The sequence below is a fragment of the Ursus maritimus genome, unplaced genomic scaffold (genome assembly GCF_017311325.1).
Source record: "Ursus maritimus isolate PB19 unplaced genomic scaffold, ASM1731132v1 scaffold_25, whole genome shotgun sequence".
Lineage (NCBI taxonomy): Eukaryota > Metazoa > Chordata > Mammalia > Carnivora > Ursidae > Ursus > Ursus maritimus.
In genome coordinates, this window is record NW_024425008.1 from 6,696,791 (window position 1) to 6,754,158 (window position 57,368).

Here is a 57,368-nt window from a genome sequence, read left to right on the forward strand (position 1 = left end):
TCATCAGGGCAAGCATCTTCATTTCATACCCAGGGTGGTCAAAGTCTTCCAACCTCCGTTCTACAACCCCCTGCATGCCTGCGTTCTATCCCCAACTCCACTGCTATCCAGGAGTATGATTCTTGGCCCTGGTGAGACTCCTTGCGTATTAGAACCTCACTGCTTATCAAATGAAGAGAAGAAGCCACATGATCCCCACCACCTCTTTCCCAATTCCAAAGCCCATAAACATCACCATTCCTCCTCCTTCCATGTTCACCTTATACAGCCCCCAGCCCAGCGGGTACTGGACCCCCTCCCACACACCTGCATGCAGACACGCTTGTCTCTTCCTTCCTCGGAAATTGGCACACGACCAGAGAATAAACTAAAAGCAAGGAAAGAAGGAAAGAAGAAAACTATCGGTGACTTGATCTGGAAAGAGTAAAATTAAAACTTGGGGCCTTCTAATATTTTTTGTCTAATCTTCCTTACACAAGGCTTCTACCTTGTTTATCGTATGTGGATTGTAATTCCCCTGGGCGAGCCAGCTATCTGCAATTTCCAAAGTGCTTTCTAAATAATCAGTAATCAAGAAGGGCCAAGTAATCATGACCTCCAGTGGGCTTTTGAGGGTCACTCTGAAACTGGGCGTCAGAGCCTCCTGTCTTAAAGAGCCACAGGCCCTTGGTTACATGCTTAAATTGATGTGCCAAGGTTACCATGGAAGCCCGCCCCCTGTACATTACCATTATTATTATTTAGTGTTTCCCTAATACTTTCATTGAAAGATAATCATGTTATGAATATTAACTTTTATCGGCTGCATTTGTAACTGCTTATGTGTAAAGAAGCAGCACTTTCTGAAATCAAAATGACACTAATAATTTAGTCAATTTACTTTTTCCATCTCCGTGTTTACAGTCGTGTTATTTTGTTACTGCACACACTGAATTTTGATACAGTCATCCTGGTAATAAACCTTTTTTGTTCTTCGTATTTAAAGAAACACGTGTCGCACAGAAGAGTTGGTTTAAATTCATTCATTCGAGGCATATTTATCGAGTGCCTACTAGGTGCCAGATCCCGTGTAGGGATAAGGGACAGATGCCATCTTAACAGAACACAGACACTAGGGAGGGACATCAATTTAGGAGTCACGAATTAGAAATGAGGTAACATCTGTAGCAATAGGGGGCATTTTCAGTGCTTCCAGTGGGGATACCTGATCAATTCTGGAACTTGGGGAGTATTTTCTGAATTTGAAATCTCAAGGAAAGTGGAGCTAGGAAAAAAAAAAAAGAATGAAAGTATACATGATCTATCTGGTGTTTCGTCAAGCTGCAGAGAAACTTCATGCCCAATTGGACGACCGTTATCAAGGAAGGCAGGAAGGAGGAAAGGAAAGGAAAGGAAAGGAAAGGAAAGGAAAGGAAAGGAAAGGAAAGGAAAGGAAAGGGAAGGGAGAGAGGGAGGGAGGGAGGGAAGGACGTGAAAAGGGAGGGAGGGAGGGAGGGAGGGAGGGAGGACGAGAGGAGGAAAGGGAGGGGGAAATGGAGGGAGGAAAGGAAAGCAGATAACGAAGGTTGGGAAAGATGTGGAAAAATTGGAACTCTAACGCATTGCTGGTGGAAATATAAACCAGTACAGCGGGAACTCGTATCGGTACACTCATGTTCATAACGGCATTACTCATGAGAGCCAAAGGGTGGAAGCAAGCCAAGGGTCCATTGCTGAAAGAATGGAGAAACAAATTTGCTCTCTCTAAACAATGGAATATTACTCAGCCTTAAAAAGGAAGGACATTCTGTCACAGGCTACAACATGGATGAATCTTGAGGACATTGTACTAAGTGAAATGAGCCAGTCACGGGAGGCCAAATATCACATGATTCTACATACATTAGGTCCCTAGAGCAGTCAAATTCATAGACAGAAAGTACAATAGAGGTTGCCGGGGGCTAGGGCTGGGGAAAGGGAGAGTTAGTGTTGAACGTTCGTGTTTAACAGGTACAGAGTTTCCGATTTGTGAAGATGAGAAAGTTCTGGATTTGGATGATGGTGATGGATGAATGCATTTAATGCTCTGGAACTATACACTTAAAAATGGTAAATTTTATGTTATGGGCATGTCACTGCAATTTTTTTAAAAGATGCCCCAAACCCCAGCACCCCTCTCTCCAAATATGTCTTGCATTAGGCTGGGGATCCAAGGGCAGTCCGTCTCCCACCGGTTTTCTAAAATGCCACCTTCCCAGGAACCGCTGCTGTTTGTATGCTGGCTTTATTTGTAAATACAATTAAAAACCAAGCACAGAACACCGTCATCCAAGGGGTAAATGTTCTTGGGCTCTGAAACTGAGTGCTGTCATTCCCATTAACAGTAATGAGAGTCCCATGGCTAAACCTCCGTGCTTCACGCTCAAAATTTACCCCCTAGAGTTTGCAGATGGAAAAAAAAAAAGAGAGAGAGAGAGATTATCTTATGCACAAACAGAAAGCAGAAAATAAGGCCGGAAATGGCATTCTGACCACGGAGATGCCACAGGACGATTAGCAGGCAATCTGGTGAGCATTGTTTCAGAAAGAATCCTAAAGAGGGCATATGGCAGAAAGACTGCGTCTAATCCTGGTCTCAGATCCACTGTACGTTTCAGAGCAATCAGGATTATTGGTGGCCCATGGCGAGGAGCTGAAATTGTGACTCTGACATTGAAACCTATTCTTTAACATAAATGTCCTCTTGAGATGGATGAAAGCCAAGACAGATCTAGACCTTGTACCATCCAAAGTGCCAAAGTTTTTATCTCAAGCGGATTTCTATGGAGGTTTTTAAGATTCTTGGTGCATTCTCATAATTAAAGACTTCAAGGCTTTAATTCCCTCTTCACTTTGAATCTCCCCTAGAGCCTTCGTCATGTTCTATGTTGTTAGGAAACGTCATCAAATTAACACAAGTAAAGGGAACTATTGGAAGTCAGTTTCTCTCTCTCTCATTTTCTTAACCCCTCTCTGTGTATCATTCTCCCTCTCATCTCTGTGTGTCTCTTGATTCCTATCTCTATTTACTCTCCCTCTGTCTCTTTATCTCTTTGTCTTTTTTAAATCTCTCTCTTGATTACTATCTTTTTCTCTCTGTCTCTGTCTCTCTCTGTGTGTCTCTGTGTCTCTGTGTCTCTCTGTCTCTGTCTCTCTCTCTCTCCATTTATCTATCTATTTCATCTCCATGATACTTCACAGGCTCTCGTTCCTACTTCTCACTACACTGCATCGTTCTCAAGCTTCTCTCTACAGATGACACACCAGCTTCCTTTACCTTCTTGTCAGCATTTAGGTGGATAAAAATGGCTTCCATTCAATATGGCGCCCCATTTCCCATGCCGACTTCTGCCTAACTAGGTATGGCTTCCCATTTCCAATACCTACTTCTTCCTGACTAGGTAGGCCCCTTCATTTCCAATGCCACTGCTTCCTGACTAGATACATCTCTGTAACTTATTCAAACTCTCTAGAAAGAGAACCCAATGGACCACTGACTGCCTTGCCAATGGATCAGATGCTTTCCAGCGAACTTCTTACCCTTTCTTGAACAAGTTTGGGAGGATTGGACGGAAGAAAGAGATTATGTGGCCTGCTACCCCCACTTCAGAAACCAAGAGCTGGAACAATTCTCTGAGAAGAGCAATGTAAGCAAACCAACCAACCAGTCAACCAAAATGTCTGGCCTTATGTTAGAACACCAGCTCACAAAGACTGATCTGTAGTCAAGATGCTGTCATGGTGTCTACAGGGTCAAAATTATTTCTATAGTAATTCTAAGACACCGTTTGCCTCTTTTTACTCTGTAGGCATGCGTACTGATGGTACGACAACTATGTAAGGTAGAACTGTTGGTGTATCAACATGAACCAAGGCAGTGGCACCAAACCCTTTCAGCAGTCATTGGATTCTTAACCACCACACACATGAAAGAAAACAAAACAATGTTTTTAAAAGCAAGTTTCCCTGAAGAATATCCTTCATGGAGCAGTAAAAATGATTAACTTTATTATATCTTGACTCTTATAGGCACTTCTTTTAGATATTCTGTGTAAAAAAAAAAATAGCTTGTACACATAGAACACTTCAATTGTACCCCAACGTATGACGCTTGTCTTGAGGAAAACACGTATGAGTGCTTGAGTTGCCAGCTGTACTAGCCACGTCTTCATGAAGCAACATTTTTACTTAAAAGAACAACTGACAGAAAAATTATGGTTATTCAGACCTGAGTGTTTCGCAGGCATCTTCCTCAAAAATGAAAAAAATGAGCCTGTCATTTCAAAGGAAAGAACTGACAGTATCAGGATTCAAATTAAAATATTTGAATTTTAGAAAACTCCCATCTGTTACCATAAGCCTGACAGCTCTTCAATACTTAGAACCTTTTCTGATGAGATCACTGGTAATATTATTAATGTGATTTTTAAAAATATCTTATAATTAAAGGTATCAAAAATTAGAAGATTTACATAACTCACTGAACCAGTATTTTCCAAAAGAGCAATATATAATGTTACAAAATCACACATGGATTTGCCATCAATTCCGTTCAAAGTTCAAGACGGATAATGGATTTTAATAGCACCAAGTATGAAAAACTCATTTGATATGTTTCAGATTTCACATTACAACTAACCTTTAAGAAACTACCACTTACTGAGTTTTGGCATAGTATCAAAGAAGGATATCCAAACTCATCTGAAAGGTCTACTAAATGACTTCTCCCTTTCCAAAATGTACATGTGAGAGTTTAGGGATTTTTTTCATATACTTCAAGCCAACCTGAATGAGGATTGTACATGTCTGAAATTTACTTATCTGACTGAATATTTTTATTCATTTCAAAACGTGCAACTCTAGCTTATGCATTGTCACCGCACTATAATATTCCACACAGTATATATGAATATGATATTCCTAATATAATACGTAATAAACATATCAATGTTCATTTTTCTTATCCTGAGAATGAGTGTTTAGGGCGTTTCCAATATTTTATTGAAACAAACAATGTTGGCTTAAAAATCCTGTGTATCTGTCTTATTAGGCATATTTTCTTTGATTTTACTTCTATAGGTAGGATTGCTGGTCGGTACAGTAAGAGAGCCTTTACCTCTACTAATACTAATAGCTAACTCTTATTGAGCATTTATGATCCATCAGGACCTAATAGCTTTACATATATTAATTCCTGTTATTTTTAGAACAACACAACTAGACCATAGTATTATCCCCATTTCACAGATGAGAAGAGTCAAGAGCAGAGAGATTCAGTAGCTTGCGCAAGCTCTTCCAGCTAAAAGGAGGTAGAATCAAGAGTGATTCCTCACAGGGTTGCTACAGAGTCCATGTTCTGCACCAGGCTCCAGTTTTCTTTCCTAGATTTCTGGGCACTGCTTACCAATTTGCACTGCTTACCAATTTACACTCTCACCAGCCACGTGTGAAACATTCTCCCCAGCACTTGCTATCATCAGACCTTTTAATTTTTGGCAATTTGGTGGGTATAAAACAGCGTCCTACCATTGCATTAATTTGTTTTTTTCCAGCTTTCAGTGAGCATATTTTCAAATGTTTATTGAATGCTCAGGGTTACTTTTTTGTGAATTGCCCTCCTATCTCTTGCCAACTTTTATAGTTTGTTACTGTCCTTATGAATTCATAATTTGTGGGGTTTTTAAATGAATTCTCTGCACCAATTATTTGGTCATTGTGTCTTCTCTGAGCCTATGGTGCATCTTACAACCTTTAAAAGAAGAACACTTACTGAGGATACACTATGGAGTAACTGCAAATTCGGCTTGAAGAAGTTTTGAACATCGTTAAAGGACCTCTCTCTCAAACTTTTGACTCTGTTATCTGGCTGCTTATCCAAGATCTCGACTGGGATGTCGAATGAAACTGAATGTCTGGCTTACACCAGCCCCATCAGCCCAGAAAACTGCTACCCCCTCAGCTGCTCCTCTCTACCAATGGCCTCTCCATGAGTCCAGCAGCTCTACAATTCATCTGGTGGTGAAATGCCTTTCCTCTCTTTCCCACTTATGTCCAGAGTTCAACCATTCACCTTATGAGCACTGCTTCTGCCTCATTACGCACCATCATCCCTTACCTGAATCATTGCAGTGCCCCCCTCCCCAACTGGCTTCCTGTTTCCATCCAGGACCCTTGAAACACTCTTCAAACGAAAACCAAGGATGTTGCTTCTGCTCAAAACTCGGCAATGAAGGAATGAAGGAACTAGAAAATCCCCAATAGAACATGATTTTCATGAACACTGCACATCAGATCTACTGGTGAATGCTAACATTAGGGGACACAGCTTTAAGGAGAAATAGGGAATTTTCATAGTCACATCAATTTCTTACTTACTAGTGGTTTTAACATATAACTGCGAATTCTTTGCTATCAACTTCCCTCCAGGAAGCAGAGCTTAATGAGCCTCTCCTGAATGTGGACTGGACTTAGCGACTTGACTCTAATGAATAGACTAGAATATGAAAAACTAAATATAGTAACTTTATAGCAAAGAAACCTGGCAAATACCACCTTAACCAAGTGACCAAGGTTAACATCAGAGGGATAAGTCATGTGTACCCAACACGACGGGACAAGGACACATAACCTCTGTGGGCTCTTTGCCCAGACCCACACCCTCAGGCTCTCCATGAGAAAAGATGGGACAGACCCAACTTCCTGACCGCTTTTCAAAAATGTCAAGGTCAAGAAAAAAAAACAAGAAATGGTCACCAAGTAGAGGAGGCAGAGGAGACACTGGACGGACTAACCTGAATCCTGAAATAGGAAAAAAAAAAAAAAAAAGAAGTGGGAAAATTCAAATAAAGTCTGAAGTTTGGTTAATAGTATTGCACCAAAGTTGATTTCTTTGTGTTAATCAATGTTCCATGCTTACGTAAGGTAGGAGCATTAGAGGAAGCTGAGTGAAGGGTATAGGGGATGCTTGTGCTCTCTGCAACTCTCTGTAAATCCGAAATTATGAAGCTTAAACCACACATAAACAGCAACACCCACCAATGCCTTCCCAGCCCACTCAGAGGGAAATTCAAAGAGCTTATCCAAGGAGTCCACATGATCCGCCCCCATCCCGCTCATCCCACCGTCCTCTGCTACAAAACTCCTTCAGATGCCACCCTGCTCCCCCCACCCCCCCCCTGCCCTGCAACCTCACTGTTCTGGAACCTGCTCCCTTCTTAGGCTCTTTGTAGTTGAAGCTGGCTCTGCCACGTGCTCGTCCTCAGTTATCCTGGTGGCCAACAACCTCCCTTCTAATGATTCTTTGCTCAGATGTAGCCTCCTCAGTGAGGCCTCCCTTGGGATTCTCTTTAGATGGCAACGGCCCCGCCCCCCAGCCATTCCACATCCTTCATACTCTGCTCTTTCTCTTTTTTGCCTTGTCATGCGTCACCTTCCCATACCCCAATGTCATTTCCTTATTTCAAACAGTTATTGTTAATTGTCTGTCTTCCCCTCCAGAATGGCAGTTCCATGATGGCAGTGAGCTTGGTTTTATTGCCATTTGCAACCAGAGTGCCTGGAAGATGGGGCTCAGCAAAGTTTGCTGAGCAAATAAGCTTTCATTCCTGGCACTTAGCCTGATTTATTTATTATCAGTTCGTCTGCGCCCAGGAGCTCACCAAGGGGTGGAGAGGGTAAAGATCTCTCCTACGGAAGAAACAGGGGCAGTCAGGGGGGGGGGGGGGGAGGGGCTTCCCATCAGCTCAGGAATAGCAGTGGAGGATGCCTAGAAAGGCAGAGATGGAAAAGTAAGAGTGCATCCAAAGCAATATGTAAGCCAAGTTGAAAGTTATAAAAGATTTAGGTAAGCTCTTTTCTAAGCACCTTCGAAATTCCCAAAGGGCTTTTCTTATGTGGTAGGTATTATAATGAAAAAAGACCCAGACATGACAAGAGACACATGGGTGAAGACAGCTATTAAAGCTAGAATGATTGATTCCCTAACATTCCAAGGTAGCACTCTTTAACTCCAGATACAGCCACCTCTCAATGGCGGCTCCCTAATTTGCATAGGTAATTGACAGCTTGTTAACAGCTCATTAAGAACACTGAAAACCATGTGACAACTACAAACGTGTGCGTAAATGGGGATAGAATCTGTGAATTGCACTATATTGAGAACTCAATCAGATCTCGGATTACAGGTCAGAAGACAAGTTGATTGGCTCCTATGGAGAACAAACAGGGACATCAACCGACTTTTTTTAGAGCTTTATTCAACAGTCCTGTCGTCCACAGGGTAATAAACAAAACCCCCAAGCATGATGATTTTCAGGGCTCAGCTCTAACAGGAGCGATGATGTGAGTACCAGTTTCACGCAAATATGTGACGGCAGCTCGTTTCTGAAAACACCCATTAAATTGCTTATGCAGTTTTAAAATTTGTTCTTAAAATTCACCTTTTTCCTAAACACAAGTCGTTTAGACACCACAATCTAATACTCTGCAAGTGAGAAAAATGTAAAGTGTAATTTGATTTTAGCCTATAAAAAGGAGATAAGTTTCCTGATTTGCACACAGTTACTGTCGGTAAATTTGGATGCTGCATTTTTTAAAAGAACATTTGAATATAAATAGTGCAAATAATTGTTACATCAGCAAATCTCTTCTGAGTATCAGACGCCCCTGCAGAAACCTTCTTTTGCGAACTGTCTCCCCCAGATGGAATAAGAGTTTAAAGGCTGTGTGCTCCCCCGTCACCGCGAGCTGTAAGCCGAGTGCTCATTGGTGACCAACAGTACACTCTCTCGTACCCGCAGAGCCTGCTGATTCTTTTTTTTTTTCTTTCTGCCTGGGTCTACTAAAGGCACATGGGTAGTGGGTATGGACTGAGGGGTCCAGGAAATGCTGCCCACATGCAGTCCCTGGGAATCTGAAACCATCCTTGAGGTTACGGGCCAGCCGGGTCTGCCATGCTTCCTCTCTCTCCGCAGTACGGCCAGTCCCACCCCACACCTCCTTCTCCCCCATCTATGGGGACTTTCTCACCTGATTTGTTCTCCCATCCTCTGTCCTCTTTGCATGGCCAGCCAGTTCTTCCTCATCCAACCAGGTCGAGCCCAAAGGACTCTGCCAATTCAATGGGGACAAGAGGAAAGAGCACAGAATCAAGATTTAGGGCCACCCAGAAGCCTGGCTTTACCATCCCTAGGCAAGTGCGTCATCCAGGGTTAGATATTTCACCTCCAAAGGTCTTGGTTTCTTCACCTATAAAATAGGAGTCATAATTTCTACTTCAAAATCTTGGGGCTGCCAGATAATCGGAATAAAGCCATGTACAGGACTTAGGAAAGAAAATGGATTCCCATCACCCAGGCTTGGTATTAAGGCCATACTAGACGCAACAGTCTGCTGGGTTACAGTAGCCCCTTGACCTACGAAAAGCCAATCCAGATGCTGAACGGAGACATCTTTTGTGATAGGACAAGAGCAGAGGAGCTGGGCAAGGCACATCCTCATCTCTGAGTCTGAACTGGGAGATTAAGATGATTCTGGCAGGGGTGGGAGCCAGCCTGAAAGTCCACATGGATGTGGAGCTTGGAGAGAGTGCCCACAACATACCCTCTGGAAGCACAAGTTCCGAGGAGGCAGTGACCATGGCTGAGCGGAAGCCAGGAAGTGGGGAGAAGACAGATGGGAGGAGCAGAGGCTGGCGGGCAGGGAGCAGTAAGTGGGAGAGGCAGGGAGCTGGCAATGAATGTGCCATTCCTTCTACTTGGAGGCCTGCTGTCTAATCGAGGTGGGGCTCCCAGAAGCGTCTCGTGCAAAGGGCCAGAGAGTAAACAACTTAAGCTCCGCATCTCGTAGGGTCTCTGGTGCAATGACTGGACTCTGCCTCTGTGGCTTGAAAGCAGCCACAGACAAGGCAATAACTCTTCAAGTCACGGGCTTGGCTGTCTTCCCACACAACCAATGCCAACAGCTGGTAGGGGGCTGCTGACCCCAGGTCAGTCCGCCCCATGACACAGTGGCTGTGCTTCTTCGGAGTTCTCACCAGGCTATCACAGGACTCTACTCGGTGTCTCCTCATCAGTCGGAGGGCCCATTTCCAGCCCTTTCTTTGCCCCCCTCCTGACAGGTCCCTAGATCTCCAGGAGTAAGTGCTTATTTACATACTGCCAGAGTTTGGGTTTTGAGATTGTTGAGAACATCTGTTTGCGGACACACACACACACATCCTGAGACATCTTTGGACCTCATTTCATCAATGTTCCTCATTGGCCATTGGCTGTTTCTCTGTTTTTCAACTAGCCCATCCACAAACTGGAAAGCAGTACCACAATTTGTATCAGGCCACAGCAAAAAGCCGAGGATATTTTTATCACCGGTCCGCATCACAGGTAGAGCGAGAAATGTCTGTCCAACTTGGCCAGCAGGGGCATTATGTTTGACCTGCTGAGGTGCTGTGTTAAAGATATTTTTAAACTACTTATGGGTGTCTAACAACTAGAAGATGCCCCCCAAAAGCATTCCGTTTTCTCTCAGAATAGCGGAAGATGAAGTTCCCTGAGCTGATTCCTCACATGGTGACAATTTGCTGCAGCAGGAAGGGCCCCAGCCCAACACCTGCTCTCCGACATTACCTGACTAGCTATGTGGGCAGCTGAGTTTGGGAACTTCTGCGAGCCGGGTATTTTAGAACAATTTTCTCTAATTCTCCACCACCTTATGAAGTCGGTGTCTGCGAAACTACTTTATAAAGGAGAAAACTGAGGTTCAAGGAGTTCAGGTCAATTTCCCAAGGATCATGCCATCAATAACTTGTTGAATAAAGGTGAAGCTGCTGGCAGCAAAAATGGTACTTTAGAAGGTGCTAGAATCATTGTTCTCTTCCTTCGTCTTTCCACTCCTCTCCCCACTAATCCTGGCCTGCTACATTCTTCTCTTCTCTGGACTTCTTCACTTATTCAGAAAATAGCTTTCAGTATGAAACTGCCTTAGTTTTCCTTCTCTTTAAATACAATTTTCTTTTCTCAGATGCAACAAATTCCTTTAAAATGGGTGTTGCCTTTGGTTTCCTTCATTTCTCCCAGAGAGCTAACCATAGACAAGGCAAAACAATCAATTGTGGGGGTACGGAAGAGGGTTCTAACAAAGCGTATTCTAAAAGACTAATGGTACTTACAGATCTTTTTATGCAGGGATCTATTTTTATCTTGAAATCAATCTGAAAGTTAATCTTTTAAAACAAATGTGTTGTACGTGTCCTCTTCTTTGTCCCTCCTCTGTTTCAATCCCTTTACGTACATCCGTATACTTACACTATCATCCCTTTCAGAACGTTCTACTATTATTCTCTTCTATTACTTCTACTTCTTGAGGTGCCCGCTCTTTAGCTCGCTGTGTCTGCTTCCTTTCTTTCCCAATGTCTTCTTTCCTAGTAGACGTTTGCAATTTTCCATGGAGTGTGTCTTCAGCATAGGTTTGGCTTGGTTTTGTTGTGTCTAAATCTACAGGAGATGCATGTGGCCTAATGTGGGAATGCATTTCTAGAGAACTGTTTTGCATTTCCTTCTATGGGAACCTTCAACCTATACCTACATGTCTAGACTTGGGATTTCCACATTACAACTGCAATGTAAAGTTGGACCCTACTGCCACACATCATACAAGTTTGTGCTTTTGATTTGTCATGAAGGACATTTTCCCCCTTACTCAGAGGCCAAGGTGGAAGGCAAGCTTTCTTGCCATTTCTCCTGGACTATCAGATCTTTTGAATACGTATGTTTTATGCTGGGAGCCCAGTTCTGGCTTCACCACATATAGACCCAAGCTAACTCTCCTGTCCCAATGGGGGCAAAAAATCACCAGCCCCATAACCGAAAACTAATACCCCTGTAGCATATACAGGATCATCAAATTGAACCCTCTTTCCAAGCACCTAGGTATTCCCTTTCTTTTGAGCTCTTGTATATACTTTCAAGTATTATCATGCGTCTCCAGTATTTCCATGTATTTGTACCAGGGAGGCAATGCTCATTGGCCCAGTCTGCCATGTTGTTAGAACAAGATGTCTGAAAGTCACTCTTGTAACTGAAGAGCCAGAGACAAGGAATTTTTCCAACCCACTCAGGCAACAAAACAAAGGATATGAATGAGGAGTCTATGTTTAGATCAATAAATGTAAAGAGCTGTGGCCAGGATTTTGCAGAGATATTCAAAAATGACTCAGACAAAGCAAAGCATAGATGAGATAATACCCTGTTGGCCCTGGCATTTTGTAATTATAATGAATTATTCATGGCAATTGATCAATATCTATTTCTGCTTTAAAAACTATCCCAAAACTTTGTGGCTTAAAACAGCAATCATAACTCATGATTTTGTGGTCAGGAATTTGGATAGGGCTCAGCTGGGTGATTCTTCTGCTCCAGTGGTGTTGACAGAGCCCAGTCAATGGCATTCAGCTGATGGATGGGGCTGGTCTCAAGGGTCAAAGATGGCTTCCCTCACAAGTCTGACACACTACCTAGTTGGGGTTGCTGATCTGTTGACCAGAATGCCAGCAGGTGGCCTCTCTAGGGTGGGAGTCACAGAAGAGCCGGACTTATCACATGGCTTAGGCCTTCAGGACAGTGTTTCAAAAGCCAGGAAGTGGATGGTGCCAGACTTCAGTCCTGAGCATTACTTCCACCATGTTCTTATCATCAGAGTAGTCACAGAACCCAAGGAGAGTTCAAGAAAAGGGGACTTTGGGCAAGAGGAATGTCTAAGAAGTTGGGGCCATCTTTCATCCACCACAGTGAAGCCAACCACCTGGGCCCCGAAGTCAGGCAGAAGACAGAGAAACTGAGGCATTCCTAAGCTTCTTCTGATCTGCTGACTCAGATGTGCTCTCTGAGCTTTTGTTTTTCCCACTGGAAAAAGGAAAATATTAACATAAAATCAGGTTGAAGCATTTACAACTTTAAGTAATGGGAAAAACCGACTTACGTCTAGTTTAATGAAGAGGTTTTTATTTTTCTTGTATAAGAAAACTTATAGTAGGGCGCCTGGGTGGCTCAGTTGGCTAAGTGCCTACCTTCAGCTAGGCCATGATCCCAGGCTCCTGGGATTGACTCCGGTGTCGGGCTCCCTCTTCTGCAGGGAGTTTGCTTCTCCCTCTGCCCCTCCTCCCACTCATTCACTCAATATCTCTCTCTGTATCAAATAAATAACTAAAATCTTTAAAAAGAAGAGGAAGAAGAAGAAGATGACCATACTTGAAATAGGAAGCCCCCAGCTGATGCAGGAGCTTAACCATGCCACACAGAGTCAGCTGTCTTCTCTCCTTCCGCGGGACTACCCTGGGTGCATTGGCTTATTGTTTAATGACTGCAAGGTGGTTAGGATCTTCCAGAATCATGGCCACGTTCAAGGCAAAAGGTAGGGACAGAGCTGCCAGGTTGTTCCTTCCTTGTCAGGAAAGCAAAAGCTTTTCTCAGAAACTCCTGGCAGACTCTTGCCTCTCATTGGCTAGAACTTTGCTCCATGGGCCATTCCAGCATCAGAAGCAAGCCTGAGAAAGAAGTGCTCAGCTGGGTACTTTGATGTCATTGCAAAATAGGCTTCTATTGGCAAGAAGAGAGCAGGGGTCACAAGATAATGGAGAGGCAATAAATGTATCTACCTCAAAGACATACCAGGAGCCAAATATGTATATAAAGCCTAACTGAGGCCTGGCCTGTGGCATGAACCCAAGAGATAGCAAGATGGTACCAGTACTAGCAGATTGGGCCTCAACTTGACCAACAAAGAATATGAGCTGGTTCAGTATAAGAATGCATTAAATAAAATAATGACAACTTAAAAATAAAGGCACAAATCAGAACAGGGAACACTGGAAGAAAGCAATCTCTTTCATAGATATTTGAGGAGGAAAGTATTTAAACTCCGAACTCAATGACTGTAGACTGGGAATATTCTGCTCCTAGTAGCAAAGACCTTGCTGCAAGACAGAATGGTCATCTGAGCATAGACCAATGCACAGTATAAAAAACAAACAGACAAACAAAAACCAAAGTACCCCAGTGAATGTGGCTGCAAAAGGGAGAAACACCTGAGTGGGCCTGGAACAGATAACTCCCTTAGATACTAACCCTTCGTGAGATGGTATTAGAAGTGAATGTCAAAATTTCACTGTGTATCATTTACGATTGGAGGTATATAATTAGGCTTACATTAAGCGTACAATAAATTCGAAATAGAACCCATACTGTGGATTCAATTACTAGCAGCTAACTGTTTTGCGATGCTCCGTACAGCCCTTACTCAGGAAGCATTTACCACGAGGCCCATTACATGAGAGATTTCTGTGTGTTTTCATCCTGGCCCTACTGCTGTAGGGAGGGTAATCGTGGCATTTTAAAGAGAGCAACATTAAGCCTTGGAGATGCTAAGGGTCACATGTCTACTGACGCAGGCTTTACTTGGACGCAGGACGGACTGTCATCCAAGGGCATCCGTCCATGCCCCACCAGGCTGGGCCATTCCCGGGTTCTCTCTGCCCTGAAGGACTCATCACCGAGTTACGCTTCTGAGAGTTTCAACAACTCCAGGATGGAAAGAGACAGTTCCTCAAGAAGTGTCTGCAGAAATGAGGCAATGGCAGAGACGTCAAAACTGTCCCCATGATATGAAATCAGCAGATCCCCTGCCTGTAAATGGAGTTGGGGTAGAGGTGGTGGGAAACAAGATAAAGTACAAGGTTCTCTCACCAGCAAGCACCTGGTTGCTAGGTACTGAGACTCTGTTACACTGACTGCCTTACTCTCAAATGTTCCGGGGTTTGGGTTTTTTTGGGGTTTTTTGTTTTTTGGGTTTTTTGGGTGGTTTTTTGTTTTTTGTTTTTTTTTTTTTTTTTAGGTTTTAAAAATAATGGATTTCTTATGGTCGAACCAGTATGTTGTATTTTACATTTACGGCTAACAGCCTACCTGTCATCACCTCCTAAATGAAAGTTAATCGTTCTAGACTTCGACAAACAAAATTTATTTTTCACACACATTCTGGGATTGGGTTTCCAATGTGCAGACTGAACACCTGCTTAGGGCCCAGGCACACAGGGACCTCCTCTCCCCAAAGGCAGAAGCAATTTTTGGAAGAATTCGGTATTTAAAGAACACATCAGGTCTTTTATGTCGGAGGCTCCGGCCTTTCTGATTACATGTTAATTTTAGTTTGAAATACACACGAAAAGGAGCTGGGAAGATTTTCGGTGCTTGTGGTCTGAACAGCCTGGGAGCTTCTGGGACCCGGCGCTGAAGCTGACCACGGCCCCGATGTCACGGGAGCAGAGACAGCCAAGTCGATGTTGAGAGTACCCTGGGCCCGCCTCCATCCCTTCTGCTCTACCCACGCCCTAAGCCAGGGAGCACTCTGTACCCCGGGGGGAACCGATCTTGGCAAGAAACCACCAAAAGGCCTCCTGAACACCAAGGCCAGTGACCTCTCCGGCCTGGTGGCCACCACTCCCGTCCTGGAAAAGCAGGCAGCCGCCAGCACCCGTTCCCTCCCCATAGCGTGCCCCCGGATGCAGTAAGGAGCACCAAGTACTTGTCCTAAAGGTGCATGGATGAGTGTGCATGCGCACACGCACACATGCACACACACACTCAGGCACGCTCATCTCACGACGGCCTGTAATCGGCTCCTCCTTTCCCGAACACCCTGACCAGCCTTCTCATTCTTGCTCCTCGCTCTCTCTGACACCTGTCCCCCACCCCGACGACATCCTGCATTATTAGGAGCCAGGTTCCAGGTCCAGGGCACATGGAGTCCCCCTTCCTGCTCTGAACGCGACGGAGGCGCTCTCCCCGCCGTGACATCTGTCTCGGTGGCAGCCTCCTCGGGCGGTTCTCTTGGCAGCCTCCGCGCTGCCACCAGGCCTGTCGGGTGGCGCGGCGGCTGACGGGCTGTCACCGCCGCCTCATCTTGCAGGCTGCCGTTTTCTTTTGATTTACCTTTTGATTCAGAGGCATTTGCATGCTTTCATCCGTCCGTGGACAGAGTCCTCGCGCGTCCCCCGTGGCTGCCTCGCGTGGAGGCAGCCGGCAAGAGGGAGATCCCTCTGTGACTCGGCTTTGAGGTGCAAATGGGGGCCCGGCTGGCCCCTGCCAGGTAGAGCCCCGCAGCAGGGGTGTAGACTGTCATTCCCTGCTCCCCCAGAGAGGCTGCGCTGCCGGTCCTCTCCCCTGCGTCCCGGCCGCATGGCCCATGACAAGTGTCCCTCCATGTCAATTAGTTTCTTAATCACCCAGCCAGCCAACTTGGTAAGCGTGGCAATTTCGGGGTCACGATGCGCCGAGGGCTTCCCTCCCTGGCTGGGCAGCAAGGCTCATTAAAAGTACCTCCTCTTCTCTCCAGAAAACTCTTTCTTTGCCTGCGCACACATCCCAGTGAAACAATTGGAAGTTGCACCTCGTCGTCCCCAGCGGGCGGACAGAAGCAATGACAGGGTTAAATTGCTAATCAAGGTTTCATGAGGTCTGCCAGAGCCCGGTCTCCAACACTTACATCTGTTCAACAATTATTACAGCATTTTTGTCATAAAAAATTCAACACCCTGAGTGTCGTGCTAGCAAAACCTGAAAATTTATGCAGTGAATAGAATAGCTAATTTCTCTGAGGAAATGCAGGGGGAAAATTACAGATTTTACTTAAATTCCAAACACCAGAGCACACACATCTGACGCCCTCCTCGGGTTTTGTCACCCGGCCGGACTGGAGAAGGACTTTTCACCCACCAAGGGGCAGCGATGGCTCTCAAGGAGGACTCCCACCTGGGAAGGAACCAGGTGGAGGAGCTGCACGGGGGTCTGGGGGCCCCCGCCCCCCGCGCCTATAACAGACCTCCCCCCACCCCCACTCCCAGCTGAAACCGACACCTAGTAGGGCACCAGCGCTGGGTTCTGGAGTGAGGTGGGCATGGCTGGTCGTACCCCTCCCTTTCCCAATTTGTCCCACGCCATTAAAACCACTCCTTGGAGGAAACTGGATGGCGAAGGACCCCAACAGCTTGGAGAGTCTTTAATCTCCTTAATTCATTCTAATGCTGTTTGATGCTTGCAGCCGAGGCACTGGAGTTAGCTTCCGTGCTCCATAAAGGTCTGGAATATGGATTTTATGCTAAAACTAAAGCTGTCTAGTTAGGATGCCGGTGGAGTGGAACAATATGCTAGAGGCGATCGCCGACTATCCTCCAGGGCCGGAGCCTCACTTCCCCGACTGGGAGTTGCTACCGTAATAATCATTGCAACTGGGGTGGACAGGAATTTCTCGCAGTGGCACCATCAACACCATCCAGATTTTCAGAAATGTGGCTGCAGAGACAGGAGGCGTGTTCCTCTCTTTCAAAGACGGACGCAGGGTCTCTGATTTCTGTACCCCCGACGGTGACGCTCGGGCACCACCTGCCCTTTGCCCAAACATCCCCGCCTTGTGAGCGCTTCAGGTCAGGCACGGTCAATACTTTGGCTGCAGAAGCACGCATCCCTTCACCCCACTCTGGCATGGGGGAGCGCAGGCCAGGGGGACACACGGTGTCCTGGAAAAGCCAAGAGAAGAATCCACCACGGCCATTTACGTCTTAACGAAGAGCATGAGCAGTTCCCGAGGACAATAACCAGCACACCTTTCCCTTTGTGTTGTTTTTCTCTTCTTCCTCTGCTTCATACCCTCCTTGGAGGTGTCATATGCCTTCAGAAGAGTCCAGGGAAGCTGCAATTTGGAGGTACCCTGATTAGTTCTCGGGTGGATGTGCAGACACGGCAGACCAGGCCCGCGCGACAGGCGGTGACATTGTGCCAGCCCCCTCCGCTGCCGCCGGGCTGCGCCTGGGGCATAGAGCGCCCACCGGGAGGACGGCTGGCCCCACCTGGCTCCCGGCCGGAACGTCCCCAGGCACTGGTGTCAGCCCGGGCACTGCCTCTGGCTCTGTCACATGGCAAGGCCTCCCTGTGGGTGCTCCTGCCTGACATCCCCCGTGAGCCATTCCTGGGCTGGAGAGCTCCGAGGTGGGAGGCTGGGAGAGCAGCGTTTGTCAGGCAGAGGAGGACCCGAGTGACCCCGTGTGCACCTGCCCCTGGCCCTGCATAGAGACAATCAAAAATAATAGGGACAATGCAGCAACCGCGTTGCTATCAATAACTGAACAATTACCAGCTCCCAGGATCTCATGCTGAACACTTCACCTCGTTTAATTTTCCAAACGACCTAGGAAGTGTGTGCTGTCATCCCCTTTTGCCAGCGGAGGACTGGGGTCTCTAAAGATTGAGCAGATTCCCTAGGACTGCCCGGTATGTAACCACAAGAACCAGGACCAGATCCCAGGCTGGTCAGAGCCCAAGCCCGTGCCATCTCCCTGCCACACTGCCCCCCATGCTGCTTCCCCGTTGAGAAGCACGTTTCGCACGGGATATACAATGAAAATGGTAAAAGGAAGAGTTCCAGATTGAGGCATGTGTCCATGGGGGGCAGACGGCACCTGGCCAGTCTGTCATTCAGAGGACAGGGGAACTGACAAACCAGAACACTTGGGAGGGAGACAGGGGATCAGCCTGACTTGAGAGAATTAATGTCTCAGAGGCATATTTCTACTGTCCTCTTCCCTCCTCCAGAGCTATGCTTTTCCAGCCATGTGTCCCAGAGGGCAGTCATTTCTGGGTCCATCGGCTAGAAATGGGGTTACAAAGCTCTGAAGTCCCCGCATGGGTCAACATTTATCTGCTCTTGTTGACTCTGCACGCCAAATGCTGAAATCCAGGCCCCAGAAACATCCTCTTTTTCCATCACTGCCAGCTGTTTGCCAGACCAGTGTCTGCTGACAGGAAGGTCTCCAGGCCACTCTGTATCCTGGCTGCCACTATGCAGGGGCTCCAGACCTCACATCAGCCCAGAGGATTGTTTCTGTTCCATCGGATACTCTGTTACTTGTAGCTACCCAAAAAATTACCCCACTGTCAACTCCAGAAGCAAATCCTTGAACCTGTTGCTAGTAAGACAGGGTTCCGGATAGCCCGGGGCTCTGGACTTTCAAGTGAATCGTGTCATTTTGTTCATTTACTAAAACAATGTTACAGACAGACAAATAAACATGACTTACTTATGTTAGTCTGAGCTGAACGACATTACCGTTGTTAGCGGTCAAAATATCAAATAGTGGCAGTTCCGTATGGCTTAATCTAATATGACTTTATGAATGTTCTCATCTAAACAAATGATCCTTACAAATGAGCAAATGAGCCTTTCATATTATAAATGATCCTTATAGACACCACAGCTTCTACAGACTTCAAAGAAAGAAGCTAAATATCCCTCTGGCTTAGATGCTGGCATATGACAAAAGAAGTAGCCACCGAGACAGGATTTCACGAGCATCTCTGCTTGGGCCTTTCACACATAATATTTAATTCAGTCTTTACAATAACTCTTGGGTAGATAATGTCATCCCAGCTTTTATACTTGAGAAGACTCAAACTCAGAGAGGTAAAATGATTTGCCCAAAGCCACACAGCAAGATGACAGGATCAGCATCTTAACCTGTATCTATTTGATTCCATAGCTCTTGATCTTTCCTTTATTTTATTTTTTTTAAAGATTTTATTTATTTATTTGACCGAGAGAGAGACAGCCAGCGAGAGAGAGAACACAAGCAGGGGGAGTGGGAGAGGAAGAAGCAGGCTCCCAGTGGAGCATGGAGCCCGATGTGGGGCTCGATCCCAGAACTCCAGGATCACGCCCTGAGCCTGATGCTTAATGACTGAGCCACCCAGGCACCCCCTCTTGCTCTTTCCTTTAGGTTTTGTGTTTTATCCAGAATCACATTCTAGAAATTTCCTGATGGTCAGGGCATTCTTCCCAATTAAGCCTGGCCTTGCCTGCTTTGACATATTCACAAATAAAAACTCAAAACATTCAAAGCCACAACAGCACTAAAAACAAACTTACTCCAAAGACAAATTGTCTACTCGCTGATTTAAAGGTGAATAAGAAAAGACTAGTCAGTGACTCATGTCTTCACTCTGAAAAAAAACAACAGGGCCAAGAAGAAGGAGGCAGGAAAACAAACCCAACTCAATAATCCATAGTTTCCTTCTTCAGCATCTTGGAGGCTGCTTCATGAGATACGAGACCTGGTGATAATCCCTACAATTTTGAGCACTTCCTGATATACTCAAAAATCACCCTGTTCACTTCAATTCTGTCCATTTGTACTTTCCTCTTCTGTAGCCTCTTAGAAGACTAAAATTCCCCAGCACCAGCGACTGCACAGGAAGAAGAATCAAAAGTAAGAACACAGTGCTTGCTGTGGTATCAGGTAAGCAGAAGCTCCAGGAAAGCCAGGACAAGTGTCGGCAGGGAAGGACTTTCAAGAGTATAATTCGGGGCACCTGGTGGGCTCAGTCAGTTGAGCATCTGACTCTTGGTTTTGGCTCAGGTCATGATCTCACAGTCATGAGATTGAGCCCCGCATCGGGCTCCTTGCTCAGCAGGGAGTCCGCTTAAGATTCTCTCCTTCTCCCTCAGCCCCTACCCCTACTCACGTGTGCTCTCTCTCTCAAATAAATAAATCCTTTTACAAAAAGTATAATTCTGTATACATAATAAGATGAGTCATAGATTTCTCAAATAATCCCAGAGTAAAAATTTATCCATAAAGACTAGAACAGGGAACAAGGAAAAATCCTAATGAGGCCAAGCACAGGCTGGATGGATCATCTGTCTGCTTTTTATCTGAAATTTGGCAACAGGCTTTGATGTCAGTGTGGGCTTCATGTTGAGATCCAAGAGGATTATTTTGGAAATAGCAGGAATAATAGTGAGGGGAAGCTCAATCCTTACTCAAATAACACTAAACAGAACAAACCAAACCATGCCCAAGTAAAGAATTTAAAAAAAAAATGAGGAATAGCATTATAGAAATGCAGATAAAAGAATTTTTATCTTTTTCTGAGAAAAGAATTTATTACAGGAAACTGAGAGGTTATAGAGTACCTCTGCTTTATGTTCTCTTTTGGTGTACGGGGCCATATAGAAAATACAAAGAATAGTAAAAAAATAACACAGCAGGTTCAGATGAAGCCTGAGAACTAAAAAGATCTGGAAGAAATTCTGGAAGAATCAATAATAGCTAATATTTACCAAGGGTTTACAATGTCCCAGACATAGCTCTATGCTCTTTACACCTGTTAGCTCAGTCAGTTCTTGTAACACCTCCCCAAGTAGCTCTTTTGCCTCGTCCTCCTGACAGACAAGAAGACAGAGGCACACACAACAGTTAAACCTCTTGCCCAACTCAAGTAACTAGTAAGTGGAAGAACTGAGATTTAAACTCATCCTGCCTAAGCCCGCACAGTCTGTCATCAAACCATCCTTCACTGGAGGAGCCAAAGAATAGAAGCTGCACAGCAGAGAATTAAACCCATAAATAGAAAGCAAACCAAAGAATTCTCCCAGGCATTTAAAGCAGAGGTCAGCAAACTACAGCCCGTTGGCCAAATCTGATGCACCACCTGTTTTGGTAAATAAAGTTTTATTGGAACACCGTAATAGTCAGTTGTTGCATTTCCACTTCTTGGTGCCTTAAAAGCAGAACTGAGTAGCTGCCCCTGAGAGTGTATGGCCCACGGAGCTGAAAATATTTGGCCCTTTTGCCTTATTCAGCCTTTCACAGAAAACGTTTGTTGATCTCTTGTTTAGGGAAAGATGACAGAGACACAAATTATATGAGGTAAGGCAAAGTTGTGGAAGATATAGAACAAAGACCACTGTGCAAAAAGCCAGGATTTCCTAGGACGTGACCAGGGCCAGTGGAGCTAAAAGGAGAATCAAATATGTACAGAAGAATTTAGAGCTGGAGATAGCTTCGTGTTTTTTCCCCTCAAAAGCCCACATTATCCCAGACAACCACTCTCTAAAGAAACATCTCTTAGAGGAATTTTGAATCTCTGGGGGAAATTTTTCCTGCAGACTTGAGGAGCTGATCATAGAGTTAGCAGATTACCTAAAAAAGAAAATTAAAATGTGGCTTATCTCAGACTTCAAAATTGCCCCTATCAAGAGGCAAGTGGAGTTTTAAATGAGTCTATTGAGTTTTAAAAAGAAAATGGCATGATTCAAGAATTTTATACCCAGCCCAGGGATCATGCATAAAGGGAAAAGACAGACATTCAGCTATGCAAGAAAGTATACCACGACTACACTCGTCCCGGAAAATACCACCTGAAGAGATGCAGGAAACGACAGAGTAATTAGTCCAAAGATGTAATTCAAAGACAGAAAAACTATGATTCAGAATAAATAGTGTTTTGAGTGTAGATCACAGCCACGAAACACTAAACACAGAGTTAATTACAAATCTTTTCCGGAAGTAGAGTAGGAAAAACTAGCATTCAAAAATGAAGAGGTCATGTTGAATAAAGGATGTAATTTAAAAATAATAAACCATCTCAAGAAGAGCAAAACAAATCTCAGGACGAAAGAAGTTAAGGGATAAATGCAACCAAGTTAAATATTAATTAAGTAGACACTGATATAATAGCATTAATATATAATTGTAAGAGCTGGTTTTTAGAAAAAAATTCAGTCACGATTCAATCCAAATTAAGAAACAAGCAAATATACAAAATTGGATACGAGAAATTATATACAGTCTCAGGTGAGCCTTTAAAATGATAAAAATCAAAGATATACAGTCCTGTATAAAGACATTTGAAAATATAATGAGATAGATGATTCTATGGGAGAGTGAAAATAACAAAAATTAATCCAAGAAGAATTAGAAAACTTTAGAAAACCTATAGCCATGGGGAAAATATGGGAAAAGAACTTGCAACATAATTAACTCCCCCAAAGACCTGTAGGCCAAGTAATTTTGCTAGTCCTTTATAACTTCAAGGAATAGATAATTATTATTACATACAATTTGATCCAGAGCATACATAATAATGGAAAAATCTTTTCATTCATGCTATAATGATACTTTACACCCAGGTCAAAAGCTGACAATGAATGGTACAAAAAAGAAAACTAGATATCTGAATTACTCGTGAGAAAAGTCAGTATTTCAAATCAAATACTAGTTAAATTAATTCAAATACACAGTAAAAGAATTCCAGATATTTTACTAGGAATATAAGGAAGGCTTAATAGTAACAATCTATTAATTTAATTTATCACATCACATTAAGATGCCAGAGTCGGAAGAAATTATAGGCATAACATGATCTTTATAGACGGCAAAATAAATTTCATTAATTCAACACCCATTCCTTTAAGAAAAATCTTTTGAAACATTCAAAGACCAGAAGAACACTTCCTTAATATGTTAAGACTATGTTTCTTAAACAGTAGTCAGTACAATGTGCAACGCTCTCGTCCTACATACGGCCCCATTCAAGTCAAGGCTGGTGCAAAGACACCAGCTCCAACTGGCCATACTTGGCATTGTTCTTTATGTTCCAGGTAATGCTATGAAATGGGAAAAATAGACACAGTTATGCAAATCATGAAGAAGAAGAATACTCATTAATCATTCATAATCGTTAACTTCATAAATTAGATAATATATATGGAATATCTTACATAATTAACTGAAAGAATCTAGTCATAGCTTTAAGCCAGTTCAATAAACTAACCAGATACAAGATAAGCAACCCAGACAAAGTTGGGAGCAAGCATGAGCCCTCCCAGCAGAAACGACATTCAGAGGAAACACAAATACAGCATCCAAAAAGAATTTGAAAATAAATCTATCTTGACTATTGTGCCTTAAAAAAAAAGTCAAGGTTGTTTTATATTACATTACACAAAGAAGAATTTCATTAGAATTCTCTTTAAGCGTCTCTTATACCAGTTTCCCATTTATTTATCCCACACGGCTCTGCCTCCAATCCCTTGTTGAAATTCCTCAACACTACCTCAAAGTTCACTTAAAATTTCCTCCCTCCCCCCCCCCAAAAAAATTCTGGCCCATACTGCTTTAAGATAGAAAAGATAAATCAGCCCATTCTTTTCCAATTAATATTTATGTTGAACACAATTCCAGCCAAATCTCCTTTTGGGGGCAGGGGGGAGGACGGGAAGCAGGGAGTGGGGGCGGATGGATGGTTCTAAATTTCATTTGGAAGATTTAGTTACCTAAATCTTCCAAATACATAAGAAAATTTGGAAAAAGTAATGTGAAGGGAAGATGCCCTACTTCAAATTGACTCTATTATAAAACCATAATAATAGCAATTGAAATAATGTGATCTTGCCCATAATAGATTAGAATAGCTAATTCTAAAGCAGACGTGTTTATGTGAGTGCATGTGTGTATAAACTTAATATACAAGAAAAGAGTAATCAAAATCCAATTTAAAGAGATTGATGACCCAAGAGATGAAGTTAGAAAAGTGACACTATTTTTTAAAGATCTTATTTATTCATTTGTTTGTTTGTTCGGAGAGAGAGAGCACACACGAGTGGGGAGAGGAGCAGAGGGAGAGAGAGAATCTCAAGCAGACTTCCTGCTGAGCGCGGAGCCCAACACCCGGCTTGATCTCACCACCCTGAGAACGTGACCTGAGCCCAAATCAAGAGTCGGCCCCTCATCTGACTGAGCCACTGAGGCGCCCCAAGAAGGTGACACATTTTAAAAAAGAAAAGTCCAATTTCATCTCAGGTTGGTTATATTTAAAGTTAAGAAACAAATAAACAGGTCTTCTGGAAAACATAAAGAGGGGCTAAAATTCTGGATGGATTAAAAACAAAGACTCTCTAATCATGGAAAAACCCTCAACGAAAATTCTCAGTACACCTGACCATAGAAAACTTCAAAACTTTCTCTATCGACTATCGGCATAAACAAAATTAAAATGCAATGCAAACAATGTTTGTTACAAACATATCAGAAACAGTATTAATAGGCTTTAGAAGCAAAGATAATCCTACTAATTAAACACACACACGCACACACACACACACACACACACACACATCTCCAAAGGGAAAAATGGGTAAAATGCACCAGTAAACAACTCAAAGTAAAAAGTATATAGATGTGGCCAAATAAAAAGCCATTCATTGTGATTAGTCATTTAAAACAGAAAATAAAAGCAATAAGGAGTTGGCATTTTGTCCTTGGTAACTTTGGAGAAGTGTGGCAGGACAGGGACCTTCGTTCACCACATCGGGACGCTCACCAGAGTCTATTCTGCACGAGGGCGAGGCCGCTGGCTGCCAGCCCGCAGTCCCCGCACGCTGCAGCAGGCAGGAGCAACATTTGCTACACGAAAAAGTATAATTAAACTTCTAGAGCTAATATGTTCAAGGAGCTTAAAATATTGATCCGTATTTTTCGTTTCGCTCCGACGAAGGCATCTCCAGGAATTAATCAAATGCCCACGTGAAGATATGTTTACAGGGATGTTTACTGCAGCATTAGCTCTAATGTAAACAAATGGAAATCATGAAAATCTCTAATAATTAGAGGAAATTTACCTTCATTTCATTCCATTTTAAGTGATTTTTTTAATAAATTTATATAATATTGCCCCCCAAATATTTAATGCAGAAGAGAAATGATGAGCTGGAAAGAAAGGGTGATGTGTGCACATAGAGACCCAGTAAGAACCAACTTTCATAAAATAAACATATGTGTACACACACACACACACACACACACACACGCACACACACAAAATAAACCTGTTGATTTGCTCCCCTTCTGGCTCAGGCCGGCCAGGTCCTCTAAGGGGCCCTCTGACTTTTACTGCTCAATGTCTTTATTCCTGGACCTCTCTGTAGCCATATGAGTCAAAAGAAGTCAGTTGGCTTGTTCGATTTGCATGTAGGGTGGCCACACTTTGCAAATAAAAATACAGGATGGCCGGTTAACTTTGATACATAATGAGTAATTTTTAGTATAAGTCTATCTTAAATGTTCAATGAGATATACTTACACTAAAAACGTATTCATTGTGTAACTGAGATTCAAATTTAAAACTGGGCATCCTGTATTTTATCTGGTAACCCTGACAGGTAATGACTGTTTAAAGGAGGGGGAGAAGCGAATGAGTAAAAATGAGGAGAACCTGAAGGACCTGGGTCTCCGATCCAGATTGGGGAAGTCAGAAGAGGGAGGTTAGGGGACAGAGGGCAGCAGACGCCTGGTGAAGAACATGGGCAGCAGGACATTGGAACAGACAGAGGCCAAGCATTTAAAAGCCTTCACCGTACTTTTTTTGGATCTCAGACAGGTGTTCCTTCCGAAAACGACATCATGCTGAGCCACGCCCCATAATGGCCCAACTAAATAGAAATGACCTAGAAACGCAAAGCAAAAAGGATTGGCAGGGTCGATATGGACATGCCGACGGCAAAGCCAGAGTGTGCTCCCCACAGTTGTCTATGTTTCATGTTCTTCTCTACATAGGTCTATGCTTTCCAGATTTTCTGCAATGGGCACGATTTATTTTGCAAAGAGGACAAACATGGAACTTTAAAAAAATCTAACCTCGCAGGTGCCAAAAGTCCATCAGCTCTAGCAGGGGCACCCCAAATAAGAGGGAGGGCATCCTGGATCGTGATGCCAATGGCAGACTGCCCCGTGCTGGTCCTGAAGGCATCTCCCAAGAGACTTGCCTTTCTGTCCCATCGAGGTCTAAACCCCGTCGCAGAGGCTGGTAGATAGGAAGAAAGGAGCTCCCCGCCATCCCAAACAGGTGTCTACAGATCACTCACTCCCCACCCCGCAGGGTCGCTGTAGCTGTTCTCTGCAGACTAGCCGTACCCTGTTTCAGACCCTCGCTGAGAAGGGGGAGACCCGGGAGCCTCTCCTGATCAGGCCCAGAGTCATCCTTTCTCCACCTGTCCCCTGTGCCCACCTGCTGCTGCCTCTCACATGTCTGGCCTCACCTCTGCTCCACCTACCGCTCTCCTACCCTGTCTGGTAAGGGGCCAAGTTTAAGGGCTCCAGACCCTGTATCAGGAGCTTGGCCTACGTCACCTCATTGGATATTCACAACAACACATCAGCAAGTAGTGAAGTCATCACTTTAGAGTTGAGGCTAAGGAACTGACCCCAAGTCAGCCAGCTAATTAGGTCCGGAGCTGGAATTCAAACCCCACCTTGATCGGCACCGACCAGGGTAACTTCTACTGAATTAACTGCTATGATATGTTCCTGGCAAGTCATTTTTGAACGAAAGCATGAAATCAGTGTGTCGAGACAAAAGACAGACCTTAGCCCAGCCACAAGCCTCATATGGCTAAGAGATACCGTTGGTTTACCTTGCACAGTGTCTTTACAGTTTTTAAGGTAGATTTCTCCCCTTAAGCATTTGGAGATGTTGCATCATAGGCCACATTTCTGGCTTCTTTTGAAAAACTCAGGTCTGACAACCATGGGTAGGAACCCTCTAACGCTTGAAATGTCACTACTTGCCCCAGTGGCCTGTCTGTGGTCCTCATGTGCAGTACTGGCCTGTACCCTATGGTGACAACTTCACGCCTACTCAAATGATTTTCATTTTATTTTGATTTCATTTCATTATCTCCCCACGAAATGCACTCCACCCATGGTCGTCTACAGCCCAACTGTCACTTGCATCTGGTCAACCTCATTCCTCCCTGGCTCCCTTGTGTAAAGGAATCACTTGCCCCCTTGGTATAGACCTCTGAGACATTCTCATAATAACTGTGTTCGATTCAGGGCCTACTGTGTGACAGTCACTCATTCATAAGTCAACGCCCATCAGGCCCCAAAAAGTCAAGAATCGAGACAGGAATCACAGCCGGGCTGACCTCATTCTCAGCCCCACGTGTGTCTCACTGAGCTCGTTGACCACCAATCACATTGTCATGTCCTATGGTTGCCTGGGTACATGGGCCATTTTGGGGGTCCCAGGACACCAGCATCTTTTGAGCACCATGAAGCCCGATCTACCTGGGTGTCCTAATGCCAGCACTGAGCTTGGGACATGGTAGACACTCCATTCAATGCTTATGGACTGAAAAAGAGCCAAAAAAAAGGAAAGAAGAAAGTAAGTGAGGAAGGGAGATTGAGTGGATGAGCGTTTGTCCTCTGTCTGAAGCAAGCAGCCAGAGGACACAGCCTTGCCCTTGCCCTTGCATTCAGACAAGGGAGCACAGTAGCGCCCGTGGGGTGCAGGGCCCTTTGCGTCTGGAGTCCTCTCGAACCAGAGTCTCCACACTTCACGGGGTCGCCAACGTGGCTGTTGAGTCCACTGGGACTTGCTCATCCCTGAGCCAAAGCCTCTGACGAAGAGATGAAATAAGTCATCACTGCCTAGAAGCTTTCCCATAACCGAGACGATGCTCGAGTCTTGACAAGTCATTGAAGGAAAATCTACTTCTTTCCTTTCTCCTAAAAACAGATCATTAGCCTTAATTTAAGTCAAAGAGGCGGTAGAAGGGGCAGTCATTTCAGGAAATATGAGTGACGATTGTTTAATCCCATTTAGGGACACTTTGAGCAACGACTTATAGATGATGAGAGATTTACAATTCTTTGGTCAGTCTCTAGCTAAAGGCTTTTTACGGGGGAAAGAATGAGTAATGCAATGCAGGCCATCTAGCCTTTCCTGAGCTTTTATTCGTGATTTGTTGGACGGGGATAACATAAATTTCTCGACCAATCTATTAACAACTTAAATTGGAACTTGGTTTCCCTGCTTTCCACATAGCATTCCAGAAACAAGTGTAATAACCGGGGGGATCGATAATTCCTATTCGGTAGAGTATCTGAGGTGAGCGAACATGACTGAATATTTCTATTTATTGAATATCATGTCAACAAATTCCCATTTCAAGCACAATAAAACGAGATACACGCAGCGTCAAGGTTGTTTATCTATACGAAGGCTACGTGATAAATTTCACTTTTTTAAACATAGCGCTAACGTTCTTTAGTTAAAATCACCCATGTTTTGATCCACCGTGCCAAGTAAAAATAATTTTGCATTGAATCTGTCAGCTGTCGAATCACATTACGTCCCGTAAAATGGACAGCAGCTTCAGGAGGAAAAACACCACGTTGTTTGACTCTCCCTGTTTACTGAGTGAAGCACGAGGTTAGTTTATTCAAGGTATTAATGTAAACATGGACATTTAAAAAAAAAAAAAAAGATATGGCAAGGAAAGAAATTGCTAAATTTACCAGACGAGGAAGTAACTTAGCTGCAAAATTATTTCCAACCTATAGTTCTCAAACACAGCGTGAAAAGCCTGAAAAATGAAATTTTAGTCATTAGAACCTGACAGCTTCCAGTCATAATATGCTGACATGTGTAACGGGAATTAAGAGGTTCTACCGGCGGAATGAACGTTAATTTTTTTTTTTAGGCAAATCGTTTATTTCAGCTCCGTGAATCACAGCATGCAGCGGATCACCGGACACTTATAAATGGCATAATACAACTTTCTGAGGCTTTGTGTTCCTTCTTAAGTAGCTTCCACTTACGAACACTAATTACTGGCTGAATGGAGCCCTTTCTGCGAGGCAAAGCAAAGGAGGTCTATTCAGAATGGAAAGAAGTTTCCAGGGGCTCCACGGAGGGGCCGCGATCGTTGGGATCCTGCCATTTGGTGCCTCTCGGAGGTGATTTTGAGATTTAATTGGTTTGTCTTTTCAGGGAAGGATCGCAGCTTCCCTACAATCACTCATCACCAACAAATATGTATTGACCGTACCGTGTGACAGACACCGTCCCAGAGACGGGAACACACAAAAGATTAAGACTTTTCTGCCATAGAATGCCTTCCGAGGATGGGGGGCTACAAAAGCAACCAAATAAACCCTTGACGCTGGCACGGCAGGTGAGAGCTGAGCAGGAAACTTCCTGGGATGCTAAGGTCCAGGTGAGCAAGGGCTCTGAGGTCAGATTGTCTGGGTGCAAATGCTAACAACACCTTCACTGAAAAGTCATATGGCCCTGGCCAGGAAAGGTGGCCCTTCTGTGACTTACAAGCTTCCCTCCCAGGGCTGTGGGGAGGATTTAATAGCGGCCATACACCTGTGACGTGTTGGTAGCACAGAGCACGTTCTTAGGCGACCAGTAGGTGTTCACCAGGATAATGGTGGGACATCACCAGCCACTGTCACAGAGGCTCCGAGTTGGGAACCAGGAGATAACTGGTGGGCCCAGAGCCCGGAACATGGAGCCAAAGGGGATTTTTCTCCAGCCTGAAAATCAAAGGGAATTTTTCTCTGCTAGGCTTTTGACACGCTTAGAACCCATAAGCCCTTTCTTCTTTTTGATTTCCCCCTTTCGGAATAAGAGGTCTATCCTTTGCCTGTCTCGCTGCTGTGTTTTGGAAACAAATAACGTGTCTGGTTTCACAGGCTTACAGCTAGAGAGGAATTTTACCCCAGGAGGAATCCTAACTTGAATGTCAACTCTATCTTCACATGAAATTTAGACAAGATTTTAGACTTCCAGTTGATGCTGGAATGGATTAAGACTCGGGGGCTTTGAGGATAGGTGAAAGTATTATTTTGCACGTGGGCAGGACATGAAGTAAGGGCTGGGGCAGAGGGAAAAGTGTTATGGGCTGAACGGTGTCCCCTCAAAATTCATATGTTCAAGTCCCCATCCCCAGGGACCTCAGAATGTGGCTGTATTTGGAAATGGGGTCTTTAACGACATAATTAAGGTAAAAGGATGTCACTAGAGTGGGCTGTGATCCAACATGACAAGTGTCCTAAGAGGAAGTGGAGGTTAGGACAGAGACAGGCACGGAGGGAAGACTGTGGGAAGACAAAAGGAGAAGACGGTTATCTACCACCCCGAAACAGAGGCCTCCCGAGAAAACAACCTTGCCAATACCTTGATCTCGGACTTCCAGCCTCCAGAGCGGTGCGGAAAAAAATTTCTGTGGTTTGAACAGGCCAGTCTGCAGTGCTGTGCTGCGGCAGCCCAAGCAGCGAATACAGACTTTTCTAAAGATGCTGCAGATGGTTCTGCTGGGCCCCCCCAGGTCAAGAATCTCTGTCTCATGTCACATAATGCAGCAATCCTGGGAGAGCAAGGAGAGGAAAGACATGGGTTGCCAGCTCACCTCCTCCTCGAGGTGCTGCTAATTCCCGCTGCAAAGTCAGGTTTGGCCCTCTGGGTCTCAGCCTCTCGCTGGAAAATAAAGATGTTGGCCAAGATCACTCCTTACTCCCCACAGTGACTGTGAAGTCAAAGGCAATTCTTCTTCTTGGTCCTTCCTCCTGTAGTGCAGGTGCACGAGGAAGGAGACAACAGACTAAGAAGAAAAATGTCTTCTCTGTGGGCTGAGGACCCCCGGTCTAGATTCTGGAGTCGGGGGGTAGGGGGTAGAGATTAAAATTAAACTGGCAATTGTAAACTGATGTCCCGAAGTTGTCATGGGGATGGCCAAGACAGTATCTCACACATCTGCAAGTTTTCATAAACCCACTCGATTCTCGCTTTGAAAAACAACGACCAGAAATCAAAGACACAGCCACATGGACCCCAATACCACAAGGCACTGCTCTCTGGGGTTCCTCTGGTGGGGAGAACACATTCCTGTCATACCTTCTGCACTCAGTTGGTGAGAAAGTGGAGGCAGAACCAGGGGCCCGCTGCCCTGCGTTGTGGGGTGAATTAAACTTTGGGGATCCCTGAAGTGGCATTCGACAAAAAGCCCCAGAGAGTTAGGAAATCTGCCATTAACAGACAGGGAGAACAAGAGTAAGGAGGCTCTTTTGGGAAGGTTAGTCACTCAGGACAGGAGAGCTGGGGCCGGGGGCCCAGGTACCACACAGGCCCTTTCGAATCATTTGCATTCTTCCTTTCAGTCTCCACCGCGAAGCCCTGAGAGGCGGGTTAAGTCATTTACAGGGTGATTAATTTTCTTGCAAGGGATGTAGGCCTATTCCCGAAGGCCTCACATAATTCAAAACCAGCACAATTCAAGATTAATTCTCTGGAGGAGGAAATGTAAAGTAGGGTTTGCATTATTTCTAAATCTGTGCATAAACTAAGACTATTAATACATTATATATCACAATTTCAGGTTTGCAAGATTCAGATTCACAGAAAAAAATAAATAAATAAGAACAAGAAAAAAGAAAAAAACCCACAATCACACCCTGCACACATTCTGGGGCCAGGGGAGGAGATTAGCAGGTGTGGAGACAAACCATCTATTGTGAAGGGGACCTGGAGCCAATATCCTTCAACCCAAAGCCCCTGAACCTGGACCTTTCCATGACCCAGACCCCAGCTCAGCCTTTACCAAGGCAATCCTGAAATGCCCCATCTCCCCTCAGATAAGCAAGGGTTTTCTTTTTTTTTCTTTCAAGGTTTATTTAGGGGCGCTTGAGTGGCTCAGTCTGTTAAGTGTCTGCCTTTGGCTCAGGTCATGATCCTGGGGTCCTGGGATCAAGCCCCACATCAGGCTCCTTTTTCAACAGGGAGCCTGCTACTCCCTCTCCTTCTGCCTGCTGTTCCCCCTGCTCGTGCTCTCTCTGTCAAATAAATGAATACAATCTTAAAAAAAAAAAAAAACTTTTAATAAAAAGTAATAATAAAGATGTATTTATTTATTTTTGAGAATGAGAGGGAGTGAGAGTGCACAAGTGGGAGGGACAGAGGGAGAGGACTAGAGAATCTCAAGCAGCCTCCGTGCAGAGTGCAGGGCTCGATCCCACCACCATGAGATCACCGCCTGAGCCGAAACCCCAAGGTGTAGCTTCATCCACTGTGCCTCTCAGGTGCCCCAAGGGAGGGTTTTTAAAGACTGGTGACCTGTGATGAGACAGGACAGCTTAGTGGCCAAAAATGTCATCTCTGACTTCAGAAAGACGTACTACAAGGTTCAGCTACAAGGGTCTTGGGCAAAGCACTCCAACTCGGTAGCTCTCATTCCCCTTGCTTGTGAAATAGCACGGATCATAATCGTAATTAACAGTAACAGTAATAGCTGATCCAGAAGAGTATCTTCGGGGTTAAACCAGACAATGCGTGTCAAGGACCCGCTTTTGTGTCTGGCATGTAAGTAACTGCTCCACGAGTATTAGCTTGTATCATTGGTTTAGACATCTCAGGAACCCTGCCCAGTCCTCCCACTGACCACGTTACCATGCCTGCTTTACAAGCAAAGAACGGGGATGACAGGGGAGAGGCCAGCTCGGTTTCTAGAACTAATAAGACAACAGGAAGGAGGCAGGAAGCCGCGACCTCCTGGATGCACAGTCTACATGCACACTTTGCACGCCCACGCGCGGGCCCTGGAGAACGCCAGGAGCGGACGATGCCATCCCGGGGATTCGGAACCCTGGCGCAGATTAGGCCTCTCCGGCCACCATAGTCCAGCGCGGAGCTGCCACCTGCGCCGCGGGTTGGCATAGACGCGCTTCATGTGGCTGCAGGCATTTCAGTATCGCCTGGACATCATGCGCTGTAAAAACACAACATCATTGCTTACCAGGGGCTTATAAAAATAATTGCGATCCAGCCTGGCCTCTGTCACTAGTAATTTATCGCATAGCTCCTCTTTTTGTTAATGCAGTTTACATGAGTCAAACGAATTATATGTAAATTAGAAAGCATGTTACACTTCGAGTCGAGAAGTGACATGCCAAGGTGTGAATAAGATATTTTCAAATTTTGCAATTCCCCAATGGAGGCGGGTGATAGGTTCGTGATGGGAAAGGAAGGTGCTCAGATGGGAGGGCAGGAGGCGCTCCAGTCTGAGACGGCCAGGGTTAGGGTCTCCACCTCTCCTACTCCCTGCCCCAGGGTCACATCCCACCCCCCCACAGCATCCTCTAATGGCATCACCACCCCCCAGCAGGTGCATGTCCTCCCCCTGCCACTGGCTTAACACCTAATGCATTTTATAATTTGGGGATTATTTTTAATCTCCTGGACAATATGGTAAATTTCTTTCCATAGGGGACTATCACAGACTCTTACCCCTTTATTCATTCAGGTACTCAGCAAGCAGGTACTTTGTTTAATATGTTCTGGATGTTTTCAGGAATAAGGCGACACAAAATGGAGTGCATTTTGCCCTGGAGGAGCTGGGGAATGAGTATCTGGATTTAGGTAGCCGTCTCCTTCCTCCAGGTACGCCTTTTGACAAACTTAAGCGGGAGGATCGTATTCTGCTACACTTAAATCCCAAATGCGCCTGGAGCTGCCTGCAACTTTTTGGAGCTGTAGAAGTCAGATGCCAGAAGACCTTCAGTTTCAGACTTACAGAAATGATCCGTCGACCAGGGGCCTTCAGTTAAATGTGCCCAATCCTAACAAGAGGATCTGGTATAGAGTCTTTTGGCCAAGACTGTCTAGGGGTTGTTCACCCCACGTCATTGCACGTCCTGCCACTGCCTGTGCCGGTCGCTGGGTGTCCCTTCACAAAGGCCCCAGTGGGTATATATATGCCCTTCATTTATTCACCCATTCACTCTTTGCAAAACCATTATAGGACTTCAATCAGCTAACATTTTTTAATGCTTACTAATTGATAAGCACCACTCAATCAGTACTCACCCGCTCGATCCTCATAACAACCCAGTGAAGGGCACCATTATCCTCCCTACTTTGCAGATGGGAAAGGTGAAGACAGACAGGTTTAATAATCTGCTATATGATAAGTAACCACAAAGGGCAGTAAGATAGTTCATTCATTCTTTAAAGAAGTATTTAGTGAGCACCTACTGCTTACCAGACAGACCCTATGCACAGGGGTATAGGCGGTGGTGGACACACAGAAACATAAACAGGCATGTAGAGATGACTACGTCACACGCCCTGCCCTCAAGGACTCCCCGGTCTAAGTCAGAGATGGACCTGAGGCAATGTTGTGTTGGGCAACAGGTCCTGGGAGAGAGGGAAAAAAAAGTGGCATTGGAACTCAGGAAGGGAATAATAAACACCGTGTTGGGAGGCTTCATAGAAGAGAAGCACTTGAGGTCACCATGAAAAGCATGGTTACAGAAATTGGGGAGACAGGCACGCGGTGGCGGCCGCTTACCAGTCAGGGGTTAGAGTTCACATCCCAAGCAAAAATGCAGATTTCTGAAAGAGAAAATCCTACCCATCTCTAGCGTATTCTCCAGAGTCTGACCATGGCATTCCCCTGCCAAAACCTTCCCTAGCTTTCCAGCACATTTAGAGGAAAAAACCAAAATCCTGCACCACTGTCCAAATTGCTATTTCAGCCCCAGCCTCCTTGACCCTCCTTCTGTCACTGAAGTCATTCCACCCACCCATTCCTAAGCTCAGTGACACACCCCGAAAGCATGTAACACTCTCTTGGGCGTGTGGGCCATGGGACAGCTCCGCAAGGTACAGGTCTGGGGTTGCTCTGCGCCACGTGTCTCTCATCGTTCTGGGGCCAGCAGGCTTTCCAGAACATATTCTTCTCATGGTGATACCAGAAGCATAAGAAAGGAAGTTCCTCTGAGCAAGCACATTTCAAGCCTTTGCTCATGTCACATCCACTAAGATCCCACAGGGCAGAGCAAGTCACGTAGCCAAGCCCAAAGTCAAGGGGATGGAAAGTTGACCGTCCTCCATGGAAGGACCATGGTGTATGCATTTCCTGAGCAGCAATGCAGACTGTAACTGTCACCACTGCCCCTCTCAGGACCTTAAGCATGCTGTCCTCTGTCCCCTCTGCCTTGAAGCCTCTTTCCTCTGTTCCCTCCCTCTCCTGCTCACCTACAGAGTCAAGATTTTCCTGATCCTGGAGCAGGTCAGATCCTGCTCTACCAGTAGCCTCCAAACACGGTTCACTCTTCCTTCGCTGCATTCCCCGAGATGGGCAGCTGCATACGGGCAAATATTCAATTACAGTCTGTCTCCCCATGAGGGCAGGGACCGCATCTGTTTTCGCTCATCACGGTAACTCTCCAGTCAGTGCTTGTTGGATGAATGATCTCAACAAGTCAAGTCATGGAGGCCGTCTCCAGTCTGACTCAGCTAGTGCCAAAAGGCCTCTGGCCAGGCATGGAGCATGAGGCAGCGTGTACAGAGAAGTGGAGGGCCACGGGGAGGCCACTTAGTGGTCGTTCATCAGAAGTGACGGTGGTCTTTTCACAAATATGTATTTGTCAGATCCTGGGGACACTGTCTCTTAGCTCTTAGCCTTAGAGAGAGAAGACTGTCTGCACAAGCCGCGTTAGCAAACGCTGTGAATTCTAACAGGGAATGGAGGGAGCGTGTAGACAGTCAATGGCAAGGGGAAAATGCAGGAAACATTACCGGGAATAAACAAATCCTCTCAGTGTGGGGCTGACTCCATTACCTCAAAATAATGGCATAAATGACAGAGTCAGTGCCATAAATTACCTCCCAGAGAGGAGAGGAGGGCACAGAAGAACTCACTCATGCCCAGAAAGCAACTCAAAATCATCTGAGTTTGAAACTGTGATATTGTTCTCAGTCAAAGGCACAGGGTCCACGGGGAGCTTGTGTTCCTTAGGACACAGAATTGAAATCAAAAGCCCTCCGCACCCGCCAAGATTAATTACAGTAATAATAGTCCCGGCTACCCATTATCAAACACCTATTATGTGTGTTTCACAAAAATTATTTCTTCCTATTAACCACCTTCAAAAATGGACATTATTTGATTTATGAGAAATCTGATCCTCAGAAGACTGGAGTAACGTCTTTAAAGATAAACAGAAACTGAAAGAAAGAACCAGGATGTAGACCCAAACATGTCGTGGTTGATAGCCCCTAAGATGGCCCCAGTAACTCCCACCTCCCAGTGTTCACACTCTGCATAATCCCGACCCTTGAGCATGAATTGCACTTACTGACTCACTGCTCATGAAAAGAATACAGCAGCAATGGGATAGCTCTTTTGGTACTGGGTTACGAAGATGTGGCTTCCATCTTGGGCTCATGCCCTCCCTCTCTCTCTGGCTCTCTCTCTCTCTCCCTCAGCCCTCATACCAAAAGAAGCAGGCTGCCATCTTGTGAGTAGCCCTCCGGAAACGCCCAAATGGCAAGGAACTTTTACATATCTGACCAACTGCCAGTGACAACCTGATGCTCTCAATCCACGAGCCTGTGAGGAGCTGAATCTTGCCAATAGCCATGGGAGTGAGCTTGAAAGAAGAGTCTCCCCCATATGACCTTGAAGTGACTGCAATGTTAGCCAGCACCTTGATTTCAGCCTTGTGAGAGCCCTGACATCTGAGGTCCCCAGTGAAGCCACACTCAGATTCTCAACCCTTAAGAACAGTCAGGTAATAAATGTGTGTTGTTGTAAGCTGCAAATTTGGGGATAATTTGTTACGCAGCAATAGATAGCTAATACATACATCTGAATCCAAAGTGCATGCTTCCAGCCCCCTTAAGCCACTATTTCAGAGAGCCTTCCCTGTTATCACTGCCACTAAAGCCCCACCCCTGACCTAAAGGATAAAGTGACACCAAATGTGCCTCTGAGTTTTCGGTGAGGAAAAAACAATAGCACGTATATCTCGAGCCAACTCCTGTGAATGAAAAAGTAGTAGAGTTTACTACCTGCCAGGGCTGTACCTTCAAAGTCTTAATGACATTATTGTCTTTTAAAATGAGTGTTATAGGAAATTAAATGCTGCTTCAGTCTGCAAGTTCCCTTAGGGGCCCAGGTCATTAGAAGAACCATAGTGAAGGTTTTTTCAAGAAGATATCCATTCACTTATGCATCTTATACTTGAGAGCCGTGATGCACCTGGCTCTGGGAGACAACACCGGCCATTTTTTAAGCCCTACTTTGGGTGTAACTGGTAAGTTGGGGAATAGAGAATTATGGACGGTCTCCTGCAGACACAGCCTTAAGCAGGGCCCTTGAGAGGAGAAGCATTAGAACCAGCCAAAGCGAGGGAAGAGGAAGAGAATTTTCTTTCCAATTAATTCACTTGCCCATCGATTCAACAAGCATGTACTGACCACCCTCCATCGCCATCACGGAGGTCACGAGGCACACAGAACAAGAGGTACTATCAAAATCAAGAAATGTAAGTGCAACATTTAGAGGATACTTAATTGACCACTTGTAGGGAGTGAATGAGAAAAGTAACAGGAGATTAGAGAAATCTCCCCAAATGTCAATGGGGTGGATTCTCAGTGAAAGTCTCGCTGAGTAGCCAAGGCTAGATTGACCCTGCATAGGGTGACCATGATACTATCACCCAGATTCTTGAGCACAAAGGATGGAAGCACTGATAATTCAGCTTGGACAACAGGAGTGCTGTGTAAACTGTGACGATCCCAGGCAAACCAGGACACTGATCTCTTAGCTTTAGAGAACTGGCAGGGGTGAGACACGGTCTCATACAGAAAGAATGATGTGTGTGACAGCTTTGAAGCAGAAATGATTAATTGCAAATTGTTGCAGAACTTAATACAATTATTTAAGTGTGATGGTAACAGGGCTTATTATAGTACCTGCTAAAAAAATATTTGTCAAAGACAGAAGGAGAGGGAGGTTGGCTTGCTACGAGTAAGACCCACCTTTGGAAAATAATATTCCATCAGAACCACCGAAGTTAGTGAAGTCTCTTAAAATGTTTGGCTTTGAGGGACACATGGGTGGCTCATTTGGTTAAGCGGCTGGCTCCTGATTTTGGCTCAGGTCATGATCTCAGGGTGCTGGGATCGAGCCCCATGTCAGGCTCTCTGCTCAGAAGGGAGTCTGCTTAAGGATTCTCTCTCTCTCTCCACTTCTGCCTCTCCCCACCACTCTCTCTCTCTCTAAAATAAATAAATAAACCTTAAAATGTTTGACCTTGATTTGTGTCTTAGTCAACCTTTGAAACGAGCATGAGTATCTGCAGTAGAGTGCAAAGGTCATGGCTTGGATGTGGGTCTTCAAGCACAAGTCTACCATTTAGGTTCCAAAGCTGTCTCCTCAATTATAAAAGGAGATGCAGTTGCCCCCTCCAAAGTCTCCTCTGCAGTTTAAATGAGATAATATTTCAATGGACACAGTGCTCCGGGCACATGGTCAACCTCAGCCCAACTTCCCTCTTTTTCTCTCCCCGCAAAAATCCAAAAGCACCATGTATGCTGACATACCCTACTACGACCTTAATTCCTACCCAAACATCCTTATAAACATGAGGGAAGTTTACAAAGAAAACGCAAAATAACCAAAGCCCTTCAGCCCAGGAGGGGAAAATGTCTTGGGAACAAAACACTGCAAGGCTTCTGAAACCAAGACTCCACGAGGGGCAGCACGGTGTGCATATTTTCACCAATGAATAAAGAGTCAAATAGATTTTTGAAAAGAAATTTGGATAATTTGACCATTTGAAGAACCACGTCGAATAGATTTTAATGGCATTTTAAGCCTTCGAAAATCAGGCTCCTTAATGTAAATGCTGACAAACCCTTAACTATAACAAGACATCCATCGACACAGTAATAGCTTTAAGAGGGAGAGTAAAACACCTATTTACATTTTGAGTATAAAGCCTATTCCCTAAACACGTTCACGTTGGAATCAGATAAAAGACCAAGAGGCAGCCTTGGCCTGATTGACAGATGTCACAGTGGCAGGAGGATGAACTGAGATCAATCTCTAAAACCACTATTAGTGATTGTTCCCCATTTAAAAATCAAATGTTGTTATGACCGAATTCTACTTCCTGCCTGGGAAGGCCATTTCGACTTTATACTTGCACAAGCTGACCTGGAACGGGGGATGCGAAATATTGGCCAACGGTTCCCAGCCAGGGATCCACAGGGATCCTTCACCAGGGATGCTGTCGGTCCATGTGCTGGGCCTTCCCAAACTCCAGCCTGACGCAAAGGAGCTGTGAACAAACATTGTTCGAAAGACACCATGGAAAGAAAGAACGCAGGAGAACACCTCCTGCGAGGAGTCCTGTTCCCTGCTTCTTCTGTGTTCGCTCCTGTTCCTAAGGGGATAGCAAGCCCCCAGACTCAGTTTTCTAGGAGCGAATTCACAGCTGAAATGGGCTCTCTCAACTCCAGCTTGGGAAACTGAGTCTGCAGAGCAGGGGAGTGCTGCACACAGAATCACCAGCCAGGAAAAAAATAAGCCAAGCAGGCACCGGGGCCCCAGGCTCCCATCTATGCAGACCGCGCTGCCTCGGGCACCCAGCCCTCCAGACCCTGAGCCATATCCTGGCTCCGCAGCGCCAGCCCGAGTTCCGCCTCTGTCTTGAGAAGTGCCATTCTGAATCCCAAATGTGCCAGCCTTATTACCATCATCAACAGACTTCTTAATGAAGCTGCCAATACTGTCAATGGCATCTTTAATGACACTTCATAAAGAAAAAGAATTCTGCAACCCCCTCTTACATCGCCATTTGGTTCCTTTGCTTTATGGCAGGCTCAAAATGCTCTCTGAATAAAGACAACAACAGTAATAATAATAATAAAATAATAGAAGCTAATATTGATTGAATTCCAATCCTGGGTCAGGTACTGTCAGATGTAAAGTGGAATAACTAGTCCAAATAAATATGGACGGAAGAGACTGCCAGCCAGACACACTTTCTGGACTTAGTAGCCAAGCCCTGCCCCACTCAATGTGAGATGCTGATTTGCTTACCCCGTCCTGGTGCTTGTGTCGTGCCGGGCGCTCCCTGGTATAGACCTTCAAGGACTGAGGCACTAGTGTCCTTGGTTCTGGAGAAACAAATAACAATAATAATAATAACAATAATAATAATAAGGCATAGGGAGATCAAGGCAGCATGTCCAAGGTCAGCTAGTGGACGATGGGCAGAATCAGAATCAGAACCCACATCATTCCATTTCCCAAGCCTTATCGCTGCCCCTGACGACACCAAGGGCTCCTCTACCAAACTTCCGTACTACCAGATGGATGGGCCAGGAGTGTCCCAGGGGGTGACATGGTTGGAGAAGCAGAGCAAACATTTCTCTCCTGACTCCGAAACAAACACCAATGACACAGTCCCATCTGAAAACTGACAAGACTGCACGGAGAAACCAGATCACAGATGGCCTTGATGACCCCTCCTGCTCTTTTTAATACCTTAAGATGGAGCAGACTTCTATGGGCTAACCACCTAACATGTTCTTCCAAGAAGAAAAGAGATGTCAAAGTTTAAACAGTAACACAATTCCTAAATGGGGGAGAGCTTAACATCCCTAACTTTCCAGGATGAGACGCCTACCGCCGTCATCAACATTCTAAGGGAGGGGGAGACAGAGCCTCAGCAGGTAGTTAGCCTGGGGCGTCTGTGAAAGGGGCATGGGCTTCAAAGAGCATTCGGTCCACGTGTGGGGCCCGGCTTTGCTGCCCACCAGCCAGGTGATCTGAGAATGAGCCAAGCTCTCTGAACAAAGCCAGTCTTTGTGGGTGGAACAGGAAATGACAGGATGAGAGGGGATGTCCAGAATTCTGGATACCTCGGGGGTGGCTTGTCACTGGGGGTAACTGGCTGGGCTCTGGGGCCTGCAGCCCGAGTACCACTTTCTGTGGCTGAGAAGCATTGAAAAATTACTTCACCTCCCTTGGTTTCCTCATCTACACAATAAAGACAAGAGTAGGCTACATCGGGGCTGTGAGGCTAAGATGCAGGAACAAATATAATGAGCTTAACACGGATTCATCAGTGATTGCTAACAGGAATGTTCTCGGCTTCATACTGTTGGCCTTGATTTGGCTCATATGTTTGGTTCACTCCATAACCCTGCCATCCGATTCTAACGCAAAGAGGTTCTGTGTGCAAAATCACGTACAGTTGACCCCTGAGCAACAGGGGTTCGAACTGCATGGGTCCACTTATATGTGGACCTGTCCCATTTTTTACAAGGGCAGTACTCTAAATGTATTTTCTGTCCCTTATTATTTTCGTATTTGTTTATTTAAATTCAACTGGCCAATGAATAGTACATCAACAGTTTTTGGTTTAGTGTTCAATGATTCATCAGTTGCTTATAACACCCAGCGCTCATCACATCACATGCCCTCCTTTATGCCCATCACCCAGTTACCCCATCCCCCCACCCACCTCCCTTTCCACAACCCTCAGTTTGTTTCCCAGAGTCAAGAGTCTCTCATGGTTTGTCTCCCTCTCTGATTTCTTCCCATTCAGTTTTCCCTCCCTTCCCCTATGACCCTCTGCACTATTTCTTTTCTTTATGATTTCCTTAATGACGTCTTCTTTTCTCTAGCTTAATAATGCTTTCTTTTATTATAAGAAAACAATATATAATGCATATAACATGCAAAATATGTGTTAATCGACTGTTTATGTTACTGGTAAGGCTTCTGGTCAACCATAGGCTATTAGTGGTTAAGTTGGGAGGTAGTCAAAAGTTATACACAAAATTTCGACAGAGCAGAGAAGGGGCACGCCTGACCTCTGCATCGTGCATATGTATATATGAAAACTACTAAGGCTCAGAATGTGCCACTGTACTTGAAATCCAATTGGAAAATCCTTCTCTACCAGCCCACCACCATACGTCACCATTGAAGCTGAAATTGGCTGACTGACTAACTGATGCCTGAAAGGATCTGATACCATTGCCCTTCTTCAACAGATCCCATGTAAAAATGTCTTTAAAAATTATATTTTGGGGGCACCTGGTTGGCTCAGTCAGCTAAGCATCTGCCTTCGGCTCAGGTCATGATCTCAGGGTTCTGGGATCGAGTCCCACATCGGACTCTCCAGTCAGCAGAGAGTCTGTTTTCCCTCTCCCTCTACCCCTCGCCACCCTCACCCCCCGCTCGTGCTCTCTATCTCTCTCTCTCAAATAAATAAATAAAATTACATGTTTCTCCAGTTTCATCATTGAAGTGCCAATGGCCCTCCTATTATTTAGTGGTGGAAACAGTTTTTTTTTAAACCACAGAGCAAAGCTGTAAAAATAAGAACTTCACATATTTTTCTTCTGGCTAAATAAATCTCTACATTGGTTCCTCTCAAATGTTAGGAGGGAAAACATTTGGTACAGAGGCTTTTAATAAAATGAGAGATGAAAAAGAAGGAAGAGCAGAGCAAGAGTGAAAAGAAGAGTTTGGGGGCCCAGTGATGCACCTCTTGCTTTGGAATGTTTCTCTTCCTACTCCCTGAAGTTCCCGTTTCTCTTGTGACCCTCAATGGTCACTTTAAAGTTCTCTGAAAGCAGCACAGTGGTCTTTATGGAGGTATCACCCGTCACACCTCTCCCACTGGGGTCGTGCGTCTGCTCAGAGCTCAGGAAGGCAAGGATGGTTCACCGCTCTGTCTTACAGATGCCCAGATTGGAGCTCAGACAGGGTGGGGACTGCCTCAGGGCCCCGTGGCTCCAGCGCCCAAAGCTGCTGCTCAAACCACTCACGATCCTAAGGTCACACCGTGAAGTCACACTGTCTGGGTCACAGACATCACTTCCCAAATCTAAACCACAAGACGGTGACATTAAGCGTAACCCTCAGACACCAAGGCGCAGAAAATTGCAACAGCATCTAACAGCAGACGCAGGGGCTGATGGGAAACAAGAGAACAACCAAAGAGCCACCACCAGCCTCTCACAGTTGGGGCATTATGAGTGGCCTTTCTTTCCTGACTTCTGTGGTATAAAACATTAACAGCGATGGTCATATGCCTGTAATAAAACAAATGTATTTGCAATTCATTTTCTCTTTTGCTCTGTGGGTTCCCCAGAAGTTTTCTTTGGAATCAACTAGGACGTTAAAGAAAGTTAAACAAAGCCCCTCAGTTTTCTAAAACAATCCGTTCGGCACTTTTCTAGAGCCTACTACATCTGTAGACCAAGACCAGGCAGCTTGCGAGGCTGCAGGCTAGGACAGGACCTGTCCCCTTGTGATAGAGCTGGGGGGACAGCAATTACATAAAGCAGTCAATTACAGGAAGAGCCAAGACAATAAATAATCAAATGTTCAAGTCGACCTTGTGAGAGCCGAGCTGTCTTGTTCAGGCAGCGTAGGGCAGCATTTCTCACCGGCAACCCGTGATTCTTCGGTGAACCTGCCCAGCCAACAGGTTCGAGGGGTTTCTGAAGAATTCCCAATTTACCATATGCATCCCGTCAGACTGTTACTTCCTAATGCAGTGTTTTTTCCAACACCACTTCCAAGCTCTCAGAGTTGTATTGTACTAATAAGTAGTGATTTTGGAGTCTCTAAATGTTAGACTGTATAATGAAAAAGGGCAAGGAAGTGTTTTTAAATACCAATGAATTCCAGCATGCTGGGCTGCCAGAAGTCTGGTCTCTACCTCCGCTTTCCAGCCCAAGTGTTTGGGATTCGCACGTGTCAGAAGCTGGTGAGTAGAGGTGGGGTCCTCCAACCTTCCTCGCAGGGTCCTGCAGAGTCTGGGCTGTCAGGAAGCCTGCCCACCTTGGTGAGGCCAGCTGGCCTTGAGTCCCTGCACAGAAGTCCTAAGTAGGGGCTCCCTGGACATCTCCTCAGCAACCCCACCCTTCACTCTCTCCATGGCTCAATTTTAAAGAAAGCAGTAGCCCTCAGGTGCATTTCAAAGGGATATTCCCTTGCAGGACAGTTGGAAACATTGACAGAAGGAACTTTTTAAACCTATGAGATGAGGAATGGTGTGAGGAACCAGGAATTTTTATTCTGGAACAACCTATAGCGATCAACTTTGTAGTTCCAAAGTACTGCCGTAGGGAATTTGCTACTGCCAGCCTACTAAATGGTGGCCTCTGTCCAGGAACTGCACGATTGACGTAACCCTCATAGCATCTCTAGGGAGACAAGGAGTCCACTCTACCCAACCTTGCAAATGGGGAGGTAAGGAGCAGTGAGTGGGCCCCTGATTTGGTCACCAACTGCTACGTAGCAAACCACCACAAACTTACTGGCTTAAAAAAAATCAACAATCGTTCATTTTGCTCACAGATCTGAAGTTCGGGCCTGGCTGGGTAAGGACTGCTGATCTCTGCTCCATGAGGCTTCATCGGGGTGGCTCCCCTGGGACTGGACTTGAAGAGCCACTCCCCATGTGGTTAGCAGGTGCATAGCTGAGCTAGGATCCCCACAGGGGGCCTCTGTTCCTCTACAAATGAGGCGCTCGTGGATCCTCTTTGGGTTCTTCATGGCATGGTGCCTGGGAGCCAAGAGCAGGAGTGTCAAGAGACCAGCGCAGAAGCAGCAAGATTCCTTATGATCTAGCCTCACCTGTCCCAGAACACTGCTTCCACCCGGTTCTGGCGGTAGAGCAAGTCCCTAAGGCCAGCCAGGTTCAAGGGTAGGGAAACTAGGCTCCATTTCTCAGTGGGAGAAAGAGCCAGGCCTTCGCAACCAGTTTTGTTCTATACGGTGCCCAAAGGTAACATTGCGGTGCAGTTACTAGAAAATAAAATGGATCCTGGAGAGTCAAAAATAGCATACAGAGAGTTTTCCACATGCTTCTCCACCCACAGTGTCGTTCAGCCTTGTTTTTTAACTGCTCTGAGACTTGGGGTCCCCCCTGTAGCCCACCTCTAACAGCACAGAAAGGAGTCAGTGTGATCCTCTACACCCAGCCCCACTCAATGGCTAGCTTCCCTCGCTGTCCCCTCATGCCAGTTGGGACCCACCCAGAATATGACCACACCCCAAGCCACCTGGCAGTCCAGGCAAGGCCTAGACGGACTGTAGGACGACTCGGGATGTTCAGCCTGCGGTGTGTTGTACGGTGTAAGAGGACATGAATTAGCTGTTTTATGAGAAACTCAATTTCCTTATTACAGGGCAAACAGCCACTGTTCTATTCTAACTAACTAGACTGATTCAATTAACGGTACTAAATACAGTTCCTACTTGAAAATAACTTCAGTTTACTGCTTCCACAAACCTCATTACATTTGATTAAACAAAATACATAGTAATAGACAAAAGATGTTGCAAACTTTTGGCCATGGCCCATTGACTAGGGGCCTGCAGCGTTCGGCAGGGAGGAGGAATTACCAGGGTGGGCTGTGAAGCCAGACAGCGACACTGTGAGCTCTGCTTTGCCTCCCCACGGCCCTGGGACCCAGAGCTCAGACGCCCCCTCTCACTTAAGAAGAGGGAAGAGTGGGGCACGTGGGTGGCTCAGGCGATTGAGTGTCCGACTGTTGATTTTGGCTCAGGTCATGATCTCAGGGTCATGAAATCAAGCCCCGCATCGGGTTCCATGCTCAGTATAAGGTCTACTTGAGATTCTCTCTCTCCTTCTCCCTCTGCTTCTCCCCCTGCCCCTGCTCTCTCTCTCTCTAAATTAAATAAATAAAATCTAAAAATAAAGTAAAAAGAGGGAAGAGTGCCCACTTCCAAGAACTGTCATGAGGAGGGAACGAGAATATCACATTGCTATGGGATGAGTTGTGCCGTCCCACCCAGATTCCTACGTTGCGGTCCTCGCTATGACTGTGCTTGGAGAAGGGGTCTATGAGGAGCTGATAAATGCTAAGTCAGGTCAAAAGGGTGGGCTCATCCAATAGGACTGATGTCCTTCTCAAGAGGAAGAGACACCGGAGACCGTTCACTCCCACTCACACTCTCTCCACGCACAGAAAGGCAAGGCCACGCAATGACACAGTGAAAGGGTGCAGTCCCCAAGCCAGGAATTTTCCAGCACCTTGATCACAGACTTGTAGGCTCCAGGACTATGAGAAGATAAGTGCGCAGTGTTAAGCCAGCTAGGCCACGGTGTTTTGTTACACAGCAGGAGCTAAGACGTACATGGCGTGGCCGGAACAGTCCGGGGCACATAACGAGGCTGGAGAAGCTCTTCAGCAGCTGCTCCATTGTGTATTTCCTAAGTTCCCCTTTTGTGACATTTTGGAACTAGGATACATCCAGAATACCCTCTCCGGAAGAGGCGAGCATTAAAGAAAAGGAACACCATAACCAAAAGGATAAACACAAAAAGAACAAAAACCGGTGTGTTAGCATGCTCACTGGCCTCTCGACTGAAGCATAGGGAAGGCAGGAGCTGCCACGTTCGATTTTGTTTCCGCTCTGCCCAGCACAGGGCCCAGAGCATGCACAGCAGACATGGGTCAATGACTAATGATGAAAGAAAAGAGCCAGGTGGAATTCTACGGGGCAAGCAGGAAAATGTGACTCCTCTTTGGTTGGATTCCATTCTACTCAATTACACAAACACTTTTCAAAGTCTTCCTGCTCTACACGGACTCGGGGTCAATAAAAAAGTCCCTGTCCTCAAGCAGAGAAAGAAGAAATATCGCCACTTATCAGAAAACAAGACAAGGGACGCTACAGAAGGTTTCAGGTGCTCAGGAACCCACAGGAGGGACAGTCAAGGTCGCCTTAGAAAGAACAGAGAAACCAAGTGTCAGGACGTTCGGGGTTGAGCCTTAAAAAAATGGGTCAGGAATATCAACCAGCATTTACAAAAGTGTCCACAAACCTTGGTAAACAACTCAGCCCTGCAACTAATTAATACAGGGTTGGGTCTGCATGCAAACAGAAAACAAATACGTCCATAGATCTTGCCCTGATTTGTCTTTATTGTTGAAGTGAGAAATAATTGTAGAAAAAACAAATTCCCAGGGGAGCAACTTGGGGTAGGATTCACAGCCAACCCAGGAGGTCCAAGCACAAACACATGGGGCCACTGCAGATTCTGACATGGCTCTGGGGAAAGGGCCCAGGGCGTCCCATGTCCCACTGTGCCCTCACCATGTAGCAACAGGGCTGGGTGTGCAGTAAGTCCTTGATGAATGATGGATTGGTGAATGGACGTGCCAGCTTGCTCTAATGAGAGGTTGCTGACTTTCCTTCCCTGTTCATCCAGGTTCCCCTGCCCCTTTGGGGAACTAGTATAGGGCTCCTCCTGTGACAGGTGCTTCCCTGACCTTTGGGCGTTTGGTGAATGGAGTCAGTGGTCAAGGCAAACTACAGCCCTCTTGAGGTGACAATAACCTTACTAAGTGGATTATCCCCTTTATGTCCAGTAGGTTTCTGCTCTTTAATCAATTTTAAGCTGTTTTTCATCATTGCCTTCTTTCAGCTAAATTCTGAATCAGCCACAATTGTTTTAAGAAGGAAAGCAGATGCTTTAGTGCAAAGAGCATTGGTTTGGAGCCCAGACAGTTGGAGCCCTCCTCCAGGAGCCCCACTTAGCAGCTATGCAACCTTGAATGTGTCCCTAACACTTCCTTCTTCTGTCCAGGATCCGGAAGACGGAAAGCATGTGAATTTCTTGCCATTCTGCCATGAGCATCAGGTGGGAATGTGCAAATGAAGCACCCGGCACATAGTAGGAGCTTTAAAAACTCTAACTCCCTTCCCTCTTCCCCATGGCCCCTTCACACTCTACCCTCGCTTCCACTAGCAATAGATGTGAAGGGGCTTTTCCGCACGGAATGCTTATTAGAAAACATTCCTGGGTGGGAGGGGAACAGCAAAAACAGTGGACATGTGAGGGAGGACGTGACCCGCTGTTCACCAGGGAAATCCGGACTTGTCTACAACTGCTGGTCATTTAAAACCAACAATTTCGCAGGAAGTTCAGGTAGCTGGGAGTGCCCAAAAAAGCTTCTGGCTGTCGGTGCCAACTGGCAGCCTATTTGTGCCTCTTTCATATTCTGATGCAAATTTCCCAAGCTCACTTCTTGGAATAAAAATATTAGCACGTGTACTTGGGGAAGTGTGGACTGACAGGCAGACCCTCCTTCCACACTTGACGGCGGGGCTCTGTCCGGGGCACCTTCTCTTTCCCAAAATATTTATCACTACACCCTACACAATAAAAACGGACTGAACCACTGTGAATCTTGCTGGTTCCCGGACTGAGACGCACGAAGACTCATTGTGAGGAGCACAGCAATAGACAAACAGGGCTTTTGTTAAAATTCATACATAATCAAAACAAATCGAATATCCACCCTTATTTCCATAGGGAGCAGCGCTATAATGATTAATGCTTGACAATGATATTTAATTAAAGCTTATTTACTTTATAAATACTTTCCGAGTATTTTTCCTGTGGTATACCAAGCATTCACATTGTAGCATAATCTAACACATCATAGATGAAGACAAGGGTTATAATAACAAGAAGAAATTCACATCAACATCGGGCAGAGCCTGGAAACATTTTTTACAATAAGGAATATTTGCTGTGCGCAAATTTGAAAGCAATTTGATTCTCGAGGCCTGTAGTGTTGTCTCTGTCTCTCTCTGTCTCCGTCTCTCTCTCTTTCTCAAAACATACATCACACAGACAAACACATATCCCCTCAAATGTGCGTCTACGATTTTTTTTTCACCTATTTTTTGTTGCAAAAGCCCTCATTCCCTCCAACCCAGCCTCAGGCTTCTGACATACTTAACCCTGAAATTTTCAGCTTCAGTATGTTCTTGCCTAAAAATCTAGAGATAGAATCGGCACATAGATCTATCCCAAATCTCACACCAGAAATCTCAGTCCTGTTTTTCAGGTACGAGTACAGGATGAAGAAAGTCATATTATGAAATTTCATTCTGGAAATTCGTCTTACATCTCTAAGACTTTCCCCCAAATTCCAACCGATTGGGTCTAATCTTATAGTATCAGTTAGTGATCTTTAGTGTAACTGAAATTCTTATCCTTCCCAATTAGAAGAAATCTGCTTTTATTTGTGCCGTTTCTGGGAAAGGCACAACAAACCATTTATTCACTGCGAAAAGAAGTTCAAAGGCAGACTTTGGAAAACAACCATTTTTAAATTCAAAAAAAAATTGTTTTCTAATTTGTCACTAAGGTCAGGTCGCCATAGAAATAATAGAATGAGACGGAGAATAAGCATGCATTCTGGCTCACTACAGAAAGCATCAAGTTCTTTACACTTTGCTTCTAGACCCATCGCCTAAATAAACAGCAGGATTCCTGTCCTTTGAAATGAAACAGAATTTACGGGCCTGCCTGAGGAGGAGAGAAAGCCCAGCCTCCCCCCACCTCCGCAGGAAGCCGGTACACGGATTCCTAAGGGGGCTGCTCAGCTAGCCCACGGGAAATGCTGGCCACCTGTGGTCCTACAACGTGCCAGCCATCCTAGAAACCATGTCATCGACATTCTCGCCAATACGGGAAGTGCCCACTCTCCCCACGGCATTTCTGAAGGTCCCCATTCCTGATGAACTTACCCAATTCAAAACTCACATCGTATGGGTAATGCTGACAAAAGATGACAGGCATGTCATTTTGCCAGATTAAGAAGGGGGCGTGATGTAACCGTGGAGTCTGTAAGGTGTACAAGTCTCTTGACAGGACAAATGTAAAACCCTCTACTTCTTTACGTTTCAAAATGTACATTTTTTCCCCTGATTCACATGATCTCCAATTAAGATGTAGTGAACATTATCCGTGTTTTAAGTGAAACTGTCTAAATTTGCATAATTGCAATGGGCATACTTGTCATTGACCCACTGCCTGCGTAGCCCCATTTTACAGATGAAGAAAGGCTTAAATGAGATGAATCTTTTTAAGAGGAAATTAAAGAGAGTTGGGGATATAAACCCAGGGCCAAACCCCTGGGGGCACTATTCCCTGCATTGGAAATAAAATCAGATTAGCTTTAGGTCTGCCAACACTCGAGCCAAAGACACACGGAGGACGCTGGTGAGCCGTCAGTTTGGAACCACGTTAACCCACAAGAGGAGTTCTTTCTGTAGGTATCAATGACATCTGGCTTTCAAATCTAGAAGGTAGCTGGAAATGAACTGAATTTACTTAATTCTGTTTTTAATTCATGAAAAATATACCACTTTCTCTGTTCTACATGAGTTAATATTCCAAATAGGGTGCTTGCTTTTATTTCTTATCATAATAACGAAAGTGTATTTTATAACAAGGTGTTCTATTGCTTTCTAACGGTTCAGCCTACATGTGTACATAAATGTTAAATGAGTTGGAGAGGCATTAAAGCCCATTTTAATGCTTTTAAAACCAAAGGTGACATCCATTTAGGCTGGCTTTCTAATAAATTCTGATTTTTTTTTCATTTGGGGAAAAATATATAATTGCTAAGTTTATGCAATTTAACAAGGTATTTTTAGCCTCAGAATAATAAATCCCTTTTAAATCGATGGGCTTTGTACTTATTACAAAGAGTTAATAATATGAGGCAGGCAAAAAGGAAGTGCCGTTTTTAAATGCTTTATTGATAAGTTGAGACCAAGAGTTATACCAACAGAGAAACTGTGAAGAAGGAGAATAGTGATGAAGTTAAAATATAAACAAATATATAATGCCACTTTGCAGGATTAAGTGCACTGTCTAAAAGAAAAATTTGAGGAAATAATTTAAATAAATGGTATAATAAGATCCTTTTAAGAGACAGCTGTTCGGATCCATATTTAGATTCATGTTCTTTTATCCATTCTATGAATAACAACCAGCTTTTGTTATTTCCTTACATGAAACCATTTTTAAAATAAATTTCAAGTGTTATAAATCACTCAGAACGTACGTACCCCTAATTCATGCAGTTTTATTGCCACTAAGGAAATCATCATTCTTTTACACTTTATCTCTCTGTCTTTTTCTCCAAGTCACTTCTTGATTGCAGGAGCCTGGATAGTTAAGGGTGGTTGTTGTGTTGTGTTGTGTTGTGTTGTTACGTTTTGTTTTTAAATATCATTATTGGGAACTCACCTTTTCAAATCAAAATGTTTTCACATTTTTCAAGGGGAGAAATTTCAAACCCTTGGTAAATACTCTGTACAGAGTTATAACAAGTAAGTTGATAGACATGTAAATATCTATATATTTCAAATACCGTTTTATATGATTTTATGAAGATTTAAAGGGCCTTCATTTTGCAAAAAAAGCAATTTTGCAGGCCATTAGTCCATAATACAAACGAGTCTCTTGGCGTATTAAAGAAAAAGGGAAAAGGGTTCAACAGCCAAGGTATGGAGACTTGAAGAGTGGGATCGACAAATGTACACTGTTCCGTTTCCATGCGGCACCCTGCTCACGTACTCGATAATGTGTTTCCATAATGCGACAACCGCAGCTCACACACAAACGCACACAATTGTACAAGCACATTGCAATGTGTAGGCTCTATTACGCACTAATACACACACACAGGTAAACAAGTCAAGAACACAAAGTCCACAATGAGCCATAATGCATGAGCTGTGACTACAGTAGAAATAACGTGTTACGTTCATAGACAGCTGAACCAATCCACTGACATATCAGTAACCCTGCTTACTAATGAATCCTGGAGTAATAATTCATGTGTTTAAGTGTTGGGAAGAAGGAGGGACAGAGAAGCCAACTGTCCCTGTTTGCCCGGGATCTAGGGGGTTCTCAGACATGGCACCTCCAGTACCCAAGCTGGGAAAGGCCCTGGGCAAAATGGTACAAGTCGATAAGCCTAAAAAGCTGTTGGGAATTCATTTTGGTTGGTACAAGGGCCACCGAGAGAAGAAACTGGAAAACATAATAACGGTCTAGAAAAAAAACAACAAACCTGAAAAAAGAATGATTTGAATGTGTTGTCTAACAAGAAAGTTTACCAGAAGCGAAGGAAATTTACCTTTAACAGAGGCTTTTGGTCTTAAAAAATGGAAAGGTCCTCAGCCTCAAAGCAGAATAGCAACTTCAAATAATTCACAACTTCTAGTACCACTTCATGTGAAAAGGGGTTGTTTCGGGGCGCCTGGGTGGCGCAGTCGTTAAGCGTCTGCCTTCGGCTCAGGGCGTGATCCCGGCGTTCTGGGATCGAGCCCCACATCAGGCTCCTCCGCTATGAGCCTGCTTCTTCCTCTCCCACTCCCCCTGCTTGTGTTCCCTCTCTCGCTGGCTGTCTCTATCTCTGTCAAATAAATAAATAAAATCTTTAAAAAAAAAAAGGGGGGGGTCGTTTCATTTTCATTGAGAAAGTTTCTGAAAAGAATGGATTCAGTGGGTCCGAGATATTTTAATAGCATTTTTGAATGTTTTGGGTGAGGAGTCAAAATTTTTTTAATTTTACCCTGGCTAATACATATCTTAAAATGCTGAAAATGACAATGGTACAAAATCGTAACTGGGGGGAAAAAATTGTCAGATCAATTTCACAAGAGATTACAGTAAAATTTTTAAAAATTAGACCAAATTCCTGCCTTAAATCAGTGAATGATTAAGACAAAGGTGCCAATGAAATCTGATGAAACCGATCCAGAAGCAGGCTTTTGAAATGTTACCCCCATAAAAAGAGCCCATAAAATTAATCTACCTGGACGCTTTCCCTGTTAAATCAGCACAGAAATAACTTTTAAGCACTTAAGACATTAGTTGCAAAATGCATGGTCTCCAGTTGTTCACATACACAGATCCATGATGCTGAGAACTTGAATCTCTCTAGCCCAACACAGAAAACACAGACAAGAACCGAACAAGGGATGTCTGTCAGAAACACCTGCGATTGTGCTCATTAGAAAGAGTAGCATCAGAAATCCAGAAGAAGGGGGGAAAGTTGGACATCCCCCAAATCATTTTAGATCACCAGAACTCGTATATTCCTTCCACTATCAAAAATAAATCATATAGGGGCGCCTGGGTGGCTCAGTCAGTTAAGCGTCTGCCTTCAGCTCAGGTCATGATCCCGGAGTCCCAGGTTCAAGCCCCATGTCTGGCTCCCTGCTTGGCGGGGAGTCTGCTCCTCCCTCTCCCTCTACCCCTCCCCCTGCTCCTTCTCTCTCACTCTCTCTCACTCGCTCTCTCAAATAAATAAATAAAATCTTTAAAAACAAAACAAAATAAAATAAAATAAAATAAAATAAAATAAAATAAATGATATCACTCTGGTCCCCCTGTACCACTTATTTAAACTTGGCACATGCTGTACCAGTCTGTGTATACCAATACCACCCTATTGGTACAGGGTGTTCATACCCCCTTTAAAGGATGACTGGAGGCTTCGGGAGGTCTGGTGGCTTGCCTGAATGGGGCTAGATATGCCCAGGGGGAAAAGATTTATTGCCCAGTGATGTGATTATCACAGGACAGCTGCCTCGGAGGCAAACTTTCCACCCTGAAATTGATAGGAGAAAATAATGAAAGAGAGAAAGAATCTTAGCTTCCAGGTCAGACAGACCCCAGTTGAAATTCCAGCTCTTCACCTGGATACTTACATGTAATAAACAAGTCACTTAACCTCTCCAAGCATCCCTGCCCCCAGTTTTGCTTCATGTAAAACAGGACCACCAGGTTGTTCAAAGTTAAGCCTAGAATTACTCTATGATTCAGAAACTCCATTCCTGTGGATATACCCCCAAGCAACAGAACAGGGACACAAACTGATCGTTGTGCACCCATGTTCCCAGCAGCATTATTTGCAAGAGCCAAAAGGTGGAAATGACCCAGGTGCCCATCCATGGAGGAAGAGATAAACAAAATGGGGTCTACCTATACAACGGAATATTATTCAACCATAAAAATGGATGAAGTTCTGGTAGAGGCAACAACATGGATGAGGCTTGAAAACGTGATTGCTTAGTAGAATATACCAGACACAAAAGGACACATCCTGTGTGGTTCCACTCCTAGGAAATATCTAGACGAGGCCAATTCAGAGACAGAAAGTAGACCAGAGGTTGCTAGAGGTGGAGGGAAATGGGAATGGGGACTTATTGCTTAATGGGGTACAGAAGTTGTTTGGGATGATGACAATTCTAGAAGTAGATGGGAATGGTAGCGGTGCAAGCTCGTGAATGCGAGGGACGACCCTGAATGATACACTTACAAATGGTTAAGACGGCAAATTAAATATTTTAGAACAAGTAACAGAACCGTCACTTACAGCTAACGCACAGAGTCAGAGAAATTAAAGTACAGCATTTATGGGAAAGTGGTGAAGAGGTGACAGCACTCGGTGTGCCTGTCCTTCCCCTTGGTGGCGCATGACCAGAGCCGCTCTGTGACACTGGGAACCTACCTGGCCTCGCGGGTATGCGTGCTGCTCTCAGCTCTCCAGGGCCAGAAGCTTCGAGCTCCTCCCTGTCTGCAGGGCCTGTGTTCCTACCTACTCAGGAAGTTCGCCTTCTTGAAGAGGAGAGGAAGTTGTGGGCCGTCAGCTTCTGACAAAGGCAATTAACAAGTTGTGCACCCGGGAACTTACTTTTTTCCCTAATCATGAGCTTTACAATTTACTGCATCTAGAAAGAAACTGAATTTAAAATGCAATTATTGTGCAGTAATTAACTTTGTCCAAATGAGGCCCTTTCAGAAAGCAGTTTCTTTGGAGACACATTATTGAGCCCGGTGTTGTTGGGTTGTTGTTTTGGTGTTTTGTGCTTTGTTTTATGTTTTTCAATAAAGTTTTTTTTTTTATGGTCAAATTGGTGGATTTAAAAAAAAAAAAAAGTCCGATTCGATATATTTGGGCTCTTTCCAAGAACTCTGTCAACAGTGTTCAGACTTTCAGCTTTCCACTTGTGGGGGAAAAGAAAGAGTCTCATTTCTGTAAATGAAATGTGTTTGTTGCCACATGAAATCTGCCTCCAGCCAGCCAGCCCGAGACAATGGCAGCAGCAATTAGATGTCATCCTTGTCCTCCCTTCAGAATGAACACGGTTTCACCCTCAAACGGCCCTAAAATTGCCAGCTCTGTCCAGGATAGAATGTATGCAAACCCCTGGCTGAAAGGGACAGGGGCCTTTGAGAACGGGACATACAATGAAAATGCCTTTTCTTCACCTCCATAATGTCATTTGAGATTCTTACTTTTCTTCCCTTTTTTGCCCCCCACGTACTATTACCAGGGAGGCAAGACAGCCCGTGAGAATACACGTTCCCTGGCCTGGACTCACTGGGGATCTTGGGGCGGAGAAGGGCTGAAGGTCCCAACCTTGACCCTATGCAGGAAACGAGGGAAACAGCCTGCTCCCCTTCTCCGTTTCTCTCTGGGAGAACATACAAAGCATGGCTTATTAGTAGAAGGCCTCTTAAATATCCCTTAAATCTAAAAAAAAAAAACAAAAACAAAACAAAAAAAAAACCTCCATGTGTCTCTAAATAACACGAGGTTCAGAAATCTGGGGCTCTGTCACCAAAGACCACCAGGAGGGGAAATTCTCAATGTGCGGCTACATAGGCTTTGAATCCAGGACGGGATTTCACATTATTAACCCCATTCGAAACACAACGGAAAGTGAGTCCAACGGGAGAAACTGACCCTTTCTCCTCTTCCCACAAAACCCCAGCTCTGCAAAGCCAAGGTGTTATCGGATTCTGCAGAAATTACCAGCCGCGTCCACGCGTTTTGCCAAGAGGAAGAAAAAAGAAAGAGAACGAGGGAGGAGTGAGAACCTCAGCAGATATACGTTGGCCCTGCCAATGACTCTCTGTTTAACTTGTAATCAAAACAACTCAAACCCAGTTACTGTTTGCATATCTGCCAAGTTTCTCAATTTCAGCAGTCGGCAGCAGGCCCTCGGTATGACAGGCTGTCTTTCAGATTCCAGCGGAATGTGCCAAAGCCCCAGCTCAGAGGCAACTGGTAAATTAAATGCCAGCGAGCAAGGACATTCCTACACCTTTCCTCGGTGCACACAAAGCAGCATCCCTGCCCCTCATCCTGGCAGAGGCATTTGCAGGCCCACGGGGAGCCTGCGGAGGGGTCCGGGTCGGTGCCCACGCCGCCCCCCCCCCACTGGGTCATTACACCCCAGTGCCTGCTGGGCATTCGTCAGTGCACGGATGGAAATCAACGACCAAGTTTTCTTATTAAAAAAGAAACTGGGGTGGGGGGGCGGGAGGAGGAAGGTGGAGAGAACCACTCTGCCAATAGATGAAAAGAATACTCTCAAATCAAATAGACTCAGAAAAACTCGCTTTCAAGGGCCCCACGATATCATGCAATCTGTAGATAACGTGAGGTATTCAGATTCGCTGCAAAGTGTAATTGAAAATAAAGTAGACATTAAGTGCATACAGGCGCATCTTTAAATCGTGCATCCTAAAAGCTTCTTGTGAAACTAAAGATCAGGCTTCTCTTTTCCTAGGAAAGTGTAAGCTTTTAAAATCCAGTTGATCCTTCGGGGGGCAGGGATTGGACGGTGCGGGTTCAGCTACCTCCACGATTATCGGTGCTGATTACCATAGCAGATATTAATGAATAAGCATTGTTTTGACTGCAACTTTGACTATAACCTGCTGATTTAATGACTCACACTAAGTTTAGGGAATGCGGGCTGCAATCTTAATTACACAAATGTGGCCGCGCTCCTGATATTTATAACAGCCAGCATAAATATCAGGACTTGACAGAAACATGTAATTAAGGCAGAAGAGACGCTCAAGTCGGTGGGCCCTACGGACACTGTAAATGCAAGTTTGATCTTCTGATTTCACCGCTTTACCAAAATCTGCTTCTGCAGTAAACAATATGTTGGGGTTTTTTTGTTTTTTGTTTTTTGAATCTCTTACAGGTGGGACT

At 44.9% G+C, this 57,368-nt stretch overlaps 1 long non-coding RNA gene across 1 annotated transcript; it reads right to left on the minus strand.

The window, feature by feature from the left end:
* Positions 1 to 8,951: 8,951 nt before the first annotated feature.
* LOC121105207 lies at positions 8,952 to 54,954 on the minus strand. The gene is made up of 3 exons (XR_005837615.1): positions 54,867 to 54,954; positions 40,579 to 40,655; positions 8,952 to 9,126 (listed from the first exon to the last, which is right to left on the minus strand). It is a non-coding gene; the product is annotated as an uncharacterized LOC121105207 (long non-coding RNA).
* Between the last annotated feature and the right edge of the window lie 2,414 nt (positions 54,955 to 57,368).